This window comes from Haplochromis burtoni, unplaced genomic scaffold (genome assembly GCF_018398535.1).
Source record: "Haplochromis burtoni strain Fernald_Lab_line unplaced genomic scaffold, NCSU_Asbu1 Contig_22, whole genome shotgun sequence".
NCBI lineage: Eukaryota > Metazoa > Chordata > Actinopteri > Cichliformes > Cichlidae > Haplochromis > Haplochromis burtoni.
In genome coordinates this window covers 1,109,955-1,182,043 of record NW_024582383.1, presented here as the reverse complement: position 1 = coordinate 1,182,043, position 72,089 = coordinate 1,109,955, and the positions used below count along the sequence as shown (strand labels likewise).

Here is a 72,089-nt window from a genome sequence, read left to right as displayed (position 1 = left end):
GTCTCCAAAGATGCTGTTTTTTAAAATTGCTTTTTATTTTTCATTGTCTTTATCGTCTTGGATTGTGCATAGTACGGGGTTATTATCGTATGCATGATTCATGCGTGAAGGCGGCTCACCGCTAATTTGCCTTAATAGAGAACGATGTGCACGCCGCTCTCGCTAAGCTTAGTTTTCATTCTCACCTCGGAGACACAGAAAATAAAAAGACCTTGTTCACTAATGTATGATCCGTGGCACTCAAGAAAAGAAAGGTGTGCTTATTTCTACAGAGGAGCGTGGATTAGTGAAGCGGCCTCTCTATGAGAAGCCAACCACTATTATTACTGCAATAACCAACCACGCGCTCCAGGCTGCTCTCCTGTGGTGCAGGACGCACTGCCGGCAGCCGCCGCTACTTTTATCTGACTCCTTATTGTTATTTTTCACAGCCTCATTAATGAGAATAATGACAAATAAAAGAGAAATTAAGTGCGTTAGAAATGTTGTATCTGTCCTGTTTATGCCTGTGGTATAGTTGGCACGCTGCATGCCAACATGCACAGATGGCATCTTGTCATCTGCAGTAACTGATTTAAGCTTAAAACGTCAAGATCAAGGAGCAGTTGTCAGCGATGGCCGCAGCTGACTGTACTTCAGTCAGCAAACATGGACAGATATTACACTGGGCCTTTCTGATGGAGGGAGCAGTCAAAACCAGTTCTCTTCATTTCAGGAAACCCGGCCCGGCTGCATCCTCTCACGCAGGTCCACGTCAGCGATCGTTTACTCGAGGGTTAAGGGTTGTCGTCACGGCTCTTCATGGAAAACGAGTCATTTTCAGCAAATTATCTCCAAATCAGGTTTTTTGTTTTCACAGCATAAATTAACCTGTTTTCACAAGAAAAAGACCTGAATGATGTGTGAGCTCACGCTAATGCAGCGAGAATAATAATTGGCTGTACAGGTATTTGGCTTCTGCAGGTTTGCATTCACTCGCAGAGGCTCAGGAGCTGAGATCTGGACACTGGTGCATATTCTAGGCTTTGGTTGAATAGTTTGAGGTTTTTGCTGGTCTCAAGTCCTTGACTGTCATTGCAAGTTTTCCTGCGTGCACACCTGTGGTCACAGTTCATATGATTTTGATCCATGGCATCCATGTGACATCTCACAGACCACAGCCAGCTCGCCATAAGGTTGCAATCAGTCTAATACAGAGAGAAGCTCACCAACCTCCCACCAAAGTCACAAATCATCCTCAACTAACTCTGTTTACCAGACAAACATCACGCCACACAGTGATTTATGAAACAGAAACTATTGCTGCACTAATAAATGTACACCGCCGAACAGCATGCTGGGTAATGATAGCTGTCCAGAGCCATTGCTACAGTGCACAGAAGACCAGAGCAGAGAGCTGGAGAGAAACAGCACAGAGGCAGGTCAGAAAAAAAATCTGTCTGCTCTTTTAATTTTCTAAAACGAATCATTCTGTCCTGGTTCGTGGTCGTGCTGCCTCTGAGCTGTCCTCTGTCCTCTGTGCTTGAGCTCGAGCGATCTGTACTGGAAACCTGATTTGTTCCACTCATGGGGCATCGGAACAAAGAAGCGTACACGTCAATGCAACGTATGGAAAAATCTATAAAGTCTTATCTTTGATTGTATTTATGAAATCTGATACTTTTTTTTTATTAAATGAACAATTTTTGTTTTTTTAAACAATGCATTAAGAACAGATTTATTTCCTGTTTGGATTCAGGACACGGACGCCCCTCAACTTTCTCAGGTGACACTGAACCCTCCCCTAGTTACATTACAATAGGCCTCTGCTACTGGGGACTCCTCTCTTTTCACTCTCTATGTCGTTATACACCACTCTGCATTTAATTATTAGCTATTATTAATCTCTGGCTCCCTACAGCGTCTTTGGCCGCCCCTCCCTGAGCCTGGTTCTGCTGCAGGTTAGTTCCTGCTGAAAGGACGTTTTTCCTTCCCACTTTAGCCAAGTGCTTGGTCGTGGGAGTTTTCCCTGTATTATCCCACTGGGCGATCGTGGCTCTAGAGTTGGGAGTTCGTCTTGTAATTGGAAGGTTGCCGGTTCGAGCCCCGGCTTGGACAGTCTCGGTCGTTGTGTCCTTGGGCAAGACACTTCACCCGTTGCCTACTGGTGGTGGTCAGAGGGCCCGGTGGCGCCAGTGTCCGCAGCCTCGCCTCTGTCAGTGCGCCCCAGGGTGGCTGTGGCTACAATGTAGCTGCCATCACCAGTGTGTGAATTGTGTAAAGAGCTTTGGGGACTAGTAAAGCGCAATGCAAATACTTTAAATAGCTGTTGTTGAGATTTGGGCTATATATGCATATATATGAACTGAACTTATTCCTGATCTGATAAAGAAAGGCTAGTAAACTAATTTCTTTATCTATGAACCAAAAAGTTGGTAAAATATTTGTAAGAATATAACTAACAAATATTTAAGCTTTTTTATACATAAGGAATTTAAAAAATTATGCAGATTTATATTCATTATCATTTGGGTAGCGCTGTAACGATCATTAAGGGATTTTTAAAATGTAAACTGAGAAATAGAGACTTTGAAAGCGTGCACGAGATCACTTTAAGCTATTGTTCAAATACTGCAGCATTTAAGACGCACAAAGAGAGAGAGACGGCAATTAAAGAAATCAGCCTCGAGAGATAACGGCTCCTTGCAGAAATGAGCTAAAATAAAGAGACTCGATTTCCATATAACAGTGGCAGCAATGTGAACATGATGCACAGATGTGACTTAGCAGCAGTTTTAATAGCACGCTGGAGAGATAAAGACTCATTTTTAAGTGGCGACAAGAAGACAGCGTGTTCTCACACACTGAACAAATCAGGTTTCCGGCAGGAAGCAGGTCACACGAAGATAACGTGTTAGCGCTGATTCATGAGAGTTTCAATAAGTCGAAATGAATTCTGTCACTTCACGGCGCCACCGTGCAAACACCAACGAGCTGCTGTGCTGACTTTGTCTCAATAAAGAATTTTATTTATTTAACAGACTTTTTAAATCGCAGATATCATATAATACTTTATGTAGTCAAACACATGATGATGTCACGCGTTTGAGTCCTGACAGATGATCCGTCACACATACATCGTTAACACAGTCATTAAAGAAAGCTTATATACTGGCCTTATCTTATTTATAATAACTTTAATAATAACACTGTTTGTTTATTAAATGCTTCTCTGCAGCCTCCAGGCAAACAAGCAGAGTGTCCCTGATTTATACACACAGTGTTCAACCAACCAGAAAGATCATCTTTCTGTCTGAATGTGTTTCCATGGATTCATTCGGTCTTTTGTTCAATACTCTGCAGGATCTGATCGAGCCAGTTATGAGCGTGAAAATAATTAAAAGGGTCGAGAGAATGAACGGATAATTGGGTCAGCCTGTAGGGTCACCGCTGTTGGAAGCGCTCGTGTAAAAAGACAAAGAAGATGCAGCTGCGTGCGAAGTTTCCCGCCGCTCGCTGCCAAGTGGTGAAAAGATGTACATTTAACCTCACCTCTTTCACGCCGTGACCTCACAAATTCAGATAGATGTTCGCCAGTCGCTCTCTATTAGACTCTGAGAAGCAACGTGTGGTGTTGTGCAGTGTGGACATGCTAAAAGGAATCTGAACTATTTTGTTAATTAATTGCCTTAACCTCTGAGTGAGGCCCTCACTGCCCTTGCTGTGGAAGTTGGGAAGCTTTGGCAAAGAGGCTACACTAAGCCTGTATCCCTTAGTGGGCTACCTTTAATTCAAGTCCAAGACTAATAATAAGTCAAAAGTCCTCTACGCTGTACGTCACCGCTGGACAGGCGCCAATACTGGCTTCAGAATACAGGCCAGCTGAATCCCATTTCATTAAGTAAATATTCCCATTTAGGTAAACGGCTCCCTCCTCAGCCTGAGCTACATGTGCTGACTTTGTATACAAAGCATGCCGATACACACAGACGGTTCAGTTACTGATCGACTAATTATTAGAAAGAACAAAGCCTGCGATCAAAGCGTATTGTGATTACTGGCTTCAGAAACGGCAGCTAATTCACATTCACTTAGCATCGGTGCTGTTAGCAAAGACGGATCCTTGAGACGAATAAAAGAGAAAAAGCAGATCCGAATAGATAAACAGGGCTTTCACGCTATCCTCTCATTCAGCAGCCATAATCAGCACCTCCTCCCACACGAGGACTCGCCATGACTCAAATGTTCATCAGATTTTCCTCAGTTCGAGTTATCTCATCGCCCCCCCACCCGCTATTTGTGTTGAATATTTTATGTCGAGTCACGCAGTTTCATTTCCTAATGTCAACACCCACACAAACTGTCATAGCGGCTGCTCAGCCAGGACAATGCCGTGACTCAGACGCACAAGAGAGAGAACCTGTTTTCTCCGGATTTCAACAGTGTTACTTCTGTACAGCATTTTTCTTTATGAGAAAACCGTTTGTGCCTTTTTTAAGTCACCAGCAATCCTCAACCTGTGTATAACTGTGTTTCAGTGACCGTAGACTCAAAGTAACACTGAGATCTGAAGGTAGGCTTCTGATACAGGCCTTATCTTAAAGACATCATGGAAACAAACTGCTGTTTGTTTCATGTAAAATACGTAAACTATGGAGAGTATCCCCAACCCAAACCCAACGTGTAAAAACGACTCTGGTCAAGAATCTCCTGCTGGCACATTTCAGCCTTTCGATTACGTAACCGTTCAGCATGATAAAGAAGTCTTTATTAACAGGGCAGGAGTGTCTTCTGTTGAGTGTTTAGTGGCAATTAATTTTCCCAAGGATCTACATGAGAATCAGGCAGTTCTGCGGAGGAACAATAATCTAAACTCCATAACGCTCAACATGAATTTTATCTCCTTATAAGCTTATTGCTTAAGCTCCATCTTTAGCTAGCAGCTCTTAACTGGAGAACTAAATGCAACTGTAAAAACCCAACGTGTAGCTGTGAGTCTGCCTTTTCTATACCTATAACTTTAAATGTCACCAGCTTCAATCAAACATGTTCTTGACAGCAGACATGTATTTAAAACTTCTGTCACTTGAACCTCGGTGGCTCTGATTTCAGATACTACCTACACTTAATTTAATGTTAGTCTCTGAAACACTGGAATGAAACGAAGTCCAAACTGTGTCCAACACAGAGCTCACGTTGTTTTGTTCTTTCATTAGCCTGCTGTTTTTCTCTCTACTGTTTTGTGAACGTTTCTTATATTAATGTTATTAAGCTTCAGGGTTACGTTATATTACTTGACACAGACTGTACAGTTGACTTAACTTTAAATAGTTTGTAAGATAGCAATAAAGATGCACAAACAAGGCAAGCAGTTCCATAATAATCCAAGTATGTCTCCATCTTTCATACAGTTTTATGTTTTCATACAGATTTGTGGTCGTGTCACATAAAAACATGCCTAGTTTTGGATGGTTCCTCAGTGACGTACCCTGGCAGTGTTTGTTGGATATTTGACAGCAGTAAAAATCATCCTGGCCCAAACATAGAGGCACTTTTTTTTAAAAATTTGATATTGTTGCAGAGGTGCTGAAATTGTTCAACGAAGCTGTATCTGTTGTGACGGATTTCAGATGCACCACTGTGGGTCAAATCGAGGAAAAGGACAGTTTTAGGGAATCTTAAAGCTGCCGTGTCTGCTGGTATTTTATATAGAACAGCTGTGACAAACATCCAGTGGACCCCTGACTCCCTCCGGTCCCAGCACCAAGAGTCAGGCATTCAAGGGGAATCCCGAAAAACTGAAACAGGGTAAGAGCATATGAGTCATCATGAGAAAAAGAGGTCAGAGGTGCCTTGAGGGAAGATGAAGAGGTATGAAATATGGCAGTATGGTGGTCAACACTATCACCTCAAAGCAAGAACATTCCCAGTTCAAATCCCAACTGGGGTCGTTATATGTTCCCCCTTTTCCTCGGAAGATACAGTCTAAAGATGGGCTACTTTGGATCGGCCATACATGTGAGTGAAGATATATTATTATAAAGATTAAAGGGAACATAAAAAACACTAAAGAAAGGCAAAAACTGACCTGGACCAAAAGTTTAGGGAAGAATACTTGTAAGTAATATAAACCACAAATCTATTAATATTTGGTAATTATAAATGTAACATATATGAATACAAGCACAATGAGGTTTTGTGATTAAAAACAATCATAATCAAGTTATGGGTGAAAGAACATGTTCTTCTCAATATACATAATCGGGAAAAAAGCTTTTTCATCACTTGTTTTAGATACAGCATCCAAGTCGGTCTATCTGGTCTTTAAGTGATGATGTATGAACCCTGCTTCCTGGGCCAAACTCCGCGTTTATTAAGGCTGTTGTGTTTTTAACATGTTTTAATGCTTTAAAGCCCCTAAAAACAGTCAGTGATCACTGTCGGCCTCTGTCGGTTTTTATCACCACTGTTCATTTTAAAGCTCAGTTTTTTAAAAGCTTACGCTGTAGCTACAGCCCATGCAGCAGTACATTAATGACTAACCTCGTATTGTGGATGGATTATCTCAGTGGTTCTCCTGACTGAAGTTTTGTCCGTCATTTATCCCTAACCATAACCATAACCTAACCTAACCAACCCTCACGTTAACTTTTATCGAGTGGAAAAAGTTAGCGTTCATCCTCCAGCTTCACTTTGTTTATGCTAACATAGCTGTGTCGCTAGCGATCACGTAGCACATCATTATATACCAGCTAGCCCAACTTCAGTAACCCTACAAACGTCACTGCTGTTTAGTTTTCTGTCTCCATTTATGTTGGAAGTGACAGCAGAGCTGTAGTTTTGGATTTTTCACAAATCTCTCAGTCAGAACATGCTATATCATGTTTAGGCGGAAACTAGCAAGCTAACTTCCTGCTAAATTCTATTCTTCTAATTGCCACGGTTTTTAAATGTGCTCTATAAATATATATAAATATCATCTTGATTTGACTTTTTTGTTGCTGTTGCACTGAGAACAGAGTTCACCTGTTCACCTAAGTAAATTTGCTTTTTACTGTTTTAGTAAACAACAGTAAAAGCTGTAAGTGAATTAAATTTTATAAGCCCGGCTTCCAGATTTGATTTTAGATGATTCATTTTAGGTCAACTCTGCACACCTGAGTCAATGATAGCTGCATAGAGGGGAAAAAAACTAAAGAGACATATACAATGTAATATTTAATATAATATATCATGTGTGAGGAGATTATGTTATATGATACGCTACAAAATTTTTAAATGATTACAAAAATTCTTGTCTCTTCATATTGACATTTTCAGATGATTTAATAGTACTTGTACAGAATATTTAGAGTATGTGTGAAGAGACAGTGATCACAGGTTATTGTTTCTTTCCTGTGACCCATACACCGCAGTCGCTGGACCACTGCTTTATGAACATTTGAGCAACAACTCTGAACAGTAGCTGAATGGGAGCCATTAATCACTACAGGAATCCCAGTCATGGGTGGGCTGTTACTGGCTTTAACTTCACCCTCTTTTTGTCGCCTCATCCATAAAAAATTAAAGGTAGAAATCGAAACGCAACATACCTGAAGTAACGATCACAACACTGATACACTTAGGATCCGAGGTTAAACGTGAGCAATACCATTAGCCTGTGTGCTATATGCAGAAATGGTCTTTATTTAGAAGATTTACATACAAATTATCACATTATATAAGAGTGCACTGCTATACTTATGCTACTGCAAAATGTATCACACAAATAAAAGCACAAATAGTAACAATTATCTAAAAAACTAACACCAGCTATGTTAGAGCCACTTGCTTAAATCGATTAAAGGACCTTGTTTGCAGTTACAGTGTGCAGTGGTCCACCAACCTCAGCTGTTGGTCTCCTACCACATATTTTAAACCACAGCACAAAGATAGTGAGTCATGGAAAAGCAATAAATCATAGGTGAGACTAAGCAGCAGCAACATGAAGCCCCCTGCTGCTTAACCACTAATTTCAATTTTGACAAATACAGTGTACACCTCCTCAGATGAACCCCAGCATGGGTATCGCAGACCTTACTTCTTACTTAAATCTACATGTACAGCCATTATAAAGCGATTCCTACCGCTAATTGGAGCTGTTTCCAACATGTGCTGTTAATAGAATATTATTTTTGCACATCTGCAGAAGCACTTTGGCTGGTCATTAGTTTGCCCAGGTTGAAAACTGTGGTTTGGACAAACGAGCTTTTACTCTTATTTCCCCGAATCTGGATTTGTGTTCCACACTTAATTTATAGTGAAATATGTGGAGGCTGAACACATGGCTGTCTGCTGTTGACCAACACTGTGGAGCGATAACAACTTGGGGTTTAGCTTTCACCTTGTGTGTGGGAGTGTGGGTGCATGTTAGAAACACAGTACCAGTCTGACGCCAGCACCGCAGGCCGTCTGGTCTCGCCTCAGCCCCGTTCCCCACCCTCTGTCCTCCGTTTTACCCAACAGCAGACATCCAGTCACACACATGTTTAATCCCCTTGCTGTGTAAGAGGCAGTACAGAGAGGCGCTCGTCACCCTACCTGTCAGGCGATTGCGGATCAGTTTTCTAACACGTCAGCGGCCTGTTGGGAAGTCCCTCCGGTTCAGACCACAGCTTTGCTCTAAGGTAACGTCTGGATCCAAAACAAATGTACATCTAAGTTTAGTCGACTCCACCAGAGATAACAGTTTAAAAAAAATGCACCCTTAAAAGCCACTGATATGTGTCATATTTGTTTATACAACATGTCCTACATTATGGGAGCAATAAAAACGTCTTCCTAATCTAGACGAGCGAAAATGTCATCAAGAGCACACGAGCGCGAAACAATCTCTAGTCACTCCGTTTATAATGAATTGAAATACGAGTCTGGAAAGTCAATTCGGATACAGTAGTGTTTGAAATCAAATTTATATGCAACAGCTGCACATTAGAAAGGCCTCCATATCTCAGTGAAATCAAACAAATACAAGATCTGTCAATCAATATCAGTGAAACAGCGACATGATTTTGTTTATCTTGCCTAAGCCTCCATTCCAATGAGGAGAAAGTAGAGGCAGCCAATGCAAGAGTGCAAAGCAAACGCTCTGTTTTCCCTCCCATTGCATCCAGTGACAGGGAGAACAAATAGCGAGGATTTGCAAATGCTCGCTTTCTGCCTTCCACTCCTCCACCCTCTCTCTCCCTTTGCAGATTTCCAGCCCTCTGCCTTTTCCCAGCCGGCTGCAGATGGCGAATGCCATATTAGATGTTTTCCCTTTGCACATCAAACCAGAGGTCACAGCTGCAGCGCTTCTAAACCAGCCCGCAGATGTGTCGGCACAGTTACCTGACAACCAGTGCAGATGGAACACTTTTTGAGGCTGGAAGTGAAATGCACACACAAAAAAAACAAGTGTTGTTTAGCCAGAAAGTATTTTGCTTCCCCTGAGAGCCACTGAGATCAGAGGAACAGAATAAAGACAAATTTGCTAACTTTTCGCTGAGAGTTTTGCCACCTAGAGCAGCTGGAAAGCTGTCAGGACTGAAATAAGACAGAAAAAGGGGGAGCGGCGTAACATAGCCTTTAGATAATGTTGTGTAAGAAAGACGAGGTCTGGCTTGAATATTAACAAATTACATGATTTATTTATGCTTTGTCTTCGACAGAGCAAAGCGCCCTTGCTACCTTGCTTGGCCTACAGAGCACTGAGGGGAAAAGGCCTTGTCAGCATTATGTTTGGTTTGTCAGATTAACATGTTAAAATATGTACATACTCAAAACACTCAGTGATTTACATGATCAGCCTGTCCCGGGTGCCTCTGCGAGCCTGATTCCTGCAAGAGGACCAATTTTTTTTGTTAAACGCGCTCCAATAACGAGATTTACATCCCAGTTTTAGCAACCCGCCATTATAATCTGTGATTTGCAAAAACAGTGCGTGACTCAGACCGCGGCTCATTTAAATACGGACTGCATTTTAATTAATATTTGTGATTTGTGAACGCAGCTTCAAAGTTTTTAACTTTGCACATTTGAATTCTGTAAGGAAATCCCACTGTGCTCGCCCTTTAATCAGCGAAACATTTACATATTACAGTTAAACCCAATGGCACTGTTATTCTTGGCTGCGCTATTAGAAATGCACAGATATGCAGTGTGTTGATTGAAAACAACGATTTTCGCAACCTTCATTCACGTTACAGTGATAAAAATCTGCAGAGATGTCAGCAAGTCTCACTGAGCTGTTGTGTAACATTCTGACTCTGCTTTTGTCAGAAGCCAGCATGCAACACCTTCATAAGTCAACACTGGTGAGCACTCGTCCAATGATTCTGCCAAAAACTCTACAAATGACAATTAAGTAAAAGATCCTTCCACAAACACATTAGTGAAGAAACTTTCTGGACACATGTTCAAACACATGTTTGATACAAAACGGCTAAAATGAAAACAAGCACGACTTGCATGATATCAGAGTCAGAATAGTATTCTACCCACAGTATTCTATCCAGTAAATCAAAATCAACACAAAGAGATGCAACAGAGCCCGGGTGAGATGTAGAGCATCCAAAACAGAGCATGTGAGGAGAAAAAAGAAAGCTAGCAAGAGCGGGCCGGAGCGATGTTCTGGCACCTTCGGTTAATGAGTAATGAAATCTGATTGGCAGGTTAATACAAAATACTGTCAGGTGATTCCAGCTTTTATGAGCACGGTCTGGCGAGCCGATGCTACAGAGACAGCAAAGCCTCTACATCAGGGGTGGGCAACTCCAGGCCTCGAGGGCCGGTGTCCCTGCAGGTTTTAGATGTGTCCTTGAACCAACACAGCTGATTTAAATTAGCTCCTCAACATGTCCCGAAGTTCTCCAGAGGCCTGGTAACGAACTAATCATGTGATTCAGGTGTGTTTACCCAGGGTGAGATCTAAAACCTGCAGGACACCAGCCCTCGGGTCCTGGAATTGCCCACCCCTGCTCTACATGATCCCACCTGCACGTTTTAGCTCTTATCCCTGTTCATGGTTCACATGTAAAGTTGTAGCTAGCTAGATGAGCACTGAACATAATCTGAGTAATGTTAGCCAGGTATTCTCCAGTTCAGCATACAGCCTGTGACACACAAACTGTGTCTATGTGCAGGCACAAACTGTCTGCCAGCTCGGGGTACAGTGGGATGTTTACCAGGGAAGAAAAAGATGTTAGTGTAAAATCCAGGAGTGTCCAACTCCAGTCCAGAGAGCTACTGTCCTGCAGCTTTTAGATGCATCGTTGTTCTGACACACCTGAATCAAATGAAGGGTTATTACCAGGCTTTTGCCAAACTTGATGGCATGCTGAAGAGGTAATCCAACCATCTGATTCAGTAAGGACGCGTCTTAAACCTGCAGGACCGTAGCTCTCTGGACTGGAGTTGGGCACCCGTGGTGTAATCACATTTTCCTTCAGATCCAGGGAAAGATGGGAGAAAGAAAGGACGGGAGAGGAAGATAGGAGATTATTTTCCAGGTGAGGACTTCTCTGCAAGAGCCAACATGTAATCTGCACCTGTAGACGACGTGCTGCTGAAATCATCTTAATATTTACAATTTAAAATATTTTTGAAAACAAATGAAATCATAATTCCACATTATTCAGAGGATCAACTGGGTAGCGTGCAGTGTGCACGGAGCAGCAGCAGAGCTAAAATGAGGCAAAGACGGGTCGATCACATACTGAACACATGAGAGAATTTTAGGTAGAACACAGCGGTTCCAAGTTCCAAACCCTAATAACTTTGAGCAGATTTTTATTAGACTTGATCGGATAAATTCTGCAGCTCTCTGAAATGAAAGTTAATTTAGACGCTTCAAATAATTGCAAATATAAGTGCTCAGATGTGTTTCAGTGCTGCTGAGTAACAGGACTCACTTCTAGACAGACTCCTCAGTTTGAATTAAAGCCGATCGTGCTCTTTAGTGACACTTGCCAAATTCCTTCTTTATAATGGTGAGGGTTTGGAAACCACGGCACAACGGCTCGTGTAACACTGGCCTGCATATTTTAGACTGTGGCTGGTTGAATTCACAGAAGCTCAGAAACTGTAGCAGTGCAGATGAACTGATCGCTGAAGCTCACAACAGAAAATATTAGTGCACGTCACTTATGCCCGCTGCACCAGAACAACAAAATGAGTCCTGAGATTACCAAACGAAGACAAAACAGTCAAAGTGAGATCGAAAACAGAAAAAGGAGACACCAAGAACCTCCCCAAACATGTAACATCAGAAGTGCGATGCATGCTGTTTGCACTACAATGATTTTCCTACAGACAGGAAGCTGCAGTCCAAACTTTGCTCATTTTTAGACCGCTGGACAAACTGTGAATTAGCAGCAGTGTATTTTCATGCAGTTCACACTGTAGACCGTGGAGACTTGAGTGGGTGGAATTTGGAATTCGGATCTTAACAGCGTGCCAAGATCAAGCAAGGACTTCTTTCAGTTTGGGCGAGAAGGACACTTCTAGCTTACTTCATGTCACAAAGACAGGGTGACTCAAGCCGCGACTCAAACGGCGCCCACCGCACGGCAGCACAGGTGGCATCAGTGGAATCCTTTTTTTAAAGTGGCACTTCAGGTCCACTCCATCACCAGCTCCGAGTTAGAAGTAAAATAAAAACTCTGGCAGACGTGAGAATCACTTTAAAATGTGACAATCAGACGTTACGCCCTCCAAATGGTTTGCTGAAAATAGAAATAAGTCGGCACAGAGGAGTCGTGGAATACTTCAGGTTTGAGTCAGTGCTGCTGAATGTACTCGTGCTCGCGCTTTTATTCTGAAAATAATGGCAAATAACAGTGGAACGAGCTCCACACTGAGCCCGTCACTATATTCCCCGTCTATATTTACTAAAGTAGTGTTTAACCAGGCTAAGTTACCTCGCTGTGTCTCGCCATCTACACTCATGCTTTGTATTTCTGACATTTCTTTCTTTCTTTTTTGTTCCTCTGAGCCTTCTGTGTCCATCAGGCCTCAGGACCTGAGCCCTGCTAAGCCTGTGGATTAAAACAGCTGTGTGTAAGCCTTTATATAAAATGGCAGCATGTGGCTAGTGGTTAGAATCGTTGCCTCTGTGGAGCTGTTCTCCACTTCCACAGTCCAAGCACATAAAATGTAATCAAATGTATAGATTTCATATTGTATGTGTTTGTGGTGCATATATATGCATATTGTCTCCGTGGGTTTGACCCCCTCCTATCAAAGTGCTGAAAACAAGCTGCAGTGCCGACTCGACTTCTCAGAACAAGTAAAAGTATAAAAGTAAAGATCTGCTCTTTGTGGATTTGTGCACCAGCTATTTTTGTGCGTGCTCCTTTAATACACTAACAAAATCATAATAAAACAAGGAGATACAAACGTTATTACAACTTAATTCTAATGAATTCATACAGCTTCAACATTTTTTATGCAGAACACAAGCAGAGATAAAAAACCGAATTAACTAAAAGAAACACCTGTTTGTCGCCTGCGTTGTAGGTTGGTGACTTTGCCTCCACAGCTGAATGTAAAATGAGTGCAGATTTGGTAAGATGGGCACAGAGTGTTGCACCCTGGGGAAAAGAACCACTTAGAAAGAAGTTACAATCGTTTCTATTGTGAGCTCCAGTCGACTCCGTGTACACACTGTGATCAGCTGACCTGCTTTTTCCAGACTTACACAACTAAATTCCAGCAGATGGTACGTGAGCCATCACAGCTTATTGCTCATGCACGATGGCAAAGTGCTGTAAAGGTAACATTTCGTGAGTGAATCTAATCAACATCATCAGCTGAAATTCAAACTGATGTCTGCTATCCTTGATGATGAGCTCAGGGTCGAGACACAGCGCGCTGACTGAACATCACACATTAAATATTCTGCATTTGTAACATCTGTTCTATGCTTTAACTCGTTTAGGCCCCCAGCAGCTTGTGTAGAAGAGATAAATATGTGCTTGATGGGGTTGTATAAATAAAAAGATAAACCTTTGAAATTCAAAGCAAAAATGCATTATCATTGTTATTCATAGACGTTAGTATGCAGTAATTAAAACTGTAGTAAGAAAAAATATGAGCCAGCTCATTCTGCGCTGTGCAGACGTGCAGGGGGTCACATCGCTGCAGGTGTTGTTCACACATGAGGGATGAAGACGAGTCCATCTGAAGTATTTCTTACTAAAAGGTTGTCATGTCAACTTTATCAGCGTTATCATGTTTTGTGTTGCTTTCATTCGCTTGGAGAGAAATGCACACGTGGCCAGACACCGTGGTGCATTCATTGATGTCCAGTGGAGCCAGACTGGATATAGTCCTTGACCCAGATAATCCCTGGGGGGTCAGGGTTGGAGCCCGGCCTGCTGGTGACTCCTCTTTTCCAGTCAGCGCTGCCTCGGCTGCTGAGAATACGCCGTCAGCTTCAACTTTCACCCCGATTCTGACCGGCGATCCGCAGATCAGCAGGACAAATGAGCTACAGGGTCAGCCTTCAGAGGATTCTGGGTGGTCTGGGTGGAGACCTTGGCAGAAAAGAGGCTCCTTGATCTTCTGTACACTGTGTGTGTACACATGTGCTCATTTGGGTCAATGAGGGAAATCTAAAACAAGCGTGTATATTTGCATCTTTATATGTGGTTGCACACAAACTGAGCTCCAGTCGCTATCATTTACGAGGCTTTCTGCTCGGCTCTCCCACAGTTCATATTATCCCCAGGCCGGCATTCAAATTCCAGCTAGTTTGTTATTAGTTAACTGGAAATGTGAACCCAGGAAGCAAGACGGCGCTTAGAAGGTTTGTCCTTTGATCGGCTCACCAGCTGAAAGGCTGGTGGTCTGCAGTATTACTTCAATAAGGAGAAAAGCACTGGAAATGGATAACATGTTTTGTTGTATTAGCAAGAGGGAAGGACATAAGACTTCATCAACATGCAGCGTGTTACCTCAGAGTCTAGACAGAGTGGCTCACAACAACCAAGTGGTTCAAAGACTACAACAGAAGCATCTCACCAAGTATAAAGAGAAGCTCTGTCAGGTCAAGGTAAGAGAGAAAATGAGAGAGGGCCAAAAAACATCTTTTCAAAAATAAAAAGCTAAAGCCGTGTGGCGGTCTGTTACATGGCAAGCATATAGTAAAATATATGAATAGGAGAGGTTATTTATGCAGATCAGAAATACAGATACACCAGAGTTGCTGTTGTTATGGTTACCTGAAGTTTAGAGTTACACAGCGTAACCTTTAAAAGGAGAAAGAAAAACACAATCTTTGTCTTATGAATAAAAATCATTTCTAAGCTCTCAAACACACTCGGTACTCGGTCTGGAATCAGTTTACAGAATTTGTGACACTTAATTATTTGTGAAGTTCAATATTCATTTGTAGTTTGTGGAAACAGTGTTTTGTGATAAATGTACAGTTCAGAGTCAGCGTGACCTTCCTGTCAGTTAATAACCTGGGTTATAAAAAAAAACTTTCAAACCAACCTTATGTGTGCACACGTAAATTTTCCTGTTTACATGTTCTAAGTTCTTCTCATTGTTTCATATTATTGTTTGAAACACAAAAGTGTTTCAATTCAAATTCAATTCAGATCAGTTTTATTTATACAGCACCAAATCACAACAACAGTCGCCTCAGGGTGCTTTATAGGGTCGACTCTACAATAATACAGAGAAAAATCCAACAATCATATGACCCATGATGCACTGGGTGTTTCTCTACACTCACTACGTGTTAATAGACCTCTCTGCAGTGAATTATACTTGTTATTAATCTCTGTCTCTCTTCCACAGCACTTCCCACTGTCGCCAAAGTGCTGCTCACAGGGAGTCATGTGATTGTTGGTTTTTCTCTGTATGTATTATTGTAGAGTCGACCTTACAATATAAAGCTCCTTGAGGTGACTGTTGCTGTGATTTGGTGCTGTATGAATAAAATTTAACTGAATTACATGCAAGCACTTTGGCGACAGTGGGAAGGAAAAACTCCCTTTTAACAGGAAGAAACCTCCAGCAGAACCAGGCTCAGGGAGGGGCGGGGCCATCTGCTGTGATTGGTTGGGGTGAGAGAAGGAAGACAGGATAAAGACATGCTGTGGAAGAGAGACAGAGGTTAATAACAGATATGATTCAATGCAGAGAGGTCTGTTAAACATAGTGAGCGAAGAAGAAACACCCAGTGCATGATGGGAGCTTAAGTCTATTGCAGCATAACTAAGGGAGGATTCAGGGTCACCTGGTCCAGCCCTAACTATATGCTTTAGCAAAAAGGAAAGTTTGAAGCCTAATCTTAAAAGTAGAGATAGTGTCTGTCTCCTGAATCCAAACTGGAAGCTGGTTCCACAGAAGAGGGGCCTGAAAACTGAAGGCTCTGCCTCCCATTCTACTTTTAAATACTCTAGGAACAACAAGTAGGCCTGCAGAGCGAGAGCGAAGTGCTCTAATAGGGTGATATGGTGCTACAAGGTCATTAAGATAAGATGGGGCCTGATTATTTAAGACCTTGTCAAATCTGCCCGTGTCATTCTGAATGTGCAGCTGAACAGTGATTATTGTGATCCTATTTCAAAGCATTGTTCCTGTTGCCATGCTGAAGTACAAATGTTAGACTGAATTGAAAATATCATTAACCATGTGCAATTCAAACATTATGTTTACATTCAGTGCGACACACAAACATGGACCTTGTTAGCCTTTGTGCATTGTGTGAACACTGAAGGTGTGATGAACGTGTTTCATGTGGTTTCTTCCTGAACGAGTGAATTAATCGCATATTTCAAAAATTATATCTAATTACACATAATAACAAGAAGCACTCTGAGAGTGCAAATCTGCCACCAAGGAGCTCCATCACCAGGTAGTGTTTACTTTTAAGGAATACTATACTAATACTATTCAGTTTTCTTTGGTCTAAAAATAAAAACAACACAAATTTCAGGCTTTTGTTATTTGCCCTGTTGAAACAGCCGTCTAACACGACTGTGAGTATAATTATTTATATTATTTATATTTATTCAAATATTTAAATATTATAAGTTTTAACCACATTTATCATATTTATTCAGGAACATGTTGAAATTGTTATGACCTGTTTCTGTAATGCACATAAACCTACTGTCATCTTAAACCTCTGTATAACATTAATATAACACTTTGACCTTCAGTTTAATCTGTTGATGTTGAAGGTGAGAGGTCAAATGGGACATGATATTTTAAATCTTTACACGGTACTTTTTATATGTTGGCAGTACCTTTGTGATCATTTTGATGATAATAATCATGCTTCTCCTCGACTTACATCGAAGCTTTGCACCTGTGTTTGTGCTAACCCGTTCTTAGCTAGTCTTAGCCGAGTGATGAGGATGTTTCTGCAGGTGTAGGTCAGTCAGTCTAACAGTGAGAGCACTCTGCATTACTTAATACATGACAGTAACTCTCCTAAACTATTTATTAGTATTAGATAAACAACTTTATCCAACGACAAACTGAATTTTTTTTATAATGCGCTGCTGCACAGCGAGCTAAGTACAGCAATGTTAACGTATCAACGCTTCTTTGTTGCAAAATAAAAGGCAGAATTGAAATTGACAGTCGTCATTGCAATTTCTACAGAACCAGCCAATAATATGCATCAATCTTACATGATTTTTATTAAAAACTATAAAGCCATGTCTAATGGTTCAGCTGTAGTGTTTCAGTGCTGCTAGTGTGAGCCGTTGTCTCATTGGTTTATAGATATATTGGTACTCAGCAGCTGAATTAGCATAAAAAATGTCAACGAATTCACCGCATGTAACACGACGAGCGAGAGAGACTGAAATCTGCTGAACGTCGCTGTGATGCAAAGACTCAACAAATTTGCCATCTGTAGAAATAAAATGAATGGCGAACGGTGTCATGTCGGTGCCACGTAATGAGGACGGCTGGAGGCCTTTCAGGCTGCTGAGAGCAGAGCGCGTGCACGTCTCCATCCAGCTAACGTTCGACTGACAACTCTCCCCTCCCTCTCTTCGCCAATTAGCTCCAGTATTAGCATACGCGCTCTATTTGCATGAGCAACGACTAATTCCTGGTGTCAACGCACAGCTGTCGATGCAGATTAGCCAGGCTAGTTGTCAAAGAAATCTCCACATTATTGTCGCTCTCAATGTTGGATCAAGTTTCATCGGGAAATAAAATGATATACACGCGTGCCGCTGTTGTCTCGTAATCGTCTCGGTGGAAGGCCTGTGATTGGCAGGATGTGGCCCTGTGGACAGCACAGAGCCGAGTGTGGATTTCCACTGACATCATTGAGCAGAGTTGTGCTGATGCTCAGATAAAGTTTGAGAGCGCTGGAGATGTTTCCTGTTTCCCTGTGTGATGAATAACAGCGGCCTGGCCGTCTTCCAGGGTAAATACGAAGAGAAATATTTATGACTTGTGTTTCAAGTGTTGTTTTTTACAGGGAGGCTGCTTGTAGGCTGTTTGTTTGGGTCTGCTGGTTGAGAGGATCAGAGTGTATTCTGACTGGTTTCTGCTTGATTTACTATATTAGTGTTTCTTGAAACCGTAAATCATACGAGCATTATTCACACTGTGATTTACAAATGTGTTAGCCACAGGTCAGTGTTGCTGTAATCTGTATGCAGAACAAAGTCAGAAGAATGTCTTTTTTCACTTAATCTCTGTGTTGTGGAAGCTTATTCGCTCATTACAGGAGCTCAGCAGTTAAAACAATACATTATATATGTAACCTGCTTAGTTACTACAGTCGTGTTGTTTTTATGTGTACTTACTGCTTCCATAGGACTAGAGAGGGTAACAGCCAGGTTACCAGATTACTTACTGATTGTCAGTAAGTGTGATCACCTGGATCAAAGCAGATGTCGGTAGCTTGCTGGTCTGGAACATTTCATTTCACAGTCATCCCAGCAGATTCCTGCCAGATGATGTGATGCTCAGACATAATGCAAACAGAGTTACACGTCCGACTCTACAGGCAGCCGTTCATGACCGTATACTTACAACGGACCGAAGAAGTATTCCTTTTGTGGAAAAGTTGTCAAGAGCTGGGCTGCCAAGACTTCTTAGATGAGAACAAAATGAAGTTGTTTGGTCGTATATGGTAAAAACTAAAACAGCTCGTATCAAGCACGGTGGTGGAGGGGTGATGATTTGGGCTTGGTGTGCAGCCACGATCATGAAGCCCTCTGTGTAGCATCCTGGAGGCAGCGAGGCGATCTGTCTGACAGCTGAAGCTTTACCAAAATTGGGTCATGCAGGCTGAAAAAGGCTGAAAAAGGGAAATAATCAAGATGTTGCGATGGCAATGCCGTGAGCCTGACACATGTGGATGTTACCACCATGCTGCTTTAAGGTGCATCACCTAAAAGTGAGACTACCAGGGTTTTATGCAAACCTCAGTGAGGTTTAAACAATATTGTGAGATTCAGTCAGTTTTTTCTTTTCCTTTTTAGTTTTTGTCTGAATGAACTAAAGGAAAATAAGAATTGCTCTTCTTCGTCAGATGCAGTAAAATGAAGAATTACTGACCTTCGACTAACAACGTCGCTCATTCAGGTGAATCCTGTACGGCGTTACTAACGGCGTTTCTGTTTTCAGTAACGAGTAATCTAACTAATTACTGTTTCTATCGTTACAACGCCGTTACCGTTACTGACAACAAAATGCGGTGCGTTACTGTTTTTCAACAAACAGACGGTTGAAGCTGTGTTCAGCTCACCGCACGTAAGTAATCTGGGCGCTACAGCTTTAAGCAGCTGCGCTCCCGTGGACGGCGATCACTGCAAAGCACCTGGAGCTCAGGGGGGAAACAATGGCATGAGTGCTGCTGTTTGACTGAGGAAGAATAAAGGAGTCGTGGTAAGCCAATCACATGACTACTTTAAGACAGCAACAAGGTGACATGTACCAGTTTATAAACTGTGTTGATAGGCCAGTAAAACCAGAGTCCTGATAAACAATATATACGCAGCGTTTTTTCCTCAATAGTTTCGTCACGTTTACTGTCTGAGGACAGCGCTAACAAGCACTCTCTGCTTATGAGCAAACAAAAAACAGCTCGTTCGTGTTGGTGGAAAAATGCACCATGTCGACCAATCAAACTATGATATGGAAACATGACATTTGGTTGTTTAGGAAGAGGGGGAAGTTTCAGCAGTGATGGCGAGAGAGATTTGTGACGTTTAGCGTGTTTGGTGTAGTTAATGTGTTGTCTTGTGTAGTTAGTGTGTAGTGTTGTGGATAGTTTTGTGTTGTGTGTCAGAACAATGAGGCGACTGCTGTCTCCGGGTAGAAACAGCAGTGACACACCTGCTACTGTCAGATCTGCAGGTATCAGGCTGTGATGTTTCCTTTATAGTGGACAGAAATATTTGCAGTGGCACAAATAATTTGTGGCATCTTATTGAAGAACAGCTGATTGTTCTGTAAATAATTTGAAGTGGTTGTAAAAAAAAAAAGGATAAAAGGTAAATGGCTGCAAGTAACTTTGTTGTTTGCAAAACTTGTGCATATGATTTTAAAATTGACAATTTATATTTGCATTTAAAGTTATGAAATATGATTCAATAAACACATTTGTGGTTGTTACAGTAAAAATATCACTTTTTCTACTCCGATTTGTCATGTTTTTTGTCTGATTTAAGATCAATTGTGTTAATACAGTCTGTCAAAATGAAAACGTAACTGTAGATTCAGACATGTGAGGCTGTGCTGAAGAGAATGACACCAAACAAGGCAAATAAACAGAAATGTGAAATGTGGAGGGAGAATCAAAAGTAGTTAAAAATGGCCGATTATACCCTGGACCCCTGAGGGTTAAACTTTTTTTAAAGTAATGCAATAGTTACTTTTCTAGTAATTAATTACTTTTAGAATCTTGTAATTCAGCTACTAACTCAGTTACTTTTTTGAAGAAGTAACTAGTAACTATAAGTAATTACGTTTTCAAAGTAACTTGCCCAACACAGACGCTCCAGGCTCCGGTTGCCTCCTGTAGATAACCTCTGTGTTTATTATCCTGTCACATGTGAATCACTGGCCCCGCCCCTCGATCACTGTGCCAGTGAGATGATCACTGGTCCCGCCCCTCGACACGCCCACTTCACTTTGCCGGCTGTCGCTGACTTTCTGTGGTCTCTGCTGTGTGGACGCCACTCTGGCCGCAAGTTATCGATTTCATCCACGTTTCCAAGCATAGCTGCTTAGGTTATTATTTACATGTTTACTTACAGTTTTACTGCACTGGCAAACATTTTGGATATGATGTAAATGTGGTCCAGACCTTTTTTCTGCATTTATTCCTTTACATTATCCAGACAAATTGAAACTTCCATATGCTATCAGCCTCCATTATTTCTCACTCACCCACGCATGTTTAAATGCATGTACGTGTTTTCACTGCCGCTGCCAAACCAATGAGGATTAAAATAAATAAGGATTGTTATTAATGTGAAGGGAGTGCGAAATGCTCCTGTGACTGATGACATCCATGGTAGAAACAACAGCTCGTTGGCTCGAGGACTGACTTATCACATTAAAAGATAAACAGTAACAGCACAGGGCTTGCCCCGTCGACTGCAGCAACCACTGGGTTATTTCCTGTGTTTACTACAGTGCGGCTCTTTGTGAAAATGAAGTATTGTGTTTAATATCAGCTTTTATTTGTGTCCAGTATTTTTCTGGCACTGTCAGAGTCGCCTTTTCGAGCAACCCGACATCTTTTTTATTGTCTTTAGGGGTTTTTTTGTATTTGAGTGTGACAAGCTTGTTTTTTTTTAACTTAAGGTGAGAATTTATTCTACAGCACAAAAAACCAGAATAATACTTCTCCTGAATAAAACTGTTTCTCTGCTACAAACTGTCTTGCTCAGTGTAGAGTTTACTGAGGGCACTTACTACTTAAAGCATCAGAAAGGTTTTATACAACACGAAGTTGGAATCTGCTCTATTTCAAATATGTGTAAAACATCCAAGGTTTTGGAGGAACCGGTGCATCGTTTTTATTTCCATTTGTTTTACTTTGTTAGCTTCAATCCACTGCAGCTTTAGATGGTTTCAAGTGTGAGCTTTTGCTTTTCTTTCACTTTAGTTGTTATTGATAAGAAATGTTTGGTTTCAGTCGAGTTCTTATTAGTTTCGGGTGTTTGTCCCAGTTAACATGAGACGGGTGGGATTTTTCAGATACTTCACAACCGACAACAACACGAAGTGAAGTCGTAATCTGTATTTCTATAAACATGTGCACCAGTGTCTCCTCCAGCTGGAGACTAAAACTCAGTTAGTTTTAAAAAGCACAGATATTTAAATTTAAATTTTCTTAGTGTATTTATTATCATTTGATTGCATTTTGATTAGTTTTAGTGTGCTGCAATAACTCTGGTGCACAGACCTTTGCCAAAGGCAGCAGGTTTGGCTCCCATTACCATAAACGTGGGCCTGTCTGCGTGGAACTGATGTTTATGGGTGCAGCACAGGTATCAGTCTGCAAAAGTGCATCCAAGCAGGAGCCTTGAGGCGCTTATAATTCACAGAAATATGTAACCATCATTAAAATCAGTTATACCTGTGCCGTGCTGGGAGATTAGCATAAATATGCTCTATGCTCAGCTAATGCTAATTACCCCGTGGCTCTAGTCACCGCTCCCACCTCCACAAGTCTGTCTGTGTTTATATGCCACAGCTCTGTGAAAACCTCCTCTCTGAGAGCGACTGCTGACTCTGACTGTTTGGGGACAGGTTGCCTCCCTGTGCAATCTCTTTGCAATCAAAAGCTTTCAGCCGGCGGTTGAGTGTAAAGCATCCTCAACCTCCAGGTCACTGCAGCTACTTGCAATTTGTCACTGATTGTAAAGACATCAATGCAATCACCTGACAGTCATCGATTTATTTTCTAAAGAGGTCGTCGTGCTTGTGTGACTGAGCCATCAGTGAACTGAAATTTGACTCATATTGTTGCAACTTGTCCAAGTTATGCTGCTTGTCCAAGCACCGCCGTGGACGTGAAGTCGGCTTCACTCTCTGGCGAAGGCCGGCATTCTGGGATGTTTTTTCTTTTTCAGGTGACTGTGCAAAAGCAGCATTTGGTATTTAACAGAGAATGCCTTGACCCTTTACGCCTGCGTACTTTGATATATCCTCTCCAGCAACAATCAGGAAGCACGCCTGCTGAAATACTTTTTGCAGCTTGAAATATTTGTGCCAAATCTTGGCGAACATCTCAGCAGAAGTAAGGTGATACAAGAATAAGTCCTTTCTCATTAATGCAACTAGAGAGGGAATAACACAAGCCTTTGTGCTTGTTTTAACTTGGATCTCAGTGTCAACACTGAAGGATTATTACAAGGCACAGTCATATCTCTCCCTGTCTCTCTGGCTGCCATCACACTCTAATGTCTGACAATTAAGATCTAATCTTTTCTACAGGCTCTCACAGCTAGTATGCCAGCCCACCGCTGATCAAGATAAGCAGCAATCACTTTGATTCCTGAATTAGAACGTAGGAACTGCCATCCCATCTACTCACATTACAGAGTACACTGCAACCATCTTTTATTCAGCCAATATTAAAGCTGGCACAGGCTTCAGGTTGATGTGCAGAGTAAAGAGGGCAGGGAGGAAAAGCATCCGTTGCTCTGAATGTGGAATGTTTCAGCGTTTTTGACCCAAACCTTTGCTTTTGTTCTGGGCCGTGCTTTTTCAATAATAAATAATGCATCTGGTTCATTAGTTTGTTCACTGCGAGGTGGACTGGGGAACTCTGTTTCACCTCCAGGTCATAAATCAAGGAGAAAAAGCTGTCAGCAAAAAGGAACTCGGGATTACAACATGCCTTCACTGGCTCAGAGTGTCAGTTCCTACAGCATTTTTTGGTACCCGTGTGTCCTCGCAGGCGCAGCGCTCTCAGCTAATGACAAATATGTGTGTGAGATATTTGGCAAAGAGGACTTGTGTTTGATTTAGTTGGCTTTGAAACCTATATTTCAACCTCCAAAAGGCTGGCAAGTTCAGCCTGGCCAAGGAAACGGCCAAGTTTTCCATCAAGTGCTCGCTAACGATGACGGGAAAAGGAGCGGTGAGACGGCAGCTGCGTGCAGTAGCTCCTCCTCTTGCTCGCTGTTTATCCCTGTGATTATTAAAGGTGAATTTATATCGTGCACCCTTTGTGTGGGGTTCAATCCCGTTGCTGCAGTCCTCCATCTGGTCCCTGCAGCCACCGGGCCACAATGACACACTGTGTCTACTCTATATTAGAACCAGCGCTGCCACTCTTTCATTTGTGCTCTCTGCACGGCTCGCCGTTGGCCACCTTTCCCAGCATGAACGCACATCGTATGCCCATATGTTTGTGTCTGTTATGTATTAATTTAGCAAGTTGGTCTTTTCAAAAATCATTCTGTCATTTTAAATCTAAATATATTCTGTTAATTCGAGTTTCTTGCATAATGCATGGGCAGACCGCGGCACACGTCCAGCAAACACTTTCTCCTACAGCATGGATTCCATTTAATAAAGTCTTTGTGTAGACTCGCCTCTTCCAGGGAGGGTGACTCAGGGTCCATGTTGGTCGAGCCGGCGCCCCGGGGCGACGATCGACTTACGCAGTCTGGTCACATTGCTCTTCGTGATTAGATCTCACACTAATTAATTATTTCTGAGAAATTCTCAGCAGTGCGGGTCACACGACTCAACGAACGCACATACAGTGCTTTCCTTTGTGTGTTGGTATCTGTGCATGTGAGCCGCCGCTGCTGCCTCTCTGGGTCCATTTGGGTGGCAGCAGCCCAGGGAGTTGTGCTCTCATTAGGAGCACCACGGGCCAACTCGGCATTACGCCATCCGTGACAACAAATTCAACATGAGAAATGGTGCGCGTGTGCGAGAGCCAGCAACTGAGAGCAGCACACTCCCCACAGTCTAAGCACGGGGTAGGAAGCATGAAATGGGACCTTGTGTTTGACCAAACACTCATTTCTCCAACTTCTTTTCATAATATTCTGTGAATTATTATCCTCATACTGTGCCTGTATTAACAAAGTCAAAATCAGTATCACTGTTACTCGTGTAAATTTGCAGCACTTTAGAGACAGTGTGAGTACACCGTTTAACGTTCTCGAAACTGTCGGTGATTCTGTTCATAACTGTTCTGGACCTGATTTGTAGGTGAGGTGAAGTCAGGTGTGGTGTCTCTGGGTCGTGTCTCTGCGGACGATGTGGTTCTGTGGGCTTCTGTGAGTAATGACCTCCAGGTCACAGTGGGGTGGTTTACAGGCAGCACTGATGGGAATTAGCACCTCAGAGTCCAAGTCCACGGTTCACAGAGAGAAAGAGGTAGACTACCCACACTGGGTTGGGAATGACAAGTGGAGAACTTCCAAGTATCCTGACATCATGACTGGGGGAGGAGTAGAAATGGAAACCGACGGCAGTGATCTGGACACGTCGTGGTAAAGAAAGAGCTGAGCATAAAGCCAAAGCAGGTTAATATATCAGTCCACCGTCATGTCAGGAACTGCTGACGAACTAACCGCACGACTGAAGGTCTGTGGCGTTAGCTTCAGCTCACACAGGTTTCTAATCACATGTCAGTAAAGATGAGATTAGCTCAACTAATTACAGATTCAGTTTCTGGCAGGAGGATTTTCAGACACATGGTTAACAGAGTTAAAGGTTTGTTTGAATGCAAATCATGACCTTTTCCTAAACATAATCCCAAATCCTCGGGGCCCCCAGGCCAGGTGGGATAGCTAATCCTTCCAGCAAGAGTGCCGAGGTACAGGGCCCGGGAAACAGCCTGATCAGGTGTCTGAATCACCTCAGCAGCAGAGCCCAGTCATCCCACAGAGGGAGCTCTCTTTCTTTCTGTCACTACCATGAACCCTCCCCCCGAAGGCACATCACAAAATCAAGATAAAAATGTTTTTAACACATCAGGAAACTATTTAGACAACAAAAAGGTCACTTCCTCTGCTGCTTAGATTTCTCGAGGCAGTTTATTCCTTAGATCTGGGGCTCTGGCAGCGACGTTTTTAGCTTTTAGCTGTGTTTGTAGAACAGTTACAGTAAAAGACCAGATTCGTGTGTAGCCGTAGCCATGAGATACCTTAAAAGTCAGCAGCAAGATCTTTAAGATCTCGAGTCTAAGACATACTGGGAGCTGTGGCAAGGACGCTAAAACAGGTACAGACTAATAAATGGGACACGTTCATGGGCCACAGCACATGTAGACAAGCAGAGAGAAAATAGCATTAAAAACAGCTGCAAACTTTTTAGGGAAATTAGTTTCGGGGTTCTGGTTCTTTGAGAATCGTGGCTCACTATCATGGATTACTGGGACACTTGATGGCATTAGACCATCATTTATAAAATTTCCAGCTCCAGTTAGGCTTTTAACTTTGCACACAACACTGCCGGCGCGTGCACCAGACGTCCCGGCTCCCCCGCGTCGGATATGGTGGCCTTATTGAAAGCTCAAAATCCATCGTCTGCGTGTCTGGATATACAGCTCTGGGGTACAAATACCAGCTGCAAACAGCAAGAAAGATGACTAATGAATGCACAGAGTGGATTTGAGAAGCTAAGCTTACACTTTTTATTAACCTTAAAATTCAGCTTACATCCGATTCTATTGATCTGGTGTCTAAAAGTCAATAGCAGCCCCACAGACCTCGTGGAAGTGCATTGTCTCTTTATGGGATGCATGAAAGCAGCTTTGTACTGTAGTAGTTTAGGAATAACTCTGCTGAAACATTAACTGTCCCTGTCTTTAATACACATCAAACCTTGAAATCGACTCCCCGGGTGTGGACGCAGTGTCAACAGAGGGGGCCGGCTACCTGCTGGAGTCTGGTGTGAAACTCTGTACCTGCGTTACCTGGAAATTGAGTCGTGCTACCTGAAACGAAGAGCTGGAGAGAACTTCACCCGGGCCAAGCCCATCTGGTAGATTCATGAAATATGGAGCGGACGAGCGTGAGTGCTGGCTAATCAGCCGACTTGTTGGTGGAGGGGCTGGAGGTGTGTGCTACAATATGAGATTGTATGCAAGCACACTTTGCAGGAAGCACTGTGACTGCTGGGCAAACACACACACGGTCAGACAGGGGGCGCAATACGAGCGGCTCGTCTGCGCAGCTGTCTCACGTCGCCGCCGTGACCTCGCGCGCCTGAAGACAGCAGGGAAAACAGAATTTGTCAAATCAGAGCCGCTGCTGATGAGGAATAACACAGATCCGTATCCCACACATTAGTGAGCCAATCAGAAAACAGGCCTGCCCTGGGAACAAAGGCAGCAGCGGGGCGGTGTGGGAACACGCGTGTGCGTACACAAACGGCGAGCAACAGAGCAGTCGAGGAGCGAACGCACACCCACGCTCGAGTCTGGCGGGGTGTCGGGTTGCGTCTGGCTGGTGTGTGTGTGTGCTTCTTTCTTTGTCCGACTCTCGGTTTTCACTCTGCTCACCATGCGTGCATCCGTGCACGTGTGCGTCAGCCTCCGGCGGGTCAGCTTCTCTCCATAAGACACAGAATGCAACGACAAATAAGAGTCTGATTAGTTCCTTCCTTCCTCAATGGCACAAAGCCCGACCTAATCCGTGAGCAAACACGCTGTCTGCCGGGAGAGCAGGGAGGCTGATGGAGGAGGGAGAGAGTCCAACCTGTGGAGTGTTTGTCCTTAGGAGAGAGAAGGAGAAGAAGAGTGAGGGGCAGCTGGATTGATGCAGGGAGAGTGGGGCTGAGGGCTGGATTGAGCGGGAGGGATCAATGAGAGGCAGGATGAATGAGGTTTGGGAAGACGTGGGGGGAAATATGAACAATGTGAGCAGGACAAAGATGGAGGTGTGCAGGGAGCGATGAAAGCAGGGGATTAAACATGCAGGAGCTGAGGTGAAAAGGTAGCGTCCCGCTGACCTGCGCCGAGGCTGAAAACCTGATTGGGAAATGAAAAAGGAGCGCGGCTCGATGAATGCACGCTCCTGTTTGCCAAGGCTAATGCTCTCTGTCCAAACACCCAGTGGTGTGTAGGGTGTGTCTTTACGTGGGCGGAAGTCTTTTCCAAGCTTGCGAGGAGCTAAACAAAAAGAAACATCAGAGAAAAGAAAGCTGGCCTTGTGCATCTGCTTCCATCCCCTCAGTCCAGTTCATCACACTGATCTCGTTGCAGAATAAAAACCATCATTTTATCTGGCTTGCCTGTGATGATCACAGTCACACGGCCAAGAGTGCAAAATGTGGCCTTTTGTTTATGTTGTGGCTAAAAATCAGTGCAGTCGTTGTCATCACACTGATGGCCACGCTGGAGGTCACAGCCTCTTTTTGATTGTATCGATGGAAGTTTCAGAGATGGCTGAAGGGTTTTTATGCTCTTATATTTTTAAACATAGTTTCCACGTAAAAATCGGCGTGCGCCACATTCGCAGTTTCAGCTTTCCAAAGCCGAGAGCAGGTCAGCGACAGAAAACCAGCCAAGAAGAAACGTGTACTCCTGTTATCATCAGGATTTTATTGTCATTGTGAACATTTTTTAGATTTCAGTGTTCAAAGAAAAATTCCTCTTTTCTTTTACAACTACGTACCAAAGCTGCTAACATTGTAAGCATGGTTGCTTTTGATGTTTTTTCCAGCTTGCAGAGCAGACGATGCTGACGAGCGTGGCTGTCACTAACATGGTCAACTCAGATACTGCGAGCACTGAAGTCCCGCCCACCTGCTGGCTTACTACTTCATTAAGAAAAAGGAGTTTCACTCACAAACAGGTCAAAGAACTTCTAACAGCTCGTCACATCAGTCACTGTAGTAACTCAGCTTTCATTATTATTTATGTGGCATTTAACATATAAAAGCACACGTTAGTCAAAACCCCCGGTGGTCATAAAGGAAACTGTGGTTCTTACTATAGTAAGTTACAGTTACAGAAAGTGGCAGTATGGTTTATATGTAGTATGATTTCAGCATTTCTTATTCCTGCTTCTCACTTAGCCATTTCCTTCTGAGTTGAAACAGTGAAGAAAGTGACTGAGGCCGATTAAGATCTGCCGAGCTCTGGAAGTATGTGTTCTAGAACGGTCCAGAGGATTTGTGCCCTTAAAGACTCTGCAGCCAGGAGGCTGAGAGCTAGCACTGCCAGCTGCCACTATTTATTTCTATAGCACCAAATCACAACAACAGTCAGCTTTATATTTGAGCTGACTGCAGGTTAAAGACCCAACATTAACAGAAAGAAACCCAAAAGTCAGACGACCCCCTATGAGCAAGCACTTGGCGACATCGGGAAGAGAAAACTCCCTTTTAACAGGAAGTAACCTTCAGCAGAACTGGGTCAGGGAGGGGCGGGGCCATCTGCTGTTACATATCCTGTGACTGGTCGACACACTGTGGAAGAGCCAGAGATTAATAATGACTAATGATTAAATGCAGAGTGGTGTATAAGCACAGAGAGAGTGAAGAAGAAGCACACAGTGCATCATGGGAAAACTCCAGCAACATCCAGCCTATTGCAACGTGACAAAGGCTGTTTAGGTTTACGTGGTTGCAGCGAGATCCACACAGTTAAATAAACAATGTTTTTAATGTCTTTTGGAACCATTAATTATTTAACAGTAGCATCTAATAATACAGATATGGAGATGAAAATGGGCATAACAGGTCCTCTTTAAATGTGAAGTAACTTTACTCGTATGGAGTAACGTCTTCTATGGCAGCATGTTAACGACTGACAGGACCTCCTGGTATCACCACGACTGTCTTGTTTCGGCCTCGGCGACAGAAAGACTGAGTTACAACGAGAGGGCGTGGAGTTTGAGAGACGGTGATGTTTACCAAACAGTGAAGGTCGTATTACATTGATGGGAACTGACTGCAGCCCAACATACCATTACCATAAAACTAATTGCTTTGTCAGACTAACGATCCAAAAGCTGAGATAAAAAAAAAACTATAATTAACTTCCAGCGATAAAAAGTTGATGTAATATTTGGTACGAGGTGTCCTTAAACCACCACCTGTAACACTTTTGGAGACTTCAAGCTTAAAGTGGTGGGAACATGACGTGCACGCTTATCCTCCCCACGGTTCGTGCGCCCTTTGGACATTTACGCTTTGTGCTTTTTTTGTAACGTTTTCCTAAAAATTTAAAGCTACAGTTTAAAGTTTCTTACGCAGCGTCACAGAAATCATTTTTGCCACACCTCCTACGCGTCACACTGAAGCGGTGTCTTTTATTTATAAAGGCTATATTAGAATGGTGATTTTTTTTTGCCTCTAATTTAAGTTATAAAGAATTTATCATGGCATTGTGCGCCCCGAGGCAGCTTTTACTTTCTCGAATTACTCTTCTCTCGGCCCGTCTCCTTCTTTGCCAACCATTAAAAAGAGAATTATGATCTCGAACGGCGTCACACTGTGTTTAAATGCGCCCTCTGTGGTTTGACATGTTTGTATGGCTCCTGCAGCACATGCTATAAGTGTGTCTGTATTTATGTGCTCACGTGTACGACTCTGCGACTGTGCGTGTGGCGGCACAGTCGTTTGTAGAGGAAATGAATAGTTGCTACCATCGTTCATAGCTCCCTAATGAGGCGGCTGGGCTCTTGCTTCTCCTCGTGTCTCCTCGTTTTATACGTTCTGTGTGGCCAGGTCTCCTTCTCATCTCGTGTCCCTAAAAACACCCGGAGGCCTCATTACCCTACCGTCATTGTTTATTTGGAGGGGAGAAGAAGAGAGGAGAGGAAAGATCAAAGAAAGGTCTGTGATCGACTGCTTCCTGTCGCACAACCTTCAACAAGGCCAGGTCTGCTGTCGGGGTCTAAAAACATGCTGCACAGTCTCAGACTTTGTGTCTGTGGCTCCGAACTTTTGATGGCGTTCGCTTGATCAGCGCCAGATTGCCTCTCGGTGTCATCTAATCCTTTCTGAAGGTTATTGTTTTGCTATTTTGGGGAGACCCAGCTTCACTCCTCACTTTGAAGAAAATGATGTCATGACTCTAACCAGAGCCCGTGTTGTAATTAAAAATGAAACCGCCTGTGATCACATTACTGGATTATAGTGTTACACAGGAACATACTTCCAAACCTGACAGGGAGGATGAGAGGGAGGAAGAAAGGAGAGTTTTGGAGCAAGAAAGCAGCATTTCAAAGAGTGACAGGAAGGAAAAAGTAAAGGAGAGGCTGGTTTTTCTTTTTCTTTTCTTTTTGTCAAAAGGAAAACAAATCCCCTTGAACAAATCCTGGTGTACAGCAGCTTTTGTTATATTTGTCCTACTTCCTGACTTACAGTTATGCAGAAATATTTCCAGTCTTCAGTTATTAAAATTTGTCTAAAACATTGGCTCTTGGATCCAGATGTCAGCAATGGAAGAAACTGGTTTCTGGAAAAGAATATTCAGAGAATATTCTGCCCCCATCAACTATGAACAAATAAGAGAATGAATAGATGGATCGATGGGACTTGAAATCAAGGTGAAAACTGGGATTAAGCTTGACACTGGAAAACAATAACGTAAAAGAAATGATTGCGTTGGCTTTCCAGTTCTCCTGTTTTGTACACATGATGAGCGCGGGACTGTCTGCATATAAATGTTTATACGCAGGTATTTGTATAAGATACGTGAACTTCATATGTCTGTCTGTCGCTGTGTTGATAATATAAAATGATTTTATTAGCAAAACAGCTAACAGACGTAATAAATGTGCTCAACAAAGTCATTTCTCTGTTAATCTGAAAGTGCTGGTGCAAATGCGCCTGTTCAATTTTCCTGTTTTATTAAAATGGACATTTCATTTGACATCTTCCTCCATCAAGGCTTAAAATGTATTTAACTGTATGTGCTTTTTGACTTTAACAGAGAGAAAGAATATTACTGAGCAGAAATAAGGAAGCGAATATTCACAGCAAAGCTCTCTTTTGTACCATTAAACATGAGAACGTTTTCCAGCATGTGCAATAGTTCCTGCACACTCGCAGCATGAAGTGTTTGTACTTCAGTTAGAAGCATGTTTCATGCCTGGATCATGTTTCTCAAACAACTGATGAGGGAGAAAATCACCATGGCAACCAAGACAACAAAGCTTTGAAAAAGTGGGAACTGTGATTTTTTTTTTTTTAGCCATCCAAGTAGTTTTATTATTTTAGCCACTGTTTATTAAAAAACAAGCGACACTAAAAGATGTGCAAGATTTACACGTTTTGTGCGTGCAGTGGTGTCGGTCAGCATCACTGCTCAGGGACGCTAATGTGCTGTCATACCAGTGTTTGCCAGACATGAAATCATAGAAACATATTCAGTGAGTTTGCTGAAATGTCATCTATTGTATGAATCGCTTTAGTGCGACTCATTACGAGGAAGGTGGGAAGACTGAAGAGAGACGTCGACCAAAGCAACCTTACCGACCTCACACAGATATCGATTTTCGTGAATCTTTTCTCCGTTTTTCTCAGATAAAAGTCTCGTGTGTGTCGGAACGTAGTAACGTGATGGGCTTAATGGGAGGATTAGCATTTCAATAGCTATTCAACACACACACACACACACACACACACACACACACACACACACACACAGGTTTCCACATCCTTTGGCAAACTAATTGAAAATATTGCAAAACGATTGATTGGGTTAAGGAGCTGAAATTATTGTTTAGCAGGTTTGAGATCTGTTGACTGCATAAGATTCACATGATTTTCACACTGATGAAATTATTCAGTGAGCCCTGGTGTCCTATAGACGGGGGGGGGGGGCACTGTCATCCTGCAAGAGGCCACTCGTCTCCAGATCGTACATTAAGATGTGAAATGTTATTACAAGACTCATTAGATATAAAGAGAATTTAGTTTATTCCAAATGTGTTTTATTATTAGTTACTGTTTTTGTTTAGGCTACTCATTACTGCTTATTTTTAAAGGTAATTTTGGTTCCTAACTGCGGCTGTTTAGAGCGTCACACGATGAAGCCGCCATGACGTCACCCACTGGTTTGACTGTAAAGCTGCGTGTTCATTGGCTAAGGACTTGTGAATCTAAAGTCAATAAACAAGCCAATGACAATCAATCGTTCTGACTCTTAGAATGAGCACAATTTCCAAAACTGACTTTATGTTTTATTCCATATGACCAGAAATAAGTGACTGAACTCATAAACTTATCAGAAAGGTGTTTACAAATCTCAGAGCCCAGAGACGTTTTTCAGTCCACGAGCCAAGAAGTCTTTTTGCAACCACCTGCCCTCTGGTGGCCATTCAAGCCTGCAGCTGTAAAGCACTTCCATGTTGGGTTCACCTTTCAGACCCAGAAGCTTGTTGATGCGTCTGTGGTCGGGGAGAAGAGGAAGTGAAGCTGAGTGCATGCGCTCCCGTTGCTGTTATTACATAAGATGCTCTCGTAGGAGAAACAATAGCCCAGCTTCACCCACACAGACCTGAGAGTACTAAAGCAGAAACAGGGTTATGATATTGTGAACATGTTTTCTATATTTATCAGTCGATAGGTTTTTAATTAGCATGACCTAATCAGCATTTTCTATACTGCTCATTTTGTATTCCATACAGACTAAGTGTCCACAATCAGTGCGTTATAACTTAGTCATTTTGAAAAATGTCAATGGGATTTGTGATGAATGTGGTTCATTATGAACTGATTTCGTATGACTGTTTAATCATTATCAACCTTTTTAAATATAAAAGTTCTGCTGAAGATTGCAGTATTGTGGGGAGGTGTGAGGAACGCGAGCCTGTACAGGTCTGTGCGTCCCTCCATGGTCAGACCATCACTGACCGACCACCAAACCAGACATGCTGAACGATGTAAGATAAGATAGAAGATAAGATAGAACTTTATTAATCCCTCCTCTGGGAAATTCGGTAATTTGCAGGCAGCATAACGTTTTCCACGCCTTCTCCAGACCCTCTCACGCCTGTGTTCAGGGAGAACTTGCTCTCATCTGTGGACGCCATGGTGGACCTGCCAGTTCTGGTCTTCTATGGCAAATACCAACCAGGCTCTGTGGTGCTGGGCAGTGAGCACAGAGCCCACTCGAGTGCATCGGGCCCTCAGGCCAGCCTCATAAAGTCTGTTTCTGATTGTTACATCAGAGAACACGTCACCAGTGTCCTGCTGGAGGTTATTTTGTAGCTCTCACCCTGGGCCTCCTTGCAAAAAGGAGCAGATACCGATCCTGCTGATGGGTTAAAGGGCCTTCTACAGTCCTGTCTCCTGGAATCCCCACAACGATCTTATGGTGCGTTCACACCGAACGCAATAGATGGGACCAAAAAGCGCCAGACGCCCCTAGCTGGTTGCGTGCACATTCGCACCTCAACGTGCGACCAACGCGAACTGTTCACGTCTGGATGACGGCCGCTTTCAGCGGTACCACCGTCTGTCCCTCACCCAGTTTGAGGAGCTGCTGTCCCGCGTTGGTCCAACCGTTGCCCGCCTAGACACCAACTACAGGCGCTCAATCCCACCTGCAGAGCGCCTGTTCATCTGCCTGTGGTTACTAAAAGTGTATAATACAGCAGTCCTTTATTTATACCTGTGCTAATATATGCTCATTTAAAGTCTCAGTGACTTCCCCACAAACCTCTGAAGAGCGTTCCTGCCTTTCTTTTTTTGGAGTGGAGCTTTCCTCCGAAATAAACTAACTTGTCTTTATTCTCTTAGATAATTGGTCTTCACTATGTTCCTATATAGTAGTATATTTTTTCTTTAGTATACTATGAAATAAATTCTACATGTGTCAAGTTGTGTGCCAACATTTGCTGTGTAGTAGAACTGAGACATTACAAAGATTTATTTGAAATAAATTTTGACGTGGGGTTCAGATTTTTCCAGTTGGAGCGGTAGACGCGATATGTGCGAATGCACAAAATGCACCACATAAACTGCCGCGCGTATTTTTATTCGCACGTCAAACGCTACTTACTCGTGTGACTGATGCATTTTTGCGTTTTCGCGACACAAATTTTCGCGGGACCCCCAGTCGCGCTTCATCGCGCTCCTGCATTGACTTTACGTGTAAACTTGACGCTCTGGTCGCGTCTGTCGCGCTCGGTGTGAACGCACCATTAAGACTGAGCTGGGAGACGCAGCAAACCTTGACTTGATTAAAAACTGTTGCTTACATTTTTTTGAGCTGTTTGTGTGTCATTCTCTGATCAGCTTACTCACTGCTGTAGTTGTTTTCTGAGAGAGCGCATCCTGAAGTTTAAAATATGGACTACAGTAGAAGCCAGAAAAGTTATCTTGAAGTCAGCTGAACTTTGGCCGGATCTGCCTGCTCCCACCTGCCCTCCTCATCAACGCCTGTGAGGCAGACAGACGAGGGTTGCATATCCACGCTTCTCCCTCTTTGTCTCCTTCCTCTGATATTCTCTGCATGTTTCCATCGCGGCTTCGTGGCTGAACTGGTTTCTGCTTTTGGAGAGGAGGCTTTGTGTGCTGACTCCTCAGGGCTGTGTTTCTGTTTTTGTTGAAGTGTGTAAGTGTAGTTATTGTGCACTTGTATCCACACGCAGGCCCGTGTAATAACAATGACTGCTGGGAAGTAAAACTGTTGTCTGTAAATCAGATGCTCGTGATTCAAATTTAGTTTGGACTGTTTCACGTGGGCAGGAAGCTGCTTTCTACTGATCTGTGGTGTGTCTGACCAATTTTGTATATTTCCAAAAACAACAACTTTTCCAAAGGTTATCTGTGTGTACATAGGTGTGGAAAAGAAGCTTGGGTTCAAACAATCAGTAAAATGTATTTGAAACATCTGGACTTAAGTTCGCTACTCAGCTGCTCACAGGGACTATTCAAGGAGAGTATTTGCATTTACCAGCAGTCGATAGTTACGGAAAAACAAAGCGCTTGCCGTCACGCTGCGTTTCGTTCCACTCCTACATTCCTGCTCTCACAGTTTGGAAAGCCGAGTCTCCCTCCTTGCTTTGCTTTAGCCGCAAACATCCGTTATGTGGCTACAACCCTCAGTGCATAACACTGATTTTGGATATTAGCCCATAAACATTGTTTTTGTTTCTGATACATAAGTAAAAGTAGCAAAAGTACTCTTAAGTATATCATAAGCACCGTACTTCAAACACACAGGACAAAACCCCCAATTAATTCCTAAACGTGCTCATCTTAGACTCTGATTTTTAAATAAACATATATACAGAATATAGCATGCCTCTAAAGGTGCCTCATCCCCACATGCAAACTGCACTCTGACGGCCAGTGTTGCACGCACACACAGCGTGAAGAAAAACACACACACTCAAAGGCTGCAGAAACATGTCACTCAAACAATCCAGGATTGAAACGTACAGCAAAACTCTGCAACCACAAAAACGTGGTAGAAGTACAACTTCCAGGAGCTTTGACTGGTGCATGTTTGTCTCCATGACCACTGAGATGAAGGTTGATTTTGCACTTTTCACATTAGTGTAGCAGATTTCAGTTTATAATGAAACAAGTTATTTTTCTAAATGCACTTAATCATCTCTGGTTTTCTTCCACAGCGTATGTTGTGTCCTGTTCTTCTCCCCTCCCCTCTTCTCCCCTCCCCCCGCAGCAGATGGCCCCGCCCCTCCCTGAGCCTGGCTCTGAGGTTTCTTCCTGTTAAAAGGGAGTTTTGATTGTTGGGTTTTCTCTGTATTGCTGCAGTGTTAACCTCACAAACTAAACTGTTTTGGTGCTAAATGAATGAAACTGAGCTGAATTAAAAGTTATCTTAATTCAGCTGATACCCGATGAGAGGTGAGGACTCCTCTGTGGCCAAACTAAAGCTCCTTTGTGTCTCTTCGTTGTCATTTGATCAACTTTCTAATGTAGCAGAGTGAGCCGGAGATTAAAGCACACACTGTGTGGGGGTTTCATTTAAAACGAGCAACATTTCATAAACCGATTAAAGCGCAGAAGTGGAATCTAACACGATCCACATCATCAACATGAAGCACTGAGGAGTAATGGGATTTATTGAATTTCTGACAAAACAAAGCAGGGGAGCTCAGAAGCATCAAGGTAAGACTGCAAATCTCTGAGCAACACCAGCGTTATAATGCAGGTGCTACGCATTTTTATGTAGCTCCAGTCTTCTTTGTGGTGGCAGTCTAAAGCAGGAGAAAGGACCGGTCGTGGTCGTGATTGGAAACTTTTGAGAGCTTCGTTTCTGTCCCTCTCAGGCTCCGTCTGATCAATGAAGCGCATAAAAACTCATTAAATGTTTAATTGAAAGAGATTAAAGCGCGACATTAGCTCGAAAATCTGACTTCGATCTCACAGATACCAACAAATACCTGTTAACATCTTCCCCCGACACCTGAGGCCACTGAGCTCACCAGGCTGGGAAAGCAGGAAATTCAGCCCTCGTCAGCTCTTGTCAGGTTTCAATCTAAAAATGTCAAGCACAGCCTCGGAACATTTCGGAGTGTTTCTGGAGGAGTTTGGGGGGTTTCTGTGCCGTCCTGCTGGAAGCCATAAGCAGGGAGACGCGTTCCTCTTCTCTCGACTGTGCTGCTTCGTATTGGGAGGAGGGATGGAAGCAATTACCAGCGCCAGCAGCTGAGAGAGGGCCAAGCCTCTGCACATCAATCAGAATTACTCCACCGCCACTGTGTGCTCGTGTGTGATGGAGAGTGTGTGAAAGAGCAGCCCCCAGTGGTGACATGCCTCCTTGCCCTGCAGAACTTTTAGAAAACCATCACACCGGCAATCTGCTGAAGGCTCTTAAATTTCAATGGAGGCCTTTTTTCTTCTTCTTCCTCTAAATTAATTTTCCCCACCTAATTGCTATGTTCATTACCAGGGTACAATAATGTCAAAAAAACCACTGTCCTGATTTAATTTCCATGGCTGAATGTGAAATGAGTCGGAAAAAGAGGCAAAGCGCTGCGTGTGCTGCTTGTCATTTAGTTCATGTTGAAATGCAAACCAGAGGCAATTTAGGTTAATGTGAAATGAGGAGGAGAAGAAGAGAGCGAGCGAGAGAGAGAGGTTACAAAAAGCAGGGGTAATTTGGTGTGGCAAATTGATGAGTCATCTTTTGTTCAGAGCGTTTGACTGACAAAAGAGCCGCGGAGCGTTAGAGGAGGCAGAAATGGTCTCGGCGTGAAATGTTCATCGTGTCACTCTGCTTTTCATATCGTAACCCCCCCCCCCCTCAGGCCGCCCTCAGTCGCGTAGTCCTCCCGTGTTTAGGCTAATTACACTTCCACTAAGCCTGAGTGTGTCAACTGTGACATTTCCACTGTTGGTGTAGCAACATTAGCACTGCTCTATTATGTCTGCATTAGGGACATCACACATTATCCAAACTCTCCTCTGGCTGCTTTTAACAAAGAGGAAAGGGGGAAATATGTCTGAATGCTTTCACAGTTTTGTATCTCCTCTGAATTCTGCATTGGCACTTTGTTTAATGTCCCTAAAATTGCAATGCCGAAAGGTGAGTGGGAACAATCATCCTTCCCTGATTAGTTCTCTGCTCTTGGAGCGTGGTTACCCAGGCCCCGTCACCTCATGCATACTAAACCCATGAAAAGCACAACAGCCAAATGTGTATGCTTTGTGTCTCTATGGAAGAATGAGTTAAAATAAAAAGCCTGTTTGTTGTGCGTTGTGTCTATGGAGGGTTGGAGCGAGGCAGGGGTGTGTGTGTGCATCATATTCAGGGTGTACTTCAAGGCCAAACTGGAACGAGATGAAAGGGAGAGACGGGCGCTCTGTCCTGTGACGAATGATTGTTAGATATAACTCAGCCCTGGAGGTAAACAAACGAGGCTGATTTTCCATGGCCTAAAAGGATTTAGGGTCTGGATGTGTTATCCATGATGAGAGACAGCAAAGTGTCACAACATCAAGGCCAGCGCGCTATGAACCGCGCTGGAACATGGGCGTTTGTGTAATGCTGGGTGTGATTGTGCATTATTATGTAATTAAGTGATGCTGAAAGCTGACATGATGCTGCAAAATATTTCCACCTTTCAACTCTGCACCTGCTGCACGAGGACATTCTTCCCACCAGGCTGCTCATCTGTAACGGCGACGCCCCGTAGAGAGGAGCGTGCCGCTCTTAAAGGGAATTAGACGAGCTGATGTGATTGGCCACCACAGGCACAAGCCCACGCTGCTCCCGGCGATAATTTATTCCTCCTTATTCAACTCCATTTACAACCAAATGCACTCGACAGGAGTGACACACAACATTCAACAGCTACGGTGAAGAAACGTGAAAAACAAACTGTATATAAAAGATGAACACAGCCGTCCGTGTCATTATTCGTCATCCCTGTGAGCGAGGATACCCGCGTTGGTGCTCCTGGATCATCAAAACGAATGACGGCTCAGGTTCATCTTTACACGTGATCAGTCACATTGTTGTGAGTAACAGAGTACATGTGCCGGCGTTACATTCTTGAAATACAAAATATGAGTAACTGTATTCTGTAACAGTTACTATTTAAAAAGGCGATATTCACAATACAGTTACTTTGTTCTTTTCCTGTTTCATATGTTCGGCTCTGCCCTCTCTATTTTTGGTAATTCCACGCCAGTGGAAACCCAAACAAAACACGCATTAAGAGGCTCTATTGCCCATGTCTCAATCTCACGTCTCATAATGACGTGAGGAAATATTTTTTAAAATGATTCAAAATACGATTTATATGAAGGCAATAGCAGAGTGTTACAGGCATCGCCCTAAAGCATGCAGCCTGATGGGCAGTGTAGTCCGTGCTGCAGGGAGGATGGACTGTCATACCCGTGATGTGTCTGTGAGCGAGGGAGGGAGAGAAAGGAAAAGTACGAGCTGTCACGGAGCAGAAACGGGAGCTGGAAGCATGTAAATATAATAATAACCACTGCAGCCAAACAGAGAGCCTGACGAGCCCAGCTGTAAGTAAGCTGTTAAGACTCGACTGTACGCCGTGTTCGTGTTTTCCTCTGAAACAATAAGCAGCCTTTCAACGCCTCTCTCTGTCTCTGCTAGCAAAGTTGACCCAGACAACAAAGTAAAGCTAGTTTTCAGCTACGAGCCGACACGAACCCGACGTATCAGCCAGAGGTCCCTTTACTACGGTTCGAGCCGCGGACCTGTTTTATATACGCGTGGAATAGTTTTCTACACGAGATCGCTGCAAAAAGTGCAGCCTTACCTAATGTCCACCTACTGTTACTCATTTATATTAAGATTTAAACATCTAGTTGGTGTTGGTGTGGAGAGTAACCTTCAGTAATAGTAATAAATCACACAGCAATAGGACATTCATGTAGTTGTAAAAAGCATGATAATATATTAAGTAATCCAAAGTATTCAGAATACGTTACTCTCATTGAGTAACGTAACAGAATACGTTACAAAATACATTTTGGGGCATGTAATCTGTAATCTGTAGTGGGATTCATTTTAAAAGTAACCTTCCCAACACTGATTGTGAGGTGATAGTTTTGTATCGTCATAGTTACACCACGTAGCAAACCCTAACCTGTTTATCCTAAGCATAGCTGTAGCCCTGTAACACTAAGCCCCGCCCCAACCCTGATGGCCTGAGTGGACCAGCACAGCTAGCTTGCTGAGAAATCCCTCTTCTGGTTAAAAACTACAGATGAGTCATCAAATCAGCCGCTGACAGCAACAATTAGCTATCCGGTTGTTCAGTGATGACGTGACAGAATCCTACTTCCGGGTCTAAAGTAGTCTGCGTTTAATATGGCTTTTGTGTTGTTAACATGTTTAATGTTTTGTATTTTCTTCTATTTAATCTCAAAAAGCTCCTAAAACAGTCAGTGATCACTGTTGACCTCCCTCGGCTTTTATTACCGCTAATCATTTATTTAAGCTCAGTTTTTAAAACCTTAGGATGTAACTACAGCCCAGCCCATGCAGCAGTATATGAATGACTAACCTCGTATTGTGGATGGATTATCTCAGTTGTTCTCCTGGCTGAAGTTTGGTCCTTTTACAGCATCCTGCCATGCGATTACATTTGTTCCTGACCACCGAGAACACTCACGTTAACTTTTATCGAGTGGAAAAAAGTTAGCTTGTTTATATTATGCTAACATAGCTGTGTCGCTAGCGGTCACGTAGCACATCATTATATACCAGCTAGCCCAACTTCAGTAACCCTACAAACGTCACTGCTGTTTAGTTTTCTGTCTTCATTTATGCTTGGAAGTGATACAGAGCTGTACGTTTTAATTTGTTTCCAAAACCCCGCAGTCAGGACATGCTATATTGTATTTAGATAGAAGCTAGCGAGCTAACTCCCTGCTAACTTCTAACTCCGTTAAATGTCATAAATTCCGTTTTCATGGATGCCTGGGTGTTAAACTCAATTGTTACACCTGGTAGAGCAGAAAGCTGATCATTTTATTAAAGATGAAAGACTTTAGACAGTTTTTCAACTCTCAGTAATGCCATAGTGATCGTTTGATATATGGACCTGCAGCGGAGTTTAGGCCCAGACACGGCTAGTGACATCAGACTGAACAACCGGATAGACACACACGCTGTTTGCTTTTTGTAACCAGGCTCAAAAGATGTTAATCTCCTCCTAAAGTTGGGCATTTAAGCATTAGTGAGAGTGTGTTTGTAACCAGGCTCAAGAGGCCATCTGAGGAACATTTTTATTTTCCAGCCTCAGAGGTTGCTACTTGATGAAAACCGTGGGGGCAAGGACAAAGAGCCACTGCAGAATGAGTATGATTTTTTATTTGTAGGGAAACAGCATAAATAAGAGCTGCTGGCCATGATTCATTTCCTTCATTTAATAAAATTCAGCACGGCTCCTTTATTATTAGCTACTCCCCTTATGCTTTTAGCTATTGATAAAAATGTAATCAGAGATAAGGGGAGACCGAGAATAACATCACTAATCCAAAGAGGAGTGGGTGCAGGAGTTGAAGCTTTCACTCTGTCCTTTCTACAGAGAAATAAGCTCTTAGAACTCACCGGGTCCTCTGCAGCAACCACTCTGATAAAGTGCATTTTATCAAAGTAGCACCGGTCCTTCGGTGCAGGCCTCAGGTGTACAAACAAATATGAACACTGTTCAGGTTACATGTGCAAAATTATGATGCTAATATTTCACATTTCTCATAGGAGTATTATCCATATGCTGCACTATTTCATTTCAATATTGGGCAATTACAAATCTTTTCAATGTAAAATAGTAAGTGATCAGCAGCCAAGCACACATCACTACCCCCAGTGTCTATCTTGGATCACTATGTAATGTTGCCGTGGTTCCCCAATGGCAAAAATGAATAAAACAATTACCAGGATCTCTGAGTGGGCTAGGCAACGTCTTCACTGCCTTAAAGACTTTTATGACCTTTTTTTAAAAAAGAAAATAAAACAGGATCCATTTTAAATGATGATGATTTAAAATGAGGACTCAGCATGCTGTCCTCTAGTGATTGCCAAGGACAATATTCATGGATTTGGCACCAAGGAGTGGACATACAATAACTCTGCTGCAGCCCCTGGAGTCCCAGGGCCCCGGGGCAGTGGCCTGGTTTGTCCGATTGCTTTATCCAGGAAGGGTTCCTGTCCAATCACCTTTCAGCTTCGCTCTTGTTTACGAGAACCCTCGACAGGTGTGGGGTGTTGGGTATGTCCCATACCAACACATTCCCTGAAAACAAGCCTGCCAATGGCAAATCTAGAGAAATTGCTGAAGACGTCTTTGAAGAGTGATGCTTTGCTCTAAAATGCTTGATAATTACCATAAAATTGCAGAGCTGCATCACTTTTGGCAGATGCCCCATTTTACCTGAACAGCAGGAACCGTGTAATAAAACAGCAGAGAACACTGGATCCACACGCTTGCTGCGTGTCTCGAACCGCTGAGAAGAAACTGCATAAAGTATTTAAGATGACATGTTTTAAATGAGACTATTAGTTAGGCTACGGATTCCATGTGAAATGCAAATGGGATATAAAACTGAAGGTGAGTTACTAATTCATTTGTGAGAAGCACCTTGGCAATAATGTAATTCTTTCTGACGTGCTAATAACTCTTTTCACTGAGAAATCATGTTCCATGAAGGCAACACCTTTTCAACGAGCCTTCCAAATCCTGTCCCCCACATTTCATACTCCCTGTTGAGCGCCGCTGCAGTCGTGATGACATTAGCATGTTTTCGTTGTCTTAACTAGCTGGGGTCTTTTTTAACACTTCCTATTTGGCACCTTTGCCCAGAATCACATTTCTGCCTTTGTCTGGCAGCTTTTCTGTTTTGATACCTCTGAGTGTTACATCCATCCATCAAAATTCATTTTCCCACAGTAAAAGTATCCAATCAGTGAAAATCGGCCTGTGATCATCTTATGCAATCATCTTTTTCTTTATGTGTCTAATTTTATATTTCTAACTTATTTTTAAAAACTTCTAAAAGACATGCTTTCGTGAATAATGCATAGCAAATATTTCCTGGTACTCAGACACCTTGTCACAAATCTCTGATCACAGATATGTCCTGCTTTTTGCTGAGTGTCCTGTGTCTGTGGGAGAAAAGGAATATTTCGCTGACTCACAGAAGAGGAAATGGCGTGCGTTAGCTTGACAGGTTGTTCTCACATACGTGCGTCTGACGCCGGACGGGGAAATGTCCCGTGTTGGTCTCATTCTCGCAGCTCCTGTAAATGATGCTCGCTCCCCAGAGACAGCAGAGTTTAAAATAGTATCACCACAGGCAGAGGCTGCTTTAAGATTCGTTTGAAGAGTGACTGGTGGCTGTAAGTTATAATGAAGCAAAGAAAAAGACCACCACGGAGACCACCGAGAAGGAAGGTTAATTCCCAGGATGCTGCTTTGCAGTAGTTGTGATGCTCGCGGGCTCGTGTTGACAACATTCAAAACTTTTAAAAGAGACTGATTTACCCCTGTGACACGGATGGATTCACAACAGACATTTGAAGTGTTGCAGCTGATGCATCCGGATCCATTTTTCCTCTCAGTTTGTATGTATAATGGATTTAACACGGCACCAGTTTGTAGGAATCCCAGTTTTGTTTCGTGCGTTGACTTTCGATTGGTGGAGTCGTGGAATTGCAACGCAGAGGAGAGTGAACACAAGGAAAGCGGCGGGGCCAGACGGCATCACCGGCCGTCTGCTGCACTGCTGTGCTGACCAGCTAGCAGGTGTGTTCACTTACATCTTCAACGAGTCCCTGGCGAAGTCTGTGGTCCCCACATGCTTCAAAAGATCCACCATCATCCCTGTGCCCAAGAACAGCAAACCCTCATCCCTGAACGATTACCGGCCAGTTGCACTGACCTCGGTAGTAATGAAGGTGTTTGAGAGGCTGCTGAAGAACATCATCTCCTCCTCCATCCCAGACACCACAGATCCGCTGCAGTTCGCCTACAGATCCAACAGATCCACAGAGGATGCCATCGCCCACGTCCTACACACCACTCTCAGCCACGTGGACAAGAAACAGGGTAACTATGTGCGAATGCTGTTTGTTGATTACAGTTCAGCGTTTAACACAATAGTGCCCTGCAGACTGTTCACAAAGCTGAGGGATCTGGGACTTAACAGCCGTCTGTGTGCATGGGTGTTGGACTTCCTCACTGGCAGAACTCAGGTGGTGAGGGTGGGCAGGTGCTTCTCCAACAGCATCACCATCAACACAGGAGCACCTCAGGGATGTGTCCTCTCGCCACTGCTCTACTCCCTCTACACTTCAGACTGTGTGGCCACCCATGGCTCCAACACCATTGTGAAGTTTGCTGACGACACAGTGGTGTTGGGTGCCATCTCCAACAACGATGAGGCGGCCTACATGGATGAAGTGAAGAATCTGGCATCGTGGTGCCAGGACAACCACCTCCAGCTGAACGTCAGCAAGACCAAGGAGCTGGTGGTGGACTTCAGAAGGGGTCAGCACAGAGACTACAAGCCCATTATCATCAATGGAGCTCCAGTGGAGAGGGTGCAGTCCTTCAAGTATCTTGGTGTCCACATCTCCTCAGACCTGACATGGGCTGCCCACATTCAGGTCCAGACCAAAAAGGCTAGGCAGCGCCTGTATCACCTACGACAACTGAGGAAGTTCAGGGTCTCTCCAAAGATCCTCAGGATTTTCTATACAGGCGCTGTGGAGAGCATCCTCACACAGAACATGACATCGTGGTTCGGGAACAGCTGTGTGAAGGACCAAAAAGCTCTCCAGAGAGTGATCCGTACAGCAGAACGCTGCTGCAGGATTGCTCTCCCCCCGCTTCAGGACACCTACACCAGGAGATGCCGGACTAGAGCAGCGCAGATACTGAAGGACCCGTCCCATCCTGGCAACAAACTGTTCCAACTTCTGCAATCTGGTAGAAGGTTCCGCATCTTCCGGGCAAGGACAGAGAGACTCAAGAGGAGCTTCTATCCCCAAGCCATCCGTGCCCTAAACACACACACCCGCCCTCTCACATCATCTATAATTGACTGAGACAGGACTCTTCCAGACACTAAACCAAGGCACAATGTACATTTCAATTCCTTTAATTTTAAATATGTTTATATTGTCTATCCTGTAAAATAGTCAGATGTCTATTCATATTAATGTACAGAATTCACCTGCTTGCTGCTACTACTGCACATTCACCCAATGTATATACTATATATATATATATATATATATATATATATATATATATATTATATATTATATATATATATTGTATATATATATATATATATATATATATATATATATATAATGTTCTTCCTCTACACCCCCCCCCCCCAATTTTTGCACATGTCGAGGAGCGTGTCAGGCTACATTTCACTGTGTGTTATACTTGTATAACTATGCATGTGACAAATAAAGAACCTTGAACCTTGAACCTTGACACGTAACAGACACATCCAAACTCATAATGCCATTATGTGAAAGTAGTAACGTACACGGTTCGTGGCATTCGTAATCATCGTAGTCGTGATCTGCTCGTAAAATTAACCAGTTACTCAAACCCAACCAGTGGGGAAAAGAAAAGCGAAACCTGTAACTTCTAACACACGGCGAGCAGTTTTATGGTGATGACATTTTCCTCCTATTTACAAAATGAGTGATGTCGTTCGAGGCTTCGTGATTGTAATACAACCTTCTCCTTTTGGTAAATGTCACCGTCTTTCAAGTTTCATGCCCCCTGGTTCTAACACCTTACTGTCAAGAGTGATGTCTTCAAGCTGAAGCTAAGATAACCTTGGTTATTATCTTTGCAGGCATCACTTCATACCAGAAGGGATAAACTGTGTAAATGGGTTTAACACCCACAAGCACTCCGATCTTGCAGATGGTGAGACCCTAAGATTGTGTTGTAGTGCAGTGTGAGGGGGAAAGTTACATTAAAGAGTAAAATGAAAGAGAATGACTCGTGTTGTGAGCTCCAGTCCATTTTTCTGTGTGCTGGCTGTGATCAGCTGATCAGCTGGATTCAACAAGGTGAAACAAATGTTCTGTGAGATTTATGCACGACAGAAGCTGTAGAGCCAGAGTGAGTGTCAGCATCTTTACCATAAATACAAATTCAACTCTTGATGTAATCTAGTAACCGACTTATTATAGTTTGTGTTTTCAGTTTTTAGTTCACAGCCTTGGTTTTCTTCTTTCTATTTGAGTTTTTATTGCTTGACAATGTTTTTGTTTTAATCCCGTTCTTGTTTGTTTCTCTGTTTAAGTCTAATTAGTTTAATTATTATTACTGCATGCAGGCCGATGTCAGAGGCAACAATTTCAGTACAGGTGTTACAATAAAAACAACTTGTTAGAGCAGCTGAGTCTAAATGAAAATGTCCTTCAACGCCTTTTTCCAGACTAATAGATACTAAACTAAGAATATTTTTCCTCTTTAATTTAATTTTAGTTTTCCAAGTTTACAAAATCATTTAAGTTTCTTTTGCAAGACTTTTCCCAAAAACATCATGAGGATCTCTCCAACCCCCGGGCCCGGTCCCTGAATCGTTTGCTACCGGGTGGCGAGAGTTCAGGCTCTGGTTTGAAATTCGTGGTTTTCAGGGTTTTTAGCATTTTTTTATCGTTAACTCGGCTTCCTCGGGTCTTTTCCTGTGTGTTATGAATAAATCTTCTTTTTTTTTGGTTCTGGTTTTATTTATCCGCGACACCTTAAAGGCCGGTCCACGAAAATATTATCGGACAAAAACCGGTCCGTAGTCCAAAAAAAGGTTGAGCACTGCTGCTCTAAAGTGAATTAGGACGTTACATGCAAGATATAAGTTTGCAGCATAAAGACTTTCACTTGTTGAGCAGTGCCGGTCTTTGAACACGAGCTCCTCCGCTCATTCTCAGTGTTGCACTCGAATGTTTCCTGGGTGATGCAACATTTCACTCACAAACACATTTAGTGACAAACTGCAGGAAACAGTTTGTGTGTTGGGTGATATGTTAATGTTCACTCCTCTTTTGCAGCCTGATACATCAATAACCTGACCTGACCTTTATGTCTGCACCGTGCATGCATCACAGGGACGAGGAGGAAAAAGGATGAGCTGCGTCTGTAAGCAGGCTGTGGCATGTGAGTACATTCTTATTACTGAGCAACCATCCCGTCACACGACAGTAACATTAACCTGCCTATCAGATGTAATTACTCATTAACTGAAAGTTCCAGAACGCTTTAACTCCTAATCAGCAAGTGTAGTTTCTGAGTCTACTGAAGAAGTGGTGGAGGAGGAAGAAGCAGAAAGACAATCATGCCAAAACATTTCTAATATCATCAAAAAGTGCCACTCTGAGAACGACCAGCTTCATCATACAGAGTGAAGGAGACTCACACTTTTGTGTTGGGGCTTCTTCACAGCGCTGAAGCTGATTTCTTTAATCTTCAAGCACAACAAACAGCTTCTTCTTATACGCGTTTCTCTTGTGGTTTAACCAGATCTCTGACAGCAGTTGTTGTTGATATGAGATGCAAGTTGTCCTGTTGTAAAGCCTTAATGGACCAATCAGCATGCATCAGCAGAAGGTTAGTGGACACACTCACCAGACACATTAGGTATATCTTTCCAACTGCTCATTAAAACAAATATTAAATTAGCCAATCACATGGCAGCAACTCAATGCATTGTCACATATAGACATCAAGAAGATCTCCTGAAGTTCAAAGGGTGCAAAGAAAGTTGTGTAGTTGTCAGTGCCAGAGGTGCTGGTCTGAGTATTTCAGAAAGTGCTGCTCTGCTGTTATTTCTGTGCAATGGGCTGTAGAGTTCTTGAATGTACCAGCTGAGCATTGTTTAAATACCACAGCCTACCTGAGCAGTGCTGGCGACCGCGTCCATCCCTTTGTGACCACAGTGTGCCCATCTTCTGACGGATGCTTCCAACAGGAGAATGATCCATGTCATAAAGCTCAAATAACTTTGAACAGGACAGTGAGGCCTGCACAGACACCAGGTCACAATCTGTGCTGGAACAGCAACAGTCTAATCATGGATGTGCAGCTGACAAATTAGCAGCAACTGTGTGATGCTTCATGTGCTTCCATATGTCGGGACTGAACAAAACCCCACAAGATAAGCAGAATACTATGGGCTCAAATTGTGGTCATAAATATTTTGTACTTGTAAATCAGGATTTGTTTGTGTAATTTGTGTGTGTGTGTAACAAAGATGTGTGTGTGGACTTAGCCAAAAACTCTGTGAGAAAGTCTGCACTCAAGTTTCAAGTTACAACTACGAATTTTGACCCTATTTTTCTTCCTTTGATCTGATTGGCCAATGTCATGTCAATCACAAATTTAACTATCCAATCAGAGAACAGATGGGTTTGGCTGTCGGAGGGGCGCTTTTTTGAAGTCCACACACAAATCTTTTTACACATACAAATCCTGATTTACAAGTACAAAATATTTATGACCACAATTTGAGCCCATAGAATACCAGCGAATATAACGCCTGACATGAGTGTTATTGTTACTGTATGTGATGTGGACTCTTCTTTTAACAAGCCTGAAATAATCATTATTAAAGTTTAGCTCCAGCCACACATATTCTTTGAGGAACATATAATGAGCGCAGCCTTGTATACAATAAGAGGAATATGAAGTGAGACTCAGTTGTAAAAGGATATAAATGGCAAACTGTTTCTAAAATCAAAAACAATCCATTTTAAGTTAGAAAAAGCTGGAAATGGGAAAAATGTGCAGCTGCAGCCTGACGTGAGCTCACGCAGCCGTTAGCAGTGCGACTCAGAGGCTTGTCAGAATTTCCATTTCAAAAGGAAAGAACCCTGGTATTGGATTAGCATTCAGCACCTGGGGGTGGATATTGGGATCAATAAAGAAAGGAAAATATTTATTATTTATAATCTCTATTATAATATTTTGCATCATTTTGCATTTTGATGTGGACTCCTGCTCGGCTCACGCAGTTCTGCGACCTTCGTGGTGCGCAGTGCTTTGTAATCTCCGTAAAGTGAGGCAGTGCGGTCAGCAGGGACCAGCTTATGATCGCTGCTAGGCTCAAAGAACCTAGCAAACATCGGGGGAAATCGCCGGACGCTGTGTTACGCTTATCAGAGAGCAAACAAAACAGGCTCTTTTAAAAGATAAGATGTGTCTCACAATGCGTTTTTGATATTCCAAGCACATATTGAATGTGCGTGTATTATGTAGAAGTTAGAGAAAGGCAGAGCGGTTAATGCACTGTATGGACGAGGCTGCAAGAGGACACGAGATAAGGGCCACTCGAACAGGCGTGTGCGCACCAACACACACAGAGCCATCATTACCAGCCTGATTAGCTCTGCAAGCAGCGATAACCTGAGCAGGAGACGGAATATTTTCTTCCACCATCAGAGGCGTCGCAGGCAAAAAGCAAATCTGGAGATTAAGAGCAATCTTTGATAAGGATCCTGTTTCATATACAGACTATTTTAAGACTATAGTGGACATTAAATATACAAAAAGGACTATTGGTCTATAATGTAAATGATGTAACGTGATGTCTAAATGTTGTGTTTATCACTCAGACAAGATGAGATAAGACACTCGTGTGCAGAAAGTACAGGAACACCCTAATTTGTGCTGCGACGGTCTCTGTGCAGGAATGCCAGTTTGGGACAAATCCACTGTGGAATGTCAGAAAATGCGTATGTATTAGTGATGAAGTCAGTGCATCAATACATTCAATTCTGGCCCTCAAACACCGACTTTGGGGAATACAAGACACAAGCAACGGGACACCCGCTGGTTTTCAAGTATCTACAGGAATATAAATCAATGAACATTGTGCAGCTGATACACTCTACGTCTGCAGAAATATGCTGAGATCATTTAAATTAGATGGAGCAAAAGGGCAGAGGTGGACAGGAGATGATCAACTTCTTTATATATGCACTGTATCAACCTAAGATGTACAGTATTTCCATATTTGGCTTCAGCCTTCACTGGCTAATGAACCCAATAAAAGAAGCAAGAATTAATCTTGCTGGCTCAGGTTGACAGTTTCAGGTATTTTTTGTGCCACGAATGTGAAATAGAAGCACCCTCTTGGCAAAATAGTTCCTCGGTAATTTCAAGGCCATATCCATAATGTCTTTGGAAACCGCGCGACCACAGATTTGCATAAGAACTCTGCACGCCACGATAAATTTAAGAAGATAAACCTGCAACTTTTACCATCTATAGTTGTCACTGTAAACTCTTCGAGTCTTCTTTTTTTCATGCATATCATTCTCTGAATTCAACTGAACTTTGCATAAAAAGTTTTTGTGATCCATGAATCACCAAAATGACGTTTTTGGGACCCTTATGTTCCAAATTCACATATTTCTTCTTCACAAACTTTAAAAGAACATATATAATTGCACCTCAGGATTTATTTGTCAGGAAGAAAAGCTATATTTTTACTACCTCTAGGACTTTAACCACTAGTGTATAGTGCACATGCAGGAGACTGTGCTAGCCCTCGCTGGGCTGTGTTCATTAGCACCTGCACGTTGTAGCCCAGCAGGAGAACCACACGTCCTGTGAGATCTGGTCCACTGGTAGGAAGTATTTTAAGAGCTGTGTGCTCCACATACTGTCGGCCTGTTCAAACTGAGGTGATGAATTATATTTTATGAACTCGAGTTTTGTTTTTAATGTAAAAAATTGAGGTGGTCCAAACGCATCTACATTCTGAACCAGAGGAGCAAGCAGACGACCTCCAGGGCTCAAAACTGCACTGACGGCCTTATAGGTGGAGCCTCGTGTTAAAGTGTCCTTCAAGTAAACACGCTCACACGCTTACATGGTAGAAAACTGCTTTTGTATCTAATAAAAATTACTGTTAGCTGTAGGCTATGTGTTAATAGGGCTGAAGCCCCTTTGACTGACATACGGGTCTGTACACACTGTTTGTCTCTCAGTCATGGTTGTGGTCTGATGACACACTTATGTGCTGAATAACTGGCCTGGCTGTATGGTTAGTGGTACTAACAGCCTGTTCACAGAGTCTGCTCAGCTGTTTGGGCAATTGAAATTCTAATATCATTCAAGAACAAGAGTGATGTGCAGAGCTGCAGCGACTACAGGGGGACAAAGTTGATGAGCCACAGCATGAAGCTGTGGGAAAGAGTTGCTGAAGCCAGGTTAAAGAGAGAGGTGATGATCAGCGAGCAGCTGTATGGCTTCGAGCGCTACAAATGGGTTGTTTGCTTTGAGAGCGCCGACGGTGAAGTGCAGAGAAGAAGCGGTCGCACGGCGTCTTTGTGGATCCAGAGAAAGCTCGAGATCGGGTGCCAAGAGAGAAACTGGCAGAGAAGCATGTGAGGGCGGTGCAGGACATGTGGCGAGGTGTGCCGTAGGAATGGCAGACGGGTGCAAGGTGAGGGGCGAGAGGTCCTTCCTGTTTACAAGTTGGTATCGTTTTTTGTTTTTTTAAATTCATGTTAGTTTCCAGGGTTTGCTCATTTCAGTTTAGCTTTTGTTGTTTGGTAATTTTGCAGGAGGCAAGATTCAGGAATATCAGTGTAGGTGTTACAGTACGAACGCAGACCTTGTTGAAAGCAGCTGACTCACAGGCTCGTAGAGTCTCATCAAGCATGACGATCAAAATTGCTTCACTTGGTTTTTATTTGGGTCTTTTTTCTAATCTAGTTTGAGTTCGCTGCACTAACCCTGGTTTCCCCGCTGAGGCGCAGGTGAGGGTGTGGCGGCTGTGATGTTTGCAGATGACACTGTGACCTGTAGTGAGAGCAGGTGGAGGAGGTGGAGGCATGCAGCGGAGAAAGGAGGACCGAGAGTCAGTCGTAGCTGTGCTAGCAGACGACGTGTATTTCCAATATTTTATGACTCAACAACATTCATACTGACGTGAAAAAGCTACTGTGGGACATTTTCTCCTTCAGCCTGTCCCAGCTGTGCAGCAGCTACAATATCATATATAATTATACTTAATGACATTATATTGAAATAGTATTTGGATTTATTTATATAATTTTATAGTAACGTATTATAATAATCTCTGACATTTGGATTCATTCAGAATGAAAGACATCAGACTTGAATAAGTTAAAGAGTTTAATGCTGCTGTATTAAGAGTGTGCAGTGTGATAATGAAAAGAGCCCTAAAAGAGTGCTAATGGAGCTTGTTTCTAGATTTGATCAAAATATAAGCAGAAGTCGGTAATGAAAGCACAGTGGATGCTTTGAAAGGGGCAGAACAATCAGCAGCGAGGAGAATCTCCAGGGATGGACAGTATAAAGCCAAATTCAGCCTCATTTTCCCTTCTCTTTGTATTCTTTCAGATCCGTGTGGCCTCGATCTCTCTGTCTCACTCCCTGCTATGTCTCCCACTTTTCTGATAATTAATAGGTTATTAATATTTCAGCAACGCACAGACGAACACACACTTGCCGAAAGAAGAGAAGTCACATTGCGTTTGATTTCAGCGGTACAGTTTTCCAAACTGCTCTTGGATGTCTTAACTGAACTTTAAAGAAACTGAGTGTTGACTGGATGTGACTGTGCAGAGGTAGAACTGATGATTAAAGCTATAAAAGAGAATGGGAAGACAGAAATGTTTTTGCTCTCTGATAAGATTCAGTTCTATTAAGAGCTGCAAAGCATGCAAGACAGCGTCAGTCAAGTCCAATCTATCGATCTGGATGGAAAAGCAGAGCCTGATCCAGCGCATGTTTTCTGTTTTCACTTTAATGTGGATCTAAGGATCCAACGTGGACCAACTCAGTCCAAGTGGGAGTTGAGCCCCTCTCAGGAGACATAATTAGAGAGAAAATTTGTGATGATGAGAAACGCTTTAAGGCGGATTTTCAGTGCAGTGTATATGGGATTAACTGTACATTACACAGGCCTCTAATCCATAGGCACACTAAGCTAGGAATTAGCATGCATGATTAGCATTTTAAGCCAGCTATTAGATGGGAATAATACTGTAAATCAGCTAAAATGCTCGCAGTGCTTTGGCTGCTCTGTAGTCTCTGCATGAACTTCTCCAATAACCTGAAACAGCGGACATAAACAGATTCTTGGAGCAAAAATTAACAGTGTTTTTTAAATGTTTATTTATTCAGGGAGGATTTTCCAGCACGACTTACCTTTTTCCATCTGCCTCTCAGTTGCACAGTTATACATGTGAAAGTTTTGGAGCTGCCAGTGTAACCACACGTCTGCTTTTTGGCTTCTGAACAGCTCTTTAGGAGCAAATGGGGCTTATTAATATCAGCTGTACGGAGAGGAGGGAGCGCCTCTTATTCAGTTTCTCTTCGCAGGCTCCCAGATGTCCGCCTGCATCTGAACTTAAACCTTCTTTCTAGCCACAAGTCTTTTCCTAATATTCTTCACCCCGCAGTGATGCCTCTGTGTAACATTTCAATACATTCGAGATATAATGCAAAAAGTTTCAAAAGGAGGGGACTAAAGGTAAACCAGCAGCAGTGCTCAGATGGTCACAGGGCTCTCTAGAGGCTATGTGCCCTTCCTTCCCTCAAGTCTTCAGCCGCCCCTCATTAATTTATATTTTACACCAAAAATGGGAAATAGGCCTGAATATTGGGATTTATGCTCCAGTACTGCAGCGTGTTCAAGGATGGCCTGTGTGCTGCTGTCAGATGGAGGCGCTGTTCACAGCATGTGGTGCATCTGGTCTGTGGGCCACTCTCCCATGTGCTGCTGTTGGTCCGTCAGCCATGAGCAGCTTTCATGCTGCATGGATGTTTTAATGTCTCTACTCAGGCCCACTTGTTGAGTGATTACTCAACTTTCTGCACGTGCTGACATCATTTCCAAGCTTTTCTTCTTTGTCAGCTGCTTTTTTCTGCTTCTCTTCTATCAAGAGGATTCAACATTGCTTCACTAACGTTGAGGTCCTGGCAGTGGGGAGGCCAGTCCATGACGACAGTGTTACACTGGGGGGGTGAGGGGTTGCCTTTACTGCACTGGTGTTGTGTTTGCAATCACGTGCTTTCCAAATGGTGTTGCATGGTGGCTCAAATTATGATGAAGCTTCAGCAAACAGCAGATGGATGAAGGTCCAGATGTGTTTCTCAGGTCCTGTGTCGGCTCCTTGTTGAGCCTTTTCCTGTTTCTTAAGAACTTTAAACTGTTTTTGATAACCGAGCAAAATCTTACCGTCGACATGTGATTCTCAGTCCTTATTATTCCATCACGGGAAACAGATGCAGATTGTCCGAACAAAACAGTGAAGTTGATTAGGCTTATACTCATGCATGGTACATCCTGTTACTGTCACTTATCAGTCATGTCATCAAAAATGGGTTTAATGGGGAAGTCATTTTAATCAGGTTAGAAATGTAAAAGAAACTATTTAAATTGCAGCCAAAGCGTGAAACACAAAGGGTTTGTTGTTGTTCACAGAATGAAAAGTGGGATTGTTCAAAAAGAAGAATTTAGTTTCCGGGTAAACAGAAGTCAACCAAAACTTAGGCGAGACTGTCTGATTCAGGCCTTCATCTGTGACGACTGTGCTGCGCTGCTCCCATTGGCAGCTTCTGTCTGTCACTGGTTCCAGTTCCATTTACATCGACAGACACTGAAACAGACTGTTTGGAAAAGAGCTCAGAACCAGGGTTATTCAGGCATGGCAGGGAAGAAAGCATCTCGGTGGTATTTTGAGCTGAAACTTTAAATACGCTTATATTTACGTCAAAGTCGAAATTTCTTAATCACTCTGTTGTCTGTCCGAAAAAGAGAACAGGAATAAGTACAGAGGAGAGCTTTCCTGGGAATCTAGATGGAAATTAATGAACTATATGTGAGCACTGAGAGAATGAGACAATTTGATGTAATCAGCTGACAGTCTGTTGAGATTCATGTGAACTAAAATATAAAAAAAGCCAGTCCTTGTTTTTCCAATAAGCAAAGAGGACGAGGTCGTTGTTTCTTGGTTCCTGCAGTTTGATCTCATCCAGCTGGCCTGCAGAGACATTCGCTATGCTGTGTGAATTGCTGTTTGCACGTGTACATGCATCTTCAGGTAAAGTTCAGTTTTATTTATGTAGCGCCAAAAGACAACAATCAGCTCAAATCATTTCATATTATAAGACAGAAAGGAAACCCAACAATCACACAACCCCCTGAGCAAGCACTTGGCAACAGTGAGAAGGAAAAGCTCCTTTTTTTAATGGAAGGAAACTTCCTGTACGAGGCTCTGGGAGGGGCAGCAATCTATCGCAACTCATTAGGGAAGAGCGGGACTCTACATGCTTTTCTCTAACATGTTAGTGATCATGTTTCTCTTGTCAAAGTTACCAGAGAGCAAGAAACAGCTAGCCAACAGGTTTAAGCTACAGAAGGAGGATATTATCTGTATCTGTGAAATGTTGCATTTGTTGCATTGCAGCTTTTATATTGTCATGATGTACATTACAGTGTCACAGACTCTTTTCACTGACCTTGCGAACTGTTGCCTCCAAACTTTTCACTAAGTTCCAGCTGGTTTCTAAGTTCAACTTTTGCAAAAAAAAACCCAGCAGCTGAAAGATCACTCTTAATTATCTCCCCTTTAACCTCGTTGGGAGCAGCCTCCTACAAACTCACGCCGACCTCCTGCGTTCCTTGCAGTTCGTGTGATTCCTCCAGCTACATTCCTCCAAGTCCTGCAAAATGCATCTTTAAGAATTCATCCCTTGGCCTCGATGTTCCTCGAGCCTCTGTGAGCTTGTCGATGCCCTGGCCTCTTCCTGCATCAGTATTCCACTGATGACGCTCCCTCGCCCTCTCTCACTGTATGATTGTGTTGCAGAGCAGGGAATAAAATCTGACGTGGCTGTCTACAGGTAGGCCAGCAGCTCCCCGGGGTCCAGCCAGCTTAGCTTAGCCCCTGTTTCATTGCTCTGACAACTGAACTGACAGGTGGACAAAGACAAATGCAGGTAAATGTAATGCAAAAATGTCTTAGATTCAGTGATCCATGCACACACACACACGGAGACATGCACTCTAAGATATATTGCCGTAAAATCATCACATTACACACAATGTTGCCAGGACCTAATTCTTCTAATGCGCTGAGACACAGTAAATTTGTGCACACTTCACTAGCGGCAGTTTGGCAGTAAAGGGAAGGTACTTGGAACTTCAAGGGTGTCTTGCTTGTTCAAGGATGCTTCAGCAGAAATGGCTGTGCATGCAGAATAGGGTTATGCATAATGTAAGAGTATACTGATTTTTTTTCGGCACTCGTTGATACTGGTACGTTACTGATACGTACTGATACGCTACGCTGGATAAATGCAGTTACTAATGGCAGGTATAGCTGATGATTAAGAGAAGAAGAAAATGATGGTTGTGTAGGTCTGTGCCACACAGTCATGCTTACACCCGTACCTGCTCCAGCATGGTGCTGCCATTAAATTCCACAAAGGTGCAGTCTGTGGTCACTGCTGGCAGTGGAAAGCAGTGGAATGATGGTCCCGCGGTAATAGATGTTCCAGCCCTAAACTTAAGCTTACCCCTAACCAGCAGTTAAATGTCGTAAAATAGTGTTCTCCAAAGCGATTTTAAGAAAATGAACGAACATGTGTAGATTGAGTCCAAACGGTTGTCACGTGTTCTCGTTTTTCCAATGTCGTCATTTAGGAACGTGTTGGGTACCCGAAAGCGTAAAATGTTCACGATTTGTCACCCAGCGTAAAATATCACGCTTAGGGAGTGAGAAGGTGTTGGCCTGAGACAATCACTCTGAAGCCTGAAGCTAAGCTCACATTACTGGATGGAGACAAGGACAAAGATGGAACTCGTTACCTGAAGTTTAATGTCTGTCTGTGTAATGCTGTAAATGACAGAAAGTGTATATTAAGTTGCCTTCAGGGCTGGACGCCCTACAGACAAAGCAGAAACAGAAACTGTATCCAGCAATTTGGACATATTTTAGTGTAATCCAGAAACTAGAGTGGTCAAAGGAATTTCTGTTGGTAGTACATCCTGCCGGTCTCAGGCATTCCTGCACCAAAACATCACAGACTTCAGCTGAAATTTATTCAGTGCGGTTTACCGAGCAAAACAAAAAAACAAAATGGGAAAGAAAAAGAAGGAAAAGAGCCCAGGATTTGGTTGAGATCTTGGACGGAGACGAGTGCAGGGCTGTAAACATCCCAAACCGACTGACGCAAACATTTTTCTCTATGTATGTGTGGACTATTTAAAATGTTGAAGGCCACGCCTTAATAAAAGATTTCCCCAGACATTTGTCATCAGTGCTTCACAGGCAATGATGCACAGGCATAAAAAACGTCTTATTGGCTTATTTTCTGCGTGCTGATGATTCCGTCACACTTAAGCGAGAAGTTAATCATACATTACCCCGCCCACGCCTAAAAAACCAAGACACTAAGGCAGAGGCCACAGTTAGAGCTGCAGGAGAGTTGATAACATGCCAAAAAGCTGTGAAATTAACTTGCTCTCTGCCTTTAATTTCGAGTGAATCGAGGCACTGCTGTTGAAGAAATGGATGAGAGTGCAATCGTGCAGAAGTGTGCTCTGCATGTTAGTCTGATGAGTGTGTGTGTGTGTGTGTGTGTGTGTGTGTGTGTGTGTGTGTGTGTGTGTGTGTGTGTGTGTGTGTGGCAAAAGGAAGTGAAGAAAGAGATGAATGTCTGCTATAGCAGACCATGTTTAATTACATCCTCCAGAATAGAGTATGAAGGCATCAATTATGCCCACTCACCTACCAAATGTTCAGCATTAGGTAAACAGGAGGATTCTGTTTACTCTTGACGAATGTGACCAGAGAGCATGAATAATCGTGAAGGGCACAACCTCTGCCTTACACAGATTAATATTTATGAAGCCAATTTTGTTTTTTAATTTCCGCTGAGAGCTCGGGTATAGCCGGGGTTTACGGGTGTTTATTTGAGAGAATCAAAGCTCTATGGAGGGATATGACGACGTAATCCAAATGTTTTGGTTTTCCTTCTTTATTTTCCGACTTAAAGCAGACGTGTCCCCGGCCTTTGCTTGGCTGAGCCTGCGGATCGATCCCAGCGTTTTATTATCTGAGAACAGGACCGCTCTCTCTCTCGCTCATGCACGCACTCATTGCTTCTTATAGTTTTACCTCATCTCAATAATAGTGCAGCGCTGTCTTTGCCTGAACTGCCTGTATAGAAGTGAACAACTTCCACCCATAGTTCTTAGGGAACTCATGCAGTATGTATGGCATCGATCGGAGAACAAACACAGAGCTCCCCTGCATCCTCTGCTCCTCTCGCTTACCCCGGAGACATTGTTTATCTTGTTTATATGTTGGCCCGGTTGCCTGGTCTTAGTGAGTCTGTTTGTTGTTTGTTGCTTTCTTGGCAAAAAGAAGAAAAAAAGTGTACAGTGAGGCATCAAGTGTGGGGACAGTCAGATCTCATCTCTTCTAATGGTCGTATTCTGCCCCATCATGCTGCCAATCAGCAGTCACCCTGACTCACGACGCTCAAGAACGAAACAAAAAAGAAGCCAGAAGACAGAAGCAGGTGAGGAAAAGAAAGTAAAAACAGTGAAGTCAAGTTTGAAAGAACTACTTTCTGCCACACGGCTCAGTAGAAAACTCTCGCTTCAGATTTCATAGCCGGAGAACTCTCAGTGAGACCACGCCGTTGCGTCGTGCGCGCTGTCGTCCCCATAAACAAATGGGTTTTAACACAATCACTTCCCCCAGAAGTGGCTTTGTGTGTCTGGAGCTGTTGTGGTGACAGGGATAGAAATACGCAGACTAACATAAATGTGACGGATCGCCCACACCGGCCACTTTTATGGAACTTCTATTTCACACATCATCTCAAAATCTCCCATAAATGCTCAGCTGAGTGCATATCCAGTTATTGGGGTTACCTGCACATGAATGTACATTATATTTACAGCATATTCCTGTTATTGAATCAAACCGCCCCACTTTTTCCCCCAGAGTTGCCGAAAGGCGACGCAATCCTTCCTCTCGCTTGTCTTCATTACCTCTTCCTGCGTGTTGAGTGGTGTGGATTTAATCCAGCAAATCGGAGGGATAATAGCTTTTTTCCTGGATTCACCTCATCAGTGTATTTCAGGCGAGGAGCGTACTTAACACACAGCGAGTGTTCTGTATGTATGCGGCACGCCGGTAATACCGCCGCTGTTTGCTGGCCACTTATTCCTCATCAATGGAGAGCTGTCTTTCTTGAACGATGAGTCTGAGACGAGAGGCTGTTTTGTAAGGAAGTGAAGGTGATCATCTGGAAAAAGTTGCACTGGCAGTGATTAGAATTCACTTTGCCTTCTTCGGGATAATTACGCTGATTACACGTCAATAAAACTTCCCTTCATTAATTCCAAAACTTAAACGCTGCAGGCTGCCTGTGATTGTGAAGAGCGTTTCTCTCCGCAATACAATTGATGGCACAGTTGAGAAGCCTCTAATGCAGCATTTAGATAACAGTGTGCTGAAACGTCTAAAGACATCCAGAAACACTGAAATGGTGTCAGTCTGTATGCAAGAAACTTCATTTATCTTCTGTTTAACCACAACACAAAACTCTTTTGTATCCTGATAAATATCATCTTAAATCAGAAATCCATTTGTGTACATGCAGACGTGTCTTTATTTAAACTGCTGAAGCACAATGAGCTCAACACGTGGACGTGGCCTTAGACAGCAGTGGACAAAACCTCACGGATGCATCCACCTGCTAACTTGTCATTGAACTCGTGGCCATAATGCATGCTTCATTATTACATTTAAGAGAAGAAGAAAGGAAACTAACCAGCAGACCTTGAGTAAAGAATTCATTTAATTTCTATTCATTTATTTTGTGAAATATAGCAAATGCATAAAGAATAAGCTTGTTCTCTTTGCTGGGAATTAAGTACTGACGTTTTGTCAAAGCTGCTGCTATTTCAAAAGATCCACACAATACGTCATTAGCCTGGAGGTCATACCAGCTGATTATAGCAAGCATAGATATCCATCATTATCTAACGTGCACGGTGTAGGATAGATACATACTTTAGTTATCCCCAAGGTGAAACTTACAAAGCTATATTTTAATCTACATTTTCTTATTTGGATTAAACTGATGATCCGTCCTCTTCCTACTGTCCTTGTCAGAGTCACAGGAGGGCCTGTCCCAGCTGTCCCGGGAGGCAGGGTACACCCCGGACAGGTCACCAGTCAACCAGGCAACCATTTGCACCTATGGACAATTTGGACTTACCAATTAACCTAACCCCACTAACTGCATGTCTTTGGGAGGAAGCCGGAGTACCCGAAGAGAAAACATGCAAACTCCACACAGAAAGAAGCCGGCCTGATGGTGGAATTAAACTCAGGACCGTCTTGCTGTGAGGCAACAGTGCTAACCACTGTGCCACCAGTTCAAACTGATTAAATGCATAATCCTAACCAGCAGAAAAAAAGTAGTGAAACTAGAAGACTTAGATGTTAGCTTACTGACTATGAATATAAGACATTCACACACATGCGCTGGTTGTTTTTAGACTTATTTGTGCCAAATAAAAGCTAACAAAATACTATAATGTTACTAATTAAACATGAAACACTGATTTATTTAGCAGGCAGATTTTTCAGATTAACTCAACACCAGCGTGGACAAACGTTCCACTTCAGTGACTCCGGTCGGCTACAATGAATCCACAGTGTGAAGCAGGCGTTGTGACATAGAAGCCGGTGTGGATTTACTCAGTTTTGGAGTTGGCCTCGAGTGGTCATTAGAGGAACTGCAGATTTTCAACCCCGGAGATTCCTTTTGCACCCCTTGAGTGAATATATGCAGGTAGAAATACGTTAGTCTCTTGTGGTTACAACTGTTTGTTATACTGTTTTATATTTTTTACCAGAAGTGCGTTAACAATCATATTCAATCCCTCTGCCATCATGTCAGTATTTAAAAAATTATACCATTCGTTCTAATTTGAAACTTAAAATCAGAAAAATTGATTTTTTCCTTCTATTGTTCCTTTTTAAAAACTAGCCAGCAGAACGATAACCCGGCATCGTTTTTGATTACCTGGAGCAAATTAATTCGTAAGAGTAAAGGACTCTTGAGAAGAAAAGTTCCACTTAAATAGAAACGTTAGCACAATGTCAGCTTAGATCAGCTGTAAGGACACAGATGATAAACGCATTAGTGAAATGCTTACTCATAGAGAGCTCCTCTCGCCTTCCTGTCTTAAACTTCTTAAATCACAGCAGCTGGAAGTCGCTTCTATTCAAATGCCGCAGTTCCCCTGAGCACACGTGGCAGATTGTTAATTACGACAAGTCTGGGGGAAAATTACTTTATTGATTTGCATCAGCTTTGCTATTCTGAGAGAGAATACAGAGAAGCTGAGGCTGAAAATGACTGAGTGTGATCTTTATAGAAAACAACCTATTTCATCCCAGGTGCCAGAGCGAGTGTTTTATGTCACTTGTGACAACTTTACCTTAGCTCCATAACATCTTTATTTGTTATGCGTCGCTGGCGCTCTGCAGCTGAAGTGACCCAGCTTTTGGTCCACTGCGTTCTCCATATGTCTGACAGGGCCCGACGTGGCACTGCTGCGGCGCTGCTGGGCCACAGCTGGGAGTGCTGCAAGAGTTCAAAAAGAAAAGGTAGGTTTGTGCAAGAGAGGCTGACTGTCAAAATAGAGCTAAGAAAGTGGAAAAGATTGAATAGAAGAGGAGAGGGAGACCGAGAGCGAAATAAAGAGAGGTCAGAGACTCGAAAGCAGAGGGACAGAGGGAGACGGGGGAAATGTAATGCACCGAGGCCTGAGCTAGATAGACTGAGCCACTCTGGGCAATGAAGACATCAGCACTGACAGGACTGGCTCCAGTCCAGGTAAGAAAAAAATAGACACGCTGTACTGGGAATTAACTGAACGGCCAGGGGCATGGCTTCAACAGCCACGTCTGGAGAACTGACAACTGTAGATGAGCCGGGAGACACTGAGGAAATATGTCAGGCAATCAGCTAAAGCTGACAAGCGTAGCCACAGTTGCTAAAAATCTATTGACTCGATAAGAGCTGACTGCTCGATACGTTGCTCCGGCGCTGCTCAGCCAGGTGGGGGTGGTTCGGTCGGTCCGGTATAATTTTTTCTCGTGTTGAGCGATGAATCTAAATTCAAGTTGTCAACGGGCAAAGCAGCAGAAAAGCTAAACTTACCAACCTGCAGTCACAGCTATTCTCTAACTGCTCTGGTTTCCAATCCAAATACATAAATCCACCACTGCCAAGTGCAATCTGCACCTTTTTGTGTATAAATCAGTCACATCACAACACGACAGGACGCACATTTGAGAAATAAGCAAACAAATCAAAGTCATCTGTAATTGATCTGATGCAGGCGTATGTGTTTAGCCTTTGGATAATGACTACCACATTATGCTCCTGACATCAGTCGAGTCCAGTTGCCAAGACTAAAAAAGAGCTTTCTTATTTCCGCTTGATGAACAAACACCGGCGCCGGTCCTGCGTCACAGCACGTCTCACAGATTTCCAGCAGGACAAAGAAGAAACTTGCCTACATTAGCATCATACATTAGAGTCATCAGTGCAGGTTTATAGGTGAACAGATTTGTAGCTGCAGTGCTTTAGTTTACCACCAGCCACATCTTTTACCCTTCTTTAAATTCCTAAGGACGGCCCCTTTGCATTGTGAATGTTGATGAGTGCTGATTAAACACGGTCTATGCAAAAACACCTGTGACAGCCAGTGATATTTACTGGATGTTTATCTACTGCAAAGCAACCTTATTATCTCATTATCTTTGCATTCTGGTGAGCCTTCAATTCCTGCATTGTGCTAAATGAGTCTTATTAACTTCCTCCTTCGTCCTTGAGAGTGGGGAGACATTAGAAAAACAGGTTGATGATGGGGATAATCTTTACTATAGCTTATTTACAGAAGACGTTACTCACAGGGCGATGGACAGTCGCATATTCATATCAAACATATTATGGCTGGACATAGATGCATAAAATGGGACAGGCTTTTCAAGCTTCTTGTTTCTTGTAATTAAGGTCCCGGAGCACGTTTTTTATGCAGGCGGTGTGTCAGTGTCATCAGGTATTTGCAATTTACAACAGGGGTGTGCCAAAGCAAGAGGAAGCAACAAAGTGAGAAAAAGGCTACCTGGCAAGTAGTTGCAAGAGGCTGCTGGCTGTTACTGGGTGAAACTGGTTGCAAAGAGAGCTCTGCACCAAAAGCAGGTTACTGTAGCCGCCCATACTTAACATGGAGACACCAAACTGGCTGCAAACACTCGTCACTTAGTCTTCAGACCAGAAACCGGATCTAACCACTGCTGCGAACATGTTTTAACAGGGACAGCATTTATTATTTAGAACAGTTTCTGTTTCCGATTTCTCTTCTACTTTTCACAGTTTCAGTACAGCTTGGTGAATAGTTAGCCGACCTTTTTAATGCAAACTATTGGTGACGGCAGAAACCTGCTATCAACCGAAGCAATCACAGGGAGGTTTTTAGTGCTGCACTATATTCATCTTTTTTGAATAATTTCATGCTAACAACTGCTGCAACCTTCATCTACTCTCAAACCAGTTAGAGACGCTCCAACCATTCCCTGGGGACTGGAGGGTGTCACTGACTATCCTTTAGGCCTACATGAGGGGCCTTCAGGGACTGATGTTACGCTGACCCTGGCAGCTACTAGCAGCCAGTTACCTTAATGAGCGATGGTTACCTGATGGGCACATGCAGGTCCTTTGCTCTGTTTGAATATTATCATCAATTTTATAGGACAGAACGTCCGGGACCAAAAGTATATCTGCCAAATTCTTTCCCAGAGTATCAGTCAGATGATTTGAATGTTCTGGGACCAACTTAAGACTTTGAGCTAAAGGTGGATGAAAAGCCAGAGGCTGTAACTATTTCTTTGTGGGTACCAGAGGACACATTTCAGGGTAATCCAGCCCACAGCTTTTAAAATATTCCATTAAAGACCAAATATTTCCTGATGATATTAATTTCTATAAATATTTTCTGCATATGAATATTCAGGATCTGTTAGGTAGAGACGATATTTTTGGTACCAGAGTCCTTTTAGTGTCGATGCTCGTAGTCTGAGGACTATTGACTAATCGTGTTTGCATTTGCTGACATGCACTGCGTCGTCATTGATTAAATAATCAAAAGGGATTAATGACAGTTTTTATTAGTGTTAGCATTTCATCCGCTGGCTGCACCAATAGCCCTAAAACTTTCATGGTTGCCCCCGGCGATCATGCTCACACGCTCCCAGACTGTGTCGGCACTAGAGCGCAATCTCATAACCAACATAAGTATAATGTATAGCACATATAGCCATAATAGATTTATAGCATATTTAAGATAAACTCTTCATGGTTTTTTGGTTTTTTGCTGCCTTTATACATAAATTCTTGCCTCTTTTTTTATAAATCACAATTCCTACAATAAACTTTAAAGCTGCAAACAGAAGCATATGTTTTCTGGATTATTAATTGGCCTGCCCACTGTTTGCCAGGAACATTACAGCATAATTGTGGCTTGGCTGACATAGCTACATCAAATGCAGGCTGGTAACAAACTAAGCATCTGCCATCCCTCCCTATTCTCTGCCTCTAATGTCGTTACACTTGATTCAAGGCAGTTTGTTACTATCGACTGCTGAGCAATGATGCATTACTGATCGCTCACACAGTTTCTGTCTTTATAAGCTTGCTGGTTTTCACTGGCTTCTCAAACAAGCTGCTCTCCCCCCAACCAATAATCCACAAAACCAGGAAAAGCCGGCGTAATTAAGTATCGATCACTGAGGGCAGGTAAAGTTTTGTGAGTGGCCAGATATTCGTCACAGTGTAAGAGTAATGAAACTGCATCGTTTCCCTCCCGAGTCGGACTTGAAATACACAAATATCCAGGTCACGGTGAGGTCGTAGGGTCTGAGGACTCATAAGCTTAAAGAATTTACCTGATAAATCTTTTGTGTCATTTTTTATTGATATAAATTCAATTCCATCCCCTTAACTTACAAATGTCCTTGGCCTCTGTGTGAATTGCGCAATATTACATTTTGATGACAGTGAAGAAACTTATAAGTGTGTGTGTGTGTGTGTGTGTGTGTGTGTGTGTGTGTGCGTGCGTGCGTGCGTGCTGACGTGCATGTGTGCGTGCGTGCGTGCGTTCGTGTGTGTGTGTGTGTTATTGCCAAGCAGCACTATCTTGCCACAAGACTATATTTTCTGTGAGTGTGGCCTTTACAGCATGTTCACAGTTGAGAGTGTTTTACTGCTGATTGAATCACATTGTAAGTGTGTCTTTCATCCCTTTATATCTTTACACGCTGCTAATGCTAGTTTACACAGGCATTGATGGAGCAGACGTCCTGAGTAAATCCTTGAATGAATTTGACCTCACGTCAGTTTTTTCCGTGGGACACGAGCTTTGTTGACGGCTCGGTAAAGAAAATTGAAAGACTTCTTTTTTTAAACACAAACGAGGTTTATGGCCTTAAAAAGGGCTTGTGCTGGAGTCTGGAGCTCTCTGTTCCTATTTCCACTTGTTGAGAATATACAGCATGCTAACTGTTTACAATTCGAAGTTCTACTGATCTAAATTTATCCTGTTTCTCCTTCCTGTTTGCTGGCTATGTAGGAGCGTATACAGTGCATGTATTTGTGTGAGCGCATGCAGATCGAGTCTTACTAGACAGCCTGCTCCCCTGCAGAGACTCTGATTAGCTCCTCTCTCCAGGACCGAGACCTCACCCAGCATCTGTATTGCTGCTCCGTGACCTTATTGATGAGCCGCCACAGCCATGACAAGTATGCCATGTGTCAGAGGACGCCTGTAGGAGAAACAGGAGTAAGTCGGGACACCTGTGTGGAATTCCCGGGTCTTTGTTGCTCCAACACTGCTCAATGACTTTAAAATGAATGACCAGGATGTTCTCGCCTTCTTTTGTAATGGTTATGTGCTAGCTTTGATTTCTGCTAACCCTCCTTTCCTCTGAAGAGTTCCATCTGCTTTGCTGTTTGACTGAAGCATCCATTTAACTTCAGTCAACCTGTTTTCTCAACCGATATCTAATTCAGGGTCCTCGGGGGAGGTAGAGTCTATCCCAGCTGATGTACACCCTGGACAGGTGGCCAGTCACAGGGCTAACACACAGAGGCAGGCGTTCACACTCACATCCACGCCTGCAGCAGATTTAGATTCGCAAGTTAACACAACAAGCGCACTTTGGACTGTGAGAGGAAGGCCACAGGCGAAGCGAAAAAGAGAGAACAAGCCCCCGCTGACCAGGAGATTCAAACCTAGAACCTCCTTGTTGTGAGGTACCTGTGCTGCACGGCAACAACGTGCCTCCCTCCGGTCAGTTCCTTCCATTATTTTTGCAGCGTGTCGTATTTCCACAGAAGGTGTGACAGTAACGTCTCGGTTCTGATGAAGACAGGTCGCCATTCTGCCATCCAATGAAAATGGTGCTGTGATTATCAGCGGTCATCAAGGGATGTGCAGCTTTCAGTCGATCGGTGCTCGTCCGTTACGCTGTTGCTGAACCGCAGCATTTCTCCAAACGTTTTAAATATGGTTAAATAAAGTCCAAACCCTCTTTGCATCCAGCAGTTGCACGAATACCTAACGAGTCCTTTGATTGCCGTTCACTCTTTTCTGTTACGTGCTCTAATAGCTTCACTATGGGCTTGTGCAGAGTAGTTTCTTAGTTCGTATAGTTTTCAAGCCTGGTTTTTCTTTGAAGTTAATGGCATCCTAGCTTCTTATAGAATTGACTGCAATGACCTACTGTATTTTTTTTCTTTTGTAGTCGCCCTCATTTACATTTATCATTTACTCAGAGTAAACGCAGCGCACAGCCCTCTCCATCGGTCTGTTTTTGGGAGAAATGTTCTAGCTGATCATAGAAATGCTAGCAAAGCACTGCTGACTGTGAATGTTTCACAGTGTTCAGAGTCAAGGGTCCAAACACGTGAGGGTCAACCCCCAACATACAACAACAAAAACAATTGAATTTAATTTAGTGTCTAAACTTGGTTTCTGTTATATCGTAGTCTATAGTAGGACAGAATTACCTCTGCATATTCAGATCAAATCTTATAAAATGCCTTCAGTGCCATTTTTAGGCTTGTTTGTTTTTTTATTGTCAAATATGAAAGCAGAGGCCAAAACACTGTAAAATCTTCCACCCAAAATTACTGACGTTGCAGTTCCCAACAACTCAAAAAAGAGAAAACAGAAGGAACCGAAACGGCTCCTAAAACGTTTCCTGAGAAGTCTGTTAAAATCGAAACAACAGGACGACAAGCTCCCTGGCAACAGCACAAAAAGGATTTTTTCACAAAGTCAGGACACAGATTCTCTTCGTACACGCTCCTTGTTAGCTGGCAGTGGTCTGCACTTGGCTGCAGCTCCACAGGTTCACCAGCTGATAGCAGATAAGCCTAAACCTGTGGCCCACAGAGCCTGGAGAGCAAAACAGAACACACGGTGCTGTATTAGCACATTTTAATATTTACTAAGAAACAGAGTGGTGGGTGTAGCAGGATAGAGAAAGATATTTTTTATGTGCAATTCAAATTCCAAAAATGTTGGGATGATGAGGAAAACTGAAATAAAAACAGAATGCAATGATTTGCAATCTCATATTTTATTCGCAGTGTGATGTTTTTGCAGTGATCAGACTCACAAGGTTTATTTACAGAACTCAAGGAATTAACAAAAACAGGCAGGTAACTGGAGGGAAACTGGTTATTAGCCAGTGCTGGCTGATTATGGTCATTTGCAAATGGTTAAAAGCCTCAAGCAGACTTCTGGGTAACTTGAGGTGCTTACCTGTGAACCTTTAAACAACAGGTGAGTCGTTGTTTCTCACTCCATATTGGGACAGAGGTAAGGACTTCAAGGGACGCGCAACAAACCTCTGGTAGGTATCTTGGAAGCAAGCAAGGAGAGAGGATTCCAGAATGGAAAGCACAAGTACAAAGACTAGACTGGGTGAACCAGTTTATCACCATAGCAGACAAAACAATGTGGAGGAAGGTGGCAGCCACAGCTGGTCCTGGTGACAGGATGTGAAGGAACGAAGAAAGGACGGCTCTGCCCTTAAGTGGCGGCACAGGTAAATTCAAATTCAAATTTAAATTTTATTTGTCACACACACACAACCATACACAGTATGACATGGGGGTGAAATGCTTGTAGCTGTACAATGCCCGACCATTAAATGACAGAAGACAGTTATACAATATTTACAATTTACAGTTTACTACAAAAGTTACAAATTAACTTAAAATTTACAGTAAAGAATGTGCAAATAGCAGAAGAGATTATAAAGATAAGGATTATAAATTATAGGAATTATAGGATTATAGGAAATGTGTGGTGGTGCGTGTGGTGACGTGTGTGAGAGTCCAGTCTTATAGTGACGTGTGTGGGAGAGTCCAGTCCTACACCTGGTTCAGGGCCCGAATAGCCTGGGGGAAGAAGCTCCTCCTCATTCTCTCTGTTTTGGCCTTAAGGGAGCGGAAGCGCTTCCCAGACCTCAACAGTGAGAAGAGTCCATTGTTGGGATGGGAGAGGTCCATCATAATCTTCCTAGCTTTGGACTTGCACCGCTTGGTGTAGATGGACAGCAGGTCAGGGAGCTCTGATTGAATGATGCGTTCTGCCGAGCGCACCACCCTTTGCAGATCTCGTCTGTCCTGCTTGGTGCTGTTCCCAAACCAGGTGCAGATGTTTGCCGTCAGGACGCTCTCGATGGTGCAGGAGTAGAAGTTCTTGAGCACCTTCAGTGGCAGATGGAAGTCTGACGGGCTTTCTTAACCAGGGTGTTGATGTGGCAGGACCATGACAGGTCCTGAGTGATGTGGACACCCAGGTATCGGAAACTGTCCACTCTCTCCACTGGCGTGCCACTGATGATGAGGGGTTTGTAATTCCTCGCCTGCTTTGTAGTGAAGTCCACGATCAGCTCCTTAGTCTTGCTGATGTTTAGGAGGTTATTCTCCTGGCACCAGGTCTCCAGGTTCCTAATCTCCTCCAGGTAGGCCGTCTCGATGTTGTCGGAGATCAGGCCCACAACAGCAGTGTCGTCAGCAAACTTGACAATGGAGGTGGTGTCTGATGTGGCTACACAGTCATAAGTGTACAGTGAGTACAGCAGGGGGCTTAAAACACAGCCCTGAGGCACTCCAGTGCTGAGTGAGATGGAGGGGGAGACTTGTTTTCCCACCCTCACTGATTGGGGTCTGTCTGTGAGGAAGTTGAGGATCCACTGACACAGTGATGAGCTGAGTCCTAGATCCGTCAACTTGGTGAAAAGCTTAGAGGGAATTATTGTGTTGAATGCTGAACTGTAGTCCACGAACAGCATCCTAACATAATTCCCTCTGCCAGTGTCCAGGTGACTCAGGGATGTGTGGAGCAGGTGAGATATGGCATCGTCTGTGGAACGATTAGTCCGGTAAGCAAACTGAAGTGAGTCGATGGTGGCAGGAAGTGAAGAAGTGATGTGATCTCTCATCAGTCTTTCAAAACACTTCATCACAATTGAAGTCAGTGCTACTGGACGGTAGTCATTGTGGCAAGCGGGCTGTTGTTTCTTTGGAACAGGGACAATAATGGACTGTTTGAAGCACGTGGGAACCACAGCTTGGGCCAGGGAGAGGTTGAAGATCTCCGTGAACACCGGTGCTAGTTGATCAGCGCAGGCTCTCAGGACCCGGCCAGGGATTGCATCTGGTCCTGCTGTGGTAGGCCCCACCTCTCCATGTGAGAGGATACATAAGATTTTAGCTTATTTTGAATTTGCATGTTGGTACAGGGGCACCAGAATGCTGAGAATCAAGGAAAGATTTTAGAATAATGTTTCTAAATGTAGAATTGAGAAGTCTTTCAATATCCAGTCATTTCTAGTACATAATATCATCAAAAGAGTCAAAGAATCTGGAGACTTCTCTGTGTGCAAGGGACAAGGCCCATGATCTTCTAGACTTTACGCAGCACTGGATTTAAAACTGTGATGATTGAATCGTGGAAATCACTGCATGGGCTAAGGAACACTTCTCTGGACCACCGCTGATTTAAAATGGATAGAGGCAAAGTGGAAAACTGTGGTCGGACAAATCGGAATTTGAAAAACGTCGTCTGGACTAAAGAGCAGAGGAACTGCCTGTGCTCAGTTCTAACGCCTGGACCTCTGATGGTGTGGGATGTATTAGTTAGCAAATCTGGAAAGGCACCATCAATGCTTTGAACTGTGTTCAAGTTTTAGAGCAAGAATTTTTCACCAGGCAAGAATAAAACAAGATTCGTCACTCAAATATCCAACAGCTGGTCTCTTCAGATGTTTCGGGTTGACGTAAGAGTTTTGGGAAGATAATCGTGAAGCTTAATGTTAGCCTGCTCTATCTTTGGTTCGTGATAATTGTCCTGTTGGAGCACTCAGTTGTGTTCAAGTTTTAACCATCTAACTGTTGATTTGAGGTGAAGTTCGTCGTCCTCGACTATTCCATCAGGTTTGTGCAATGTACCAGTAACGCAGAGGTGTTTGCCTCCAAACTCCTCTGACCATACCTCTGGCTAAATAGCTCGATCTTTGTGTGTTCTGGCCATAAAAAGAAGACGTTTGGCTTTGTGGGGAGCTGCAAGTTTCATTGGAGCTAAAGGTGTCGGTGTTGGCGCAGAGGCTTTTTGACACAGTCCATGGCTCTTAGTTCTTTGTGGGCAGTGACATTGTTGTTTCCAGTTTATGGCCAGTTTGCAAAGTTGTGACATGTCTGAATAACTGGTGTTTGGTTACTGGTGATCTCTGAGAGACCTTCACAGCTTGTGTCAGTCTACAGTTCTCATCCTCAGAACAATGGAAAAGTCTAAAGAGCTCAGTAAACAGCCGAGCGTTGGTCAATCCGGTCAGTGCCTTTGAGTTTGTGTGGTGTGCATTAGAGTAAATCAAAACCAGTTCAAACAAGTGCACCCAATTCTCCAGTTATTAAAGTGCATTAAGGATAAAACATTAATTACCATGACATGCATCCCCACGATCCCCACGCCATCAAATTCAAAAGGCTTCATTTTTTCATCGTAAACATTCGATGTGTTTTCTGTGTTTCATTGTGGATAAAATATGGCTGCGTTCTCTTTCTACACGTTATAGTGTCCCAGTGTTTTTGGAGCTGGTAAGTATAGTAGAGGTGTAAAACGGGGGCATATAACACTGCTTTTTTATTTGGGAAGAAAAATTACAGATACAGAAAAACAAAAATGTTGACAAAATGGAACGTGATCATATTTTGTTGCCCACTTAAGTATGTTTTCCAAGACATTTCTGAAGCTTACCACAGTGTTTATCGGGAGTGGTATTTGCATAATACGTCTAAATTGCTTCCATTGTGGGACTTGCAAAGGAGGACAGGCATTCAAGAAAATTGATCCATTGCAATTTGCACAAACAAAAATAATGTCTGTTTCTAACCAACAATACTTCGAACAAGGACAGCCCGGAGTGTGTATAAAGCAAGCAGCAATGCTGCTCTTAGCTGAAGTGGTTGTGTGTTTAAATCTTTTATGCAGCATCTGCATTAAGGTCATTGTAAAGTTACTATCCGTTCCATTTCTCGCAGCAACCTTTTCTTTTCATGCTTTTCTCT

The 72,089-nt window shown here is 43.1% G+C and overlaps 1 long non-coding RNA gene across 1 annotated transcript; it reads left to right on the top strand.

Moving 5' to 3' along the window:
- Positions 1 to 18,340: 18,340 nt before the first annotated feature.
- LOC121814150 lies at positions 18,341 to 48,596 on the top strand. Its single transcript, XR_006054130.1, has 3 exons — positions 18,341 to 18,403; positions 47,420 to 47,525; positions 47,889 to 48,596. It is a non-coding gene; the product is annotated as an uncharacterized LOC121814150 (long non-coding RNA).
- The last annotated feature ends 23,493 nt before the right edge of the window (positions 48,597 to 72,089 follow it).